General features: G+C 45.2%; 1 protein-coding gene across 1 annotated transcript; it reads right to left on the reverse strand.

Annotated features, from left to right (window-relative positions):
• Positions 1-17,933: 17,933 nt before the first annotated feature.
• Positions 17,934-50,596, reverse strand: LOC127647470 (5-hydroxytryptamine receptor 3A-like). Its single transcript, XM_052131735.1, has 10 exons — positions 50,535-50,596; positions 50,315-50,377; positions 49,931-50,088; positions 49,757-49,801; positions 48,276-48,382; positions 40,477-40,646; positions 40,199-40,329; positions 25,002-25,212; positions 24,314-24,463; positions 17,934-18,563 (listed from the first exon to the last, which is right to left on the reverse strand). Exons 1-10 carry the CDS (start codon positions 50,548-50,550, stop codon positions 18,241-18,243), a joined length of 1,374 nt encoding a protein of 457 aa, XP_051987695.1. The 5' UTR covers positions 50,551-50,596; the 3' UTR covers positions 17,934-18,240.
• Between the last annotated feature and the right edge of the window lie 21,493 nt (positions 50,597-72,089).

The raw sequence follows: 72,089 nt of genomic DNA on the forward strand, positions 1-72,089 counted from the left end.
TGATCTATGAAAAAAGGCCAATGAGAAGTTGGAAGATAGTATTTGCATACCCCGACCCCGGACATACGGGTATAAAGGTGAGGAAATACTATGAGTTCATTCAGAAATTTTCTTCGGAGCCGATGGTAGTGCATGCAGTCTGCTGCGAGTCACACCTGTTTCTCTGTTTTCCTCTGACACTCTGCATGCTGTTGGATTGACGCCGCATTACAGTGGCTATTATCTCCTTCCTTGCACGGCAGTGCAGTTTGACCCTGGGCGCTTCGACAGTGCATAGAAACTCTAAAGACTTATTTAAAAGAGTGATTTCCATACTAAAAGAGTATATTTCACTAAAAGAGCAATACTCAGCGGAGTTGAACTTCCTTTTCAGGATGCGTCTTTTTAAAGATGCCTTTCCGCCCCTGTGTTGTTCCTGGATGCGATAGAGTGCTCTCCGCTTCAGACGGCCACAGGCTTTGTTTCGTGTGTCTGGACAGCGATCACACCGAGGCTGCATTTGTGGATGGATCATACTGTCACTTCGAGGGCATGACCATGTCAACTCTGCGGCCGCTGCTTGCTTTCAACAGAAAAGCCGCATCATCCTCAATCCCGTGGGAAGAAGGAGCAATGCGCCCCCCGCCCCCCCCCCCGCATTGCTCCTTCTTCCCAAGGGATTGAGGATGATGCGGCTGGTGATGGAGGCAATCTGGGGATGTCAGCGGTGCAGCTCAGCCGGGTACGCCCCCTCGGACCACCCACCCCCCCGGCACGCTCGTTGAATCCTGTCCGTGCTCAAGGTAACAGCGGCTCGCCTCACAGCCAGCCTGCCTATCCTCTGGAACTCGAGGTGGATGAGCTCGCTGCTGCATCGGAGAGCGCAGCATCTGACGCTGACGACTCCCCTGGGTTGCCGCCTTCGGGCCAGCACGCCCAGGCTGAGGCTGATGCGCAGATGACCGACATGCTTTCCCGGACTGCCACCAGCGTGGGGCTGGATTGGAACCCTCCATCCTCCCCACAGCCATCGCGGTTGGATGACTGGTTCCTGGGGTCCGGGTGCCGCTCACAGCCTCGCCCTCCTCGGTCCCGTTTTTCCCGGAGGTGCATGATGAGCTGACATCATTGTGGAGAGCACCCCTCTCCACCTGTCACAAAGCCACTCGCTCATCTGCTCTCGCTAACCTTGATGGTGTAGCGGCCCATGGGTACACGGTCGATAGGGCTGTTGCGCTCCATCTGTGTCCCGGAAACCCTACCACCTGGCGGGGTCGCCTGTGCTCCCCTCTAATGCCTGTAGGACAACATCCTCGCTGACCGCGAAAGCCTACAGCGCCGCCGGACAGGCCGCTTCCGCCATGCATGCCATGGCCCTCCTGCAATTCCACCAGGCCAAGGCGCTCAAAGATCTGCACGGGGGTAGCCCTGATCCCGATGTGCTGCCGGAACTGCGCTCAGCGACCGACCTCGCCCTCAGAGCCACGAAGGTCACAGTGCAGTCACTCGGGCAGGCGATGGCCACACTCGTGGTCCAGGAACGTCATCTGTGGCTGAACTTGGTCGAGATGCGTGAGACCGACAAGACTTGCTTTCTCAACGCCCATATCTCCCAGTTCAGCCTCTTCGGCGACACCGTCGAGGACTTCGCCCAGCAGTTCTCCGTGGTGAAGAAGTAGACGGAGGCCATCTCTCACATCCTACCCCACCACAAGCCTGCCGCCATGGGCCATGCCCCGTCTGCTCACCGAGGGCATCCTCCTTTGGTTAAGAAGCACCCTGCTCCGCCTCAACCCGGGCCCATCTCTCAGCCCCAGCGTCGAGCACCCTGCAGGAAGCAGACGCCCCCCATCTCACGGACCCCCTCGAGGACCCGGAAGGCTCCCATGTGCTCCTGAGACGTTCGACTGGTAAGACCACTCCGTCCCCCAGTGGAGGGCCGGGAGGAGAATCTTTTGTTGAATTTATTTAATTGGCCCAAATTCTCAGTAACAGAGCTATTTCCTTTGCCTCTGGGTCACCTGGACCGCAAATGCCATTCTCACGGCACTCTGCCTCCACACCTCAACCGTCCTGGCATGCTGGACGCGGACCCTCCGCCCTCAGCCCCACGACTGTTCCCCGGCCGGGGGAACTCCAGAGGACGCCACTACAGAACCTCCTCCTCAGTCACTAACCCGCCCCCTGCCGGGTGTGCGGAGCAAGGTATGTGCTTTGAGTTTTTACCCTTGCCTCCCGACACCGTACTACCTGCTCCGCCCCGCCGGGTACGTCAAAAAGGCTTTAACATCCCAACCCGTCACGCTGGCTGGCCCGGACCATTCGACTCGGTTAAGCAATTCAGTTTGCCAGGCCCCCGGCCCCCTTCCCGGGCGTCCACTTTACCGCAGAACACGGTGAACAACGGAAATCGCTACTCTTTTACTCAAAGACACGATAGAGCCTGTCCCTCCAACCAAAATGAAGAAGGGTTTCTACAGCCATTACTTTATTGTACCCAAGAAAGTTGGCGGCTTACGACCAATCTTGGAGTTTTCAACCAGGCTTTGCTCAAACTTCCGTTCAAAATACTCATGCACAAACACATCTTAACCTGCGTTCAGCATCTAGATTGGTTCGCAGCGGTAGACCTGAGGGACGCTTCGACTGTCAATTCTGCCTCGACGACCTACGAGGATCTACGGTTCGTGTTCGAAGGCCAGGCATGTCAGTACAAAGTCCTCCCCTTTGGCATGTCTCTGTCCCCTCGCGTCTTCACGAAAGTCACAGATGCAGCTTTTGCAACGCTCCGGGAAGTCAGCATTCGCATACTCAATTACCTCGACGACTGGCTTATTCTGGCCCACTCACAAGAGTTACTATGCGCTCACAGAGACCAGGTGCTCAGGCACCTCAGCCGCCTGGGGCTTCAGGTCAACTAGGAAAAGAGCAAGCTCGTCCCTGTTCAGAGCATCTCTTTTTTCAATGTCAGCACGCCTCACCAACGAGTGTGCGCAGTCGGTGCTGAGATGCCTCGCCAGTTTCAGGCCAGGCACAACGGTCCCTTTAAAAATCTTCCAGAGGCTCCTGGGGCATATGGCATCCTCTGCGGCGGTCGCCCCACTTGGGTTGATGCATATGAGACCGCTTCAGCACTGGTTCAGACTCGTGTCCGGAGACGAGCATAGCACCGCGGCATGGACCGTGTGACAATCACCCCCGCCTGCCAGATATTGAAACCCTGGACAGACCTCTGCTTTCTACATGCAGGAGTACCCTTTCAGCAGGTGTCCTGACGCGTCCTGGTCAAGACCAACGCCTCCAGATTTGGTTGGGGTGCAGTGTGCAACGGGCACGCAGCCGCAGGCCGTTGGAGAGGGGCCCCGCTGCGCTGGTATATCAATTGCCTAGAGTTGCTGACTGTTTTCTTTGCCCTGCAGAAGTTCCTCCCGTTAATTCGGGACAAACATGTCCTAGTCAGGTCAGACAGCACCACCGTGGTAACGTACATAAATTGGCAAGGCGGTGTATGCTCCCGCCACATGTCGTGACTCGCCCGTCGTCTCCTCCTTTGGAGCCAGCAGTGACTCAGGTCCCTGCGTGCCACTCACATCCCTGGCAACCTCAATGTGATAGCGGATGCGCTGTCACAACAATGCTTGCCCAGCAGAGAATGGAGGCTTCACCCCTAGTCGATCCAGCTGATTTGGGAATGGTTCAGCAAGGCCCAGGTAGACCTGTTCGCCTCCCGAGAGACCTCCCACTGCCCACTCTGGTATGCCCAAACAGAGGCTCCCCTAGGGGCAGACGCACTGGCACACAGATGGCATGCGGGGCTGCGCAAGTACGCATTTCCCCCAGTGAGCCTTCGGTCAGGGAGGACGAGGAACAAGTCACACTAGTGGCTCCCTATTGGCCCACCTGGGCCTGGTTCTCGGACCTCGTACTCCTCGCGACAGCCCCTCCCAGGCGAATTCCCCTGAGGAAAGACCTTCTTTCTCAGGGACAGGGCATGCTCTGGCATTTGCACCCAGACCTTTGGAACCTCCACATCTGGCCCCTGGATGGGACACAGAAGATCTAGCTGGTCTTCCACCTAACGTCGAAAACACAATCAACGGGAAAGCCCCTTCTACCAGGCATCCTTATGCCCTAAAGTGGCGCTTGTTCGCAAATTGGTGTTCTTCCCGGGCCAAAGACCCTCAGAGGTGCACAGTTAGGTCAGTGCTCTTATTTCTGCTAGTGAGGCTGGAGGGGAGGCTGTCCCCTTCCACCCTAAAGATGTATGTCACTGCCATCGCGGCCACCATGACACAGTAGACGGCAAGTCTTTGGGTAAGCACAACTTAATCATCAGGTTCCTAAGAGGTGCCCGGAGGTTAAATCCCTCCCGGCCAAGCCTGTTCCCCTCCTGGGATCTCTTGGTGGTCCTCGCGGGCCTCCAGAGACCTCCCTTCGAGCTGCTAGAATCAGTTGGACTCATGGCCCTCTCTCTTAAGACTGCCCTGCTGATCGCGCTTGCCTACATCAAGAGGGTCGGGGACCTGCAAGCGTTCTCTGTTAGCGACACTTGTGTGGAGTTCGGTCCGGCAGACACATATGTGATCCTAAGACCACGACCGGGCTATGTGCCCAAGTTTCCTACCACGCCCTTTAGAGATCAGGTGGTGAACCTGCAAGCGCTGCCCCGGGAGGAGGCAGACCCAGCCCCTTCATTGCTGTGTCCGGTACATGCTTTGCGTACCTATTTGGACCACATGCAGAGCTTTAGATGTTCTGAGCAGCACTTTGTCTGCTTTGGCGGACAGCAGAAAGGGAATGTGGTCTCCAAACAGAGGCTTTCACACTGGGATGCCATTTCATTGGCCTATCACACCCAGGCCATGCCCCCCCCTTTGCGGGTCAGAGCCCACTCAACAAGGAGTGTTGCGTCCTCTTGGGCACTGGCCAGGGGCACCTCCCTAGCAGACATATTTAGAGCAGCGGGTTGGGCAACACCTAATACCTTTGTGAGATTCTACAATCTCCGGGTTGAGTCAGTTTCGTCCCGTGCTTTCTCAGGTTCGAGCCAGTAGAACCCGGTAACACACTGACCGGGTGGATCGCTTGCGCCTAGCGCCCTTTCCCTCCTTGGGGTAAAATCGTGCGCTTTTTCTCCCAGGAGATCCCACTCCTCGGATCCCTGGATGATTTCTCCCTAGCCCTTGTGGGTCCGCAGTTCAGTGGAGGAACTCACCGACCCAATCCACTGTGGGTATTTAATCTACCCTGTACTGGAATAGGTGCTTCACAGGGTAGGACTCCTACGTGGACTCCCCCTGTGTGTATTATCTGCAATATGGTCACCTTACGAGTGGACCCGCATCTCACTTAGGCAGTCCCAGCTGCCTTCTGGTCGCTGTGTTGTAGCTACTCCCCCCTCCTAGTGAGGCTGGATCTAACACTGTGCCATTTCCACATGCCGCCTAAAAAACTCATGTGATGTATTCACCACTCTTACCTCCCCTTCAGGGCAGGTGTGGTCTCCGCAGGGTCTTTTCCCCCTGAAAGAACAGGAAACTGGGTAAGACCCCCTTCCATCGATGCGTGTATGGGCCCTGGCCATTTATTGCTCTATGGGGAGAAACATAGAGCAAAAAGAGGCCCAGCCAGGCTCAGTCCGTTCCCAGGTTGGCAAGCGTCGCCTTGTTCCCCTGTTTAGGGTAACCAGAAGGATTCCGACGACTGTTTTGAGGCATTGGGGAAGGGTACGTGCAGCCTGATACAGCTGGTCGCCTTTGCATGTCAAATTCCTGCCCGCTTCTGTGTCAGCAGTACACGTACACAGCTCAGCACATGGCGTGATTTAAATTGGACCCCTAGTGTCGCTTCTTCGACACAACGCCGAAGTGAGTGAAAGACGGGGAATGTCTAGGTTACGTATGTAACCTCCGTTCCCTGATGCAGGGAACGAGACGTTGAGTCCTCCCGAACACGTCGCTGAGCCGAGCCATTTCCGGCTCCTCAGAAAAATCCTGAATGAACTCGACATATTTATTATTTCCTCGCCTTTATACCGTATGTCTGGGGGCGGGGTATGCAAATACTGTCTGCCAACTTCTCATTGGCCTTTTTTCATAGATCAGAGACATATTCGGTGCTCAAGAGAGACCCCTAGTGCCGCTTCTTCGACACACGTCTCGTTCCCTCCATCAGGGAACGGAGGTTACATACGTAACCTAGACGTTCTTTTAATGCATGCAAATATGTTGTAATGCTGCATTATGACAGTTAATGCATTCTCTTGCAATTAATATCTGCCAATGGTTGACAATTGTGAAATGTCATGTTTCATTGAAAAATAAGTGAATTCTGATGAAAAGTGTGTCCAAACAACTTTCTGAGTTAAAAAAGTTGCTTCTAAGCTTTTGAGAGCTAATTCATTAAGTTTGCACCGTTCTGATTTAACATTCATATTCTGTCATTAAAATCATTGCTTAGCTCTCATAATGAAAAAACATGTTGTGATGCTGCATTTTGAATGTTAATGCTTTCTCTTTCAATAAATTTCCGCCAATGGAGTGCTAATTCATGAAGATTGCACATTTCTGTTTTAACATTCACATACAGTCATTAAAATGAAGGTTGTAATGCTGCATTTTGACTACTAATGCATTCTCTTGCAATTAATATCTGCCAATAGTTGACAATTGTGAAATGTCATGTTTCATTGAAAAATAAGTGAATTCTGAAGAAAAGCGTGAGGAACTTACTGAATTAAAAAAGTTGCTTTTGAGAGCTAATTCATTAAGTTTGCAAGGTTCTGATTTAACATTCATATTCTGTCATTAAAATCATTGCTTATCTCTCATTATGCAAAATAATACATAAAGCATGCAAACATGTTGTAATGCTGCATTTTGACTGTTAATGCTTTCTCTTTCAATAATTATCTGCCAATGGTTGACATTAGTGAAATGTAACTTTCTGAGTTAAAAAAAAAGTTGCTTTTCGACTTTTGAGTGCTAATTCATGAAGTTTGCACATTTCAGTTTTAATGAATGAAACTTTAGATTTAAAAAATGTTGTAGTAGATATTGAAATTAACATTAACTAACATTTATACATTCTTTCAAAGTATTGTTCATTGTTAGTTATGATGTGTTCACATCGTGTTGGAATTATTGTAATTATGAGATGGCAACTCTGAAGTTCTTCTCAGAGCCGAAAGTTATTTGTTTCCATGGCAACACTCGTAACACCAAAACGGCTTTGATAGCAGCAAAATATGTATTACTACAATAATGAAGTAAGTCACCTTGATATGTTGTTGCAAATTGTTTAAGAACAAAGAAACCGCTCCAGGTAACATTGGCAAAATAAGATGGCATACAGAAACACCAAACAGACATGTGTTAACTGTTGTGGATGCTGCCATATAGGTTCTTTTCACATGATGTCAGGACTGTCATGTCAGAGCTTTCATAGAATACAGAGAATTTGTAATTTCAAGCTCCAGGAAGACGAGAACGCTTTTTACAAGTGGGAATCTCGTAATTATGGAAATTCCGACATGACGTGAACACACCATACCATGGTTTGTTCGAATACTCGTTTCTGATTAGATGGAATATCAGTAATAAAGCGTTTAATGCACAGGTAGTTCCAGTCAGCTTTAATCAGCATTTTATATTAATGCACCTTCTCTGCTGTCCTCCGTTCCCTATCTGTCACTCTATGTTGTGTCGATGAAGTGATACTAGAAGTCACAGCCACGCCTCGCCCCAGTTCCTTTCTTCCCGGAAGTGCACGAGGAGCTGACAAAATCGTGGGAGTTACCTTTTACTGCCCGGTCCCGATCTTTCAGCTCCCCCGCCCTCACTACCTCGATGGTGGGGTGGCCAAGGGGTTCTCGGTGACGCCCCCAGTGGATAAAGCGCTCGCAGTGCACATATTCCCGCAGAGCGCAGCCACCTGCCGGGGGCGCACGAAACACCCATCCAGGGCCTGTAGGTTTACATCGTCCCTGACAGCCAGGGCCTACAGTGCCACTGGACAAGCCGCCTCCTCCCTGCATGCCATGGCTCTCCTGCAAGTTCACCGAGCCAAGGAACCTAAAAGAGCTGCACAAGGGTAGTTCCACCCCGGGATTGATGCAGGAACTGCGCTCGGTGACCGACCTCACCCTCTGGGCAACAAAGGTCACGCCGTGGTCTCTCGGGTGGGTGATGTCCACATTGTTAGTCCAGGAGTGCCACCTTTGGCTCAACCTGGTCGAGATGCGAGAGGCCGATAAGGCACAGTTCCTTAATGCCCCCCTTTCCCAGGCGGGCCTATTCAGCGACAACATCGAGTACTTTGCCCAGCAGTTCTCGGCAGTGAAGTTGCAGACGGAGGCCATCCAACACATCCTGCCCCAGCGCGGCTCAAGATCCCGCACTCAAGATCCTGTCTGCTCGTAGCCAAGGGCGTCCTCCTGCGGCGACCGCACTGGTTCGACCCAGGGATGACAAGACATGCTGCTGGTGAACAAACCACTCCATTCCCCAGTGGAGGGCCAGGAGGAGAATCTTTTGTTTCATTTTCATTTAATTTTGCCACATGCTCAAGTAGCTGCGGTACCCAAAAGTTCAACAAAAGAGCGGTTTCCTTATTTCCTGGGTCACATATCCAGTGTGCATGGCCGTCATTATGACCACCGTCCACCATTCCATTTTTCCAGGTCCGGTGCTCCAGCGGCAGCCACCCTGCCCCTGCGCGCCGAGCTATGGCAAAAACATGGCCGTACCCGGACGGTTTTGTGGGACTGTGGGGACGATGTACCTTCTCCCCCCTCCCTGACTGATCCTCTGGTGGGTATCAGGAACCAGGTAAGTGCTTCGATGTCCTTCGACTCAGAACGGGGCTGAACCCTCAGGGGTCAACGAGCATTCTGCTGGATTTTTTCATCATTACAACATAAAATACTTTGTCTACTTTTATTTGTGTACACTCACAATAACAACAAAACCTTGTGCTTTTGTAAAATAAAGAAATAAAAAGGGTGCACTTTCAGCTCTCTCTGTGTTCATGAGCATATTTCTGAAACGGATCACAAAAATTATCTGAAACTCCGCGAATGCTCATCACATAAACATGAAACATATGTCAAAAGAAAGCTTAAAATGTCTACTTTTAAATACAACAATTAAAATGTAAAACAAATATTCTCCTGCAATGTAATCTGTATGAAACAAAGCGATGTACAGTTTCTCCTGGCTCAGCTAATTATCCCAAATGTGATCACACCCATGGGCAGAGGGCGCTATTCATACGGTAATGTGCTGAGACGATCAATGCAAATGGTAAACGCCCCCGACTGTGCCTTGAAAACATCAAGTTCATTCTGTTTTCTGCATGTTTGGAAGATTGCACGATACACAGGCGAGGAAGCTCCTGGATAGTTAACTCATTGATAGGCCCATGGGAGGGGTTTTTGTCTCCTCTTGAGGTGTGAATCACATCAATATTCATATTAATTCACGCCTCCTTGCATATGACCTTTCCAACACTAAAAGTGGCTTAAAATGACTATAATGTTTTATATGAATGAGTGATCAGGATGGGTTTCACATCATTTTGTAGCAAAACTCTAGGCTACAAGATCCAGTTCTCAAAAGTATTGTGGACAAATGTTTAGTATGTGTTATATGGCCTTATTTCAATGACTTAAAACTTGACATAAACTTAAAAAAATGTCAAAAATACAAACATGTACATACATGTTGCTCAAATATTATTGTAGCCCAGTTTGTGCTGAATACAGTGTTGTCATACATTAGCCACTAGTATGTTTTTAAGCTACTAAAAAAAGCACAAATGTCAAGGTATGTCAAAACTTCTCCAGGGCCCAAAACACCCTCAGACCCCAGAGGGTTAAATCCCTTCAACGTGTTGCCTCAGGCTCTGACCAGCCGGGAGGCCTCATCCCCGGTACGTCTGACGCGATTGTCCCCTTGGTCCCCCTCACCCAGAGCTTGGACGTGTGGCTTACATTCTCACACCCGTCGCGATGGTGGACCTGGACTGTCTGACTCGGCTACGCGATTCAGTTCGCCAGGCGTCTACCCAGGTTCAGCGGCATCCACTTCACCTCAATGAAGGTCGAGAACGCCGCTACCTTGCGTGTGGAAATCACTACCTTCCTACAGAATGGTGCAATGCAGCCTGCCCTTCCGGCCGAGATGAAGAAAGTGTTTTACAGCCCCTACTTCATTGTACCAAAGAAAGGCGGTGGGCTACGGCCAATTTTGAACCTGTGACTACTGAACCGGGCTTTACACAGACTCCCGTTCAAGATGCTGACGCAAAAACGTATTCTAGCGAGAGTCCGACATCAAGATTGGTTCGCGGCGGTAGACCTGAAAGACGCATACTTCTACATCTCGATTCCAACTCGATGCAGATCCTTCCTGTCATTTGCGCTCAAGGGTCGGGCGTACCAGTACAAGGTCCTCCATTTCAGCCTGTCCCTGTTCTCTCACGTCTTCACGAAGGTCGCAGAGGCAGCTCTTGCCCAGTTAAAGGAAGTCACGATGACGGCGCGCCCCACGAATGATCGCGCACAGTTGGGGCTGACCTGTTTGAAGGCACATACCGCTTGAGTTGATGCATATGAGACCGCTTCAGCACTGGCTCAAGACTCAAGTCCCGAGATGGGCATGGCACCGCGAGACACATCGCGTGACCATCACTGCACTACTTAATTATGCATTTTATATGCACCCGTGACCAAGACCTCTGGAATATCCATGCCTAGCCCCTGGACAGGATGCAGAAGACCTAAGTGGCCTACCACCCAACATGGCAGACACAATCCCTCAGGCTAGGGCTCCCTCTACAATATGCCTGTATTTCTTGAAGTGGCGTTTGTACGCTAAGTGGTGTTCTTCCCAACGCGAGGACCCACAGAGATGCACAGTTGGCTCGGTGCTTTCCTTCCTGCAGGAGAGGTTGGAGGGATGGCTGTCCCCCTCCAACTTGAAGGTATAGGTCATCAGGTTCCTGATAGGTGCCAGGAGGTTGAATCCCTCCAGACCGTGCCTCGTTCCCTCGTGGGACCTCTCTGTAGTCCTTCAGGTTCTACGGGGAGCCCCCTTTGAGCCTTTGGAGTCAGCTGAGCTTAACCCTCTGGGGTCGAGGGACGCACCGGCGCGTCCTGCTGGATATTTTCTTCGTTACAGCAGAAACAACTTAAAATACTCCGTCATTTTTGGGTATACAGATAAGTGTATAAGTGTAATTAATGTTTCATTAATTTTTCTGCGCGTTTGCAATGATACACAGACGAGAAAGCTCCAGGATATTATGGAAGAGTTAACATTTTCCTCAGATGAAGAGCGGGACTCCGATGAACGTTTAAAGCAGGTATTTAAATTGTATGCGAGTGTGGTGGTGGCGTAGTGGCTAAAGCACAGGGCTATTAATCGGAAGGTCACAGGTTCTAACCCCACGGCTGCCACCATTGTGTCCTTGAGCAAGGCACTTAACTCCAGGTTGTTCCGGGGGGATTGTCCCTGTAATAATTGCACTGTAAGTCGCTTTGGATAAAAGCGTCTGCCAAATGCATAAATGTAAATGTAAATAATATAAATATGATATGTAATATGATATAAAATGATATGAATGTTTAGATTATATTTTAAATAGCATTTATGCTGCCTCATTATCATCAACAAAGCGTGTGCTTGCACTGAATATCTGTTCAGGTGTAAATGAGTAAAATTCACTTTAAATATGCCCATATTAGAAAATCAGCATATTATAATGATTTCTGAAGGATCATGTGACACTGAAGACTGCAGTAATGATACTGAAAATTCAGCTTTGATCACAAATTGCATTTTACAATATATTTAAATAGAAAACTGTTCTTTTAAATTGTAAAAAGAGTTCAGAATATCAATGTAGTTTCTGTATTTTGGATCAAATAAATGCAGTCTTGGTGAGCAAAAGAGACTTCTTTTAACGGCAGTGTAGGTCTAAAATTAAGTAAAGTCTTTATGTATAGAAAATGTATAGTCAGATTACTTCTTTTAACTTAAAACTTTTGTGTTTTTTCAAAAACATGCATAAACGTTATTTTCTCAAAAATACAAACCTGTACATACATGTTGCTCACATATTATTGTAGCCCAGTTTGTGCTGAATACAGTGTTATCAGACTTTAGCCATTTTTTCAAGCAACTGAAAAAAGCACTTCTCCAGGGCCCAAAATACCCTCAGACCCCAGAGGGTTAAGGCACTCTCTTTAAAGACTGCCCTCCTGACTACGCTCATTTCCATCAAAAGGGTAGGTGTCAAGATTCCCTGTTGTCTGCCCTGTGTTTTGCCTGTGTCATCTGTTCCCCATGGACTACACTTCCCATAATTCCCTGCCCTCATCACTGCCAGCTGTCTTCTATTGACCTCACCTGTGTTTCATTTACTCATTAGTCTTTTTGTATATAATGCCCTGTTGGTTGCTTGTTCTTTGTCAGTTGTTGTATGTACCTGAATGTGTTTTGACCTAACGTGTTTTGCCCGTGCCCTTCGTGGATGTTTTCTCCTGTTTATGTTTTTGTTTCCCATCATGGATGTTTTATTTGTTCCTGTGTTTACCCATTATTTTGTACTTGTTTATTTCTGTTTATTAAACTCTTTTGCCACACCTAGATCCAGCTCCTGACCTTCCTTCCTATTCGTTACAGAACAACTGACCAAAAATGGATCTAGCGGCGTACTTCACAGAACTAAGCCAGGCGGGTTTGACAATTCGGGAGTTCTCCCATTTCTTCTCCACCGTAGCCATCCACACCGGTCTTGATGACACTACCCTGAAGGAAGTCTATCGGATCGGACTACCAACACGCCTGTGGAGGGAATTGGCAAAGACCGGAGATTATACATGGAGGGAGTATGTGGGGCTAGTTTTGGAGACATTTGCTGCAGAGGAACCACCTCACTCAATCCCGGTTTCAGCTTCTGAGCATTCCACACCTGCCACGGCCAACGAGCCAACGCTCACGCCTGCCACGGCCAACGAGCCAATGCCCACGCCAGTCTCCTGAGCTTTCCACGGCTTCGCCTTCCACGGCCCAACCTCCAGAGCCTTCCACGGCTCCGCCTCCTGAGCCTTCCATGGCTCCGCCTTCCCCGTCCCTGGAGTCCTCCATGGCTCCACCTTCCACGGCTCCGCCCTCGGAATTCTCCATGGCTGTGGTTCTATGGCCACCTCCCGGGCCTCCTAACCCAGTCCCTGTCCTGTGGCCACCTCCTGGGCCTCTGTCTCCTGAGCCTTCCATGGCTCCGCCTTCCCAGTCCCCATCCTGTGGCCACCTCCCAGGCCTCCAGACCCGGTCCCCACCTTGAGCTCATCCTCTTGCCTCTTGTGCCCCCTTGAACTGCCTGTTTTCCCTTTTTTTTCTCACCCCATGGAAAATTTTTAGTTTTTGTCTTTTTTGGGAGTTTCTACAATATGCTGCTTAGAGGGGGGGCTATGTCACAATTCATTGTTGTCTACCCTGTGTTTTGCCTCTGTCATCTGTTCCATATGGACTCTGCCACAGTCAACGAGCTGGAAGTCTCGTCCGTCCCAGAGCCAGCGTTGCCAGCCTCGTCTGTCCCAGAGCCAGCGTTCACAGCCTCGTCCGCCCGGAGGAAAAGAAAGGCTTCTGTTTCCCAGTCTCCTCCATCCAGGGCTCCGCCTCCAGAGCCTTCCACGGCTCTGCTTCCTGAGCCTTCCACGGATCCGGCTTCCACGGCTCCATCTCCTGAGCCTTCCACGGCTCCGCTTTCCACGGCTCTGTCTCCTGAGCCTTCTAAGGCTCTGCCTTCCCCGGCTCTGCCTTCCTTGGCTCCGCCACCTGAGTCTTCCATGCTCCGCCCCCTAAGTCATCCATGGCTCCGCCTTCCACGGCTCTGCCCCGGAGTCCTCCATGGCTCCGCCTTCCACGGCTCTGTCCTCGGAGTCCTCCATGGCTCCGCCTTCCACGGCTCCGCCCTCGGAGTTCTCCATGGCTGTGGTCCTATGGCCACCTCCCGGGCCTCCTAACCCAGTCCCTGTCCTGTGGCCACCTCCCGGGCCTCCTGACCCAGTCCCTGTCCTGTGGCCACCTCCCGGGCCTCTATCTCCTGAGCCTTCCATGGCTCTGCCTTCCCAGTCCCCGTCCTGTGGCTGCCTCCCAGGCCTCCAGACCCGGTCCCCACCTTGAGCTCATCCCCTTGCCTCTTGTGCCCCCTTGAACTGCCTGTTTTCCCTTTTTTTTTCCCACACCCCATGGACAATTTTTTGTTTTTGTCTGTTTTTGGGAGCATCTAGAATCCGCTCCTTAGAGGGGGGGCTATGTCACAATTCACTGTTGTCTGCCCTGTGTTTTGCCTCTGTTATCTGTTCCCTATGGACTACACTTCCCATAATTCCCTGCCGTCATCACTGCCAGCTGTCTTCTATTGTCCTCACCTGTGTTTCATTTACTCATTAGTCTTTTTGTATATAATGCCCTGTTGGTTGCTTGTTCTTTGTCAGTTGTTGTATGTACCTGAATGTGTTTTCACCTACCGTGTTTTGCCCGTGCCCTTCGTGGATGTTTTCTTCTTTTTATGTTTTTTGTTTCCCATTGTGGATGTTTTATTTGTTCCTGTGTTTACCCATTATTTTGTACTTGTTTATTAAACTCCTTTGCCAAACCTAGATCCTATTCATTGCAGTAGGAGACCTGCAAGCATTCTCTTTCAGGGAAACGTGCCTGGAGTTCGGTCTGGGCTACTCTCACGTGATTCTGAGACCCTGACCAGGCTATGTGCCCAAGGTTCCCCGACCCCATTTAGGGATCAGGTGGTGAAATTGCAAGCGCTGTCCCAGGAGGAGGCAGACCCAGCCTTGACATTGCTGTGTCCGGTGCACGCTTTACGCATCGCTTTACCTGATGGAGGGAACAGCGTTTACAGAAGTAACCAGGATTTTACGAGACATTGTGAGAGTTTTATTCCTCTGTTCAAATGACTGGACGCAAAAACAACATCATCAAGTCATGCCGGGCTGTCTTTAAATCAACTGCGAAGCACTAAAGGAAACACGGAAAAGACCAATATTCATTGGCCCCGTATTACTCACCTAATGCGCTTGTGAAGGAAGTATGGTTTGACATTCAGCTGGTTTGCACGGAGGGGAAGAGAAGGTAACCGGTACTTATCGAATGCATCTTACGCTCTCTAGCAAGGGGATTTATATTGTGATATGACAGCTTCACTGTCTGCTCAACATGTGCATTTATAAAAGTTAAAGGGCACCTCGTGATCACATGCAGCATTCTGCTGTTTTGTAATTGTGCAATCACACATAGTGATTTCATTCTTATTAATTAAATTATGCAGCCTTTATTGATACCACATGGATGTCTCAGAGGTCCAAGTCCACAAGTTTTGAGTGCTTTGGATGGATTTCTTCTCATCTTGAACAGTAGTCACGTCAGCAATGCTGTTTTTTCCTCATTAACCTCTTTAGCCTCTTTTTGTGCATGAGCTTGAAAACATCATAAAGTATATTCCAGTTCTTGTTTGTTTGGTCTACAAACTCAAACTTTGGCTTATTTGAAAGTAGAAACTTAGACTTTTTTTATTCAAGAGTAAACATGTATCATTGTAATATAAAAAAATGTGTTTGAGCTTTTCAAATATTTTGAATAGTGACTGCAAATATTATTTATAAAATACTTAAAGATACAATAAAGATGCTTCTGTTCATTTATCCCCATACAACCATACAAATGCAAATTGACAATAATTTCTCAGAGCTTTTGCTCTGCTGTTCAACCAAGGTCTTTACCCACTGCCTCAAGCCAGAAAGAGTCACTCTCCTCGGCTTCGATCACCGTCAGTGAAGCCTGGAGCACACCTGCTTCCAATGCAAATTGAACGAAAAGCAGTAAAAAAAAATCAATGCTTTGGCAGTGCATGTGCTCTGGGATCTAACTCACGGAGAGAGACATGCAAGAGCAATGACATGCAAGAGCCCCCTGGATGTTGGCTCCCCTCGGGTTGAATGGCATGCCTGAGCCCCCTGGATGTGCAGTTTGAGTGAAAATGCAGTCGGGAGGAGTGGTTCCTCTAGGCCCTTGGAGATGGTGACTGAAGCCGAGGAGGGTGGCGCCTCTCAGCTTGAGGCAGAGGCTAAAGGCCCTGGGTGAATAGCAAAAAAAAGCTGTGGAAAAAAGGTCAATGCATTGGGAGCGAGTGAGCTCCAGGGTCTAACTCCCGGTGAGTGAAGCCGGGGAGGGTGGCTCATCTCGGCTTGAATGACTTGTCTGAGCCCCCTGGATGTACAGTTGAACAGGGGGTTTAAATGAAAATGCAGTCGGGAGGAGCGATTCCTCCAGGCCCTTGGTAATGGTGACTGAAGCCGAGGAGGATGGCGCCTCTCATCTTGAGGCAGAGGCTAATGCCCCTGGTTGAATGGCAAAGAAAAAGCAGTGAAAAAAAAGACAATGCTTTGGGAGCATGTGTGCTCCAGGGTCTAACTCACGGTGAGTGAAGCCGGGGAGGGTGGCTCATCTCGGCTTGAATGACATGTCCAAGCCCCCTGGATGTGTAGTTGAACAGGTGGTTTGATGAAAAAATGCAGTCAGTTGCGTGTGTTCTCCATATCCTCAGTGATGGTTACTGGATCAGATTCAGGTCCAAAAGCCAAGTTCTTGGAAAGCACAGTCCACAATTTTCCACTCTTCATGAATCAGGGATATATACAACCCTCATATCGTTGTTTTCATCTTTTCATTATCTACACTACCTCTCTGTCAAAAATTATCTAGCTTTTCATTGGCCGGCTTTAATCAGAGACAAATATGGATGATGCAAATCTTTACGTCACTCCTGTCAACTGTCCTGTTTGCTTATTTTGAGTGACTACCCAATCACAACTGCACAGAATATTTTGAGGGAGGGCTCATTTTGTTTGCAAGACTCTCCCAAATATCATATTTGAGTGTTTTGCTAATAAAACACTACACTGAGTGCAAGATTTTGCAGAGAATGGACATGAATGATAACGTGTTGAAAATGTCAAACCTGAACAAAGACAGATTGATCAATATTTCTTCATATTTATACATTTTTGGACTAAAATCTCTAATGGATATTATTTATTGGGCTCTTGCAATGAGAAGCATACCGAATCTGTGTTTGGCTGTAAGACAATAAAGGTCAGAAATTCCAGTTTCATTTTCCATGTTTTGATTATCACTCTTGATACATTTAATAAAATCGTATTGTTGTAACTTTGCGATCATCAAAATTGCTTTAAAATATCAAATATTGAGACCCAGATCTTTCAAATGATATATTAGATGTTAATATTAGTTTACCATTTCACAGTGTCAACATGCATTAAACAAATTAAATATAAATAAATACTCGTGTTTATTTTTGACCCACCCATCATTAAGAGGTTAAACGATTAAAATGCACCTCCGCTTCGCGTGGTTCTTCACCTCCACATTGCGCAATAAAATAATTTAATGCACACTGTGCATTAAAAAGGGTTAATCCACAATGCTGTGGATTAACCCTTTCTTCATGTTAACTAATGTTAACAAATGAAACCTTATTGTAAAGTGTTACCAACATATATCACTTTAAACATGAACCAAGATCAATAAGTGCTGAAAAAGTATTGTTCATTTTTAGTTCATGTTTACTAATACAACCTTATTGTGAAGTGTTACCAAATTCTTTCTCATTTTCCAGCTTAATTTGCAGAGAGTAAATGTATCTTAAAAAGTGTGGCATGGAGACCCTTAGAAGACAGAAAGTGATTTATTTATTTTTTATGAAGTTAATTTTTAGATTTTGTTAATTGTAATTAAATGTAAAGAATTTGTACACAAACAAATGAGAAAAGAATAACACAGAGATAAAACAGCTCTATGACTGAGTTCAATATTTCAATTTATACAAAATGAACACTGTATACAGTACATGATTATTATATCTGTAAAAACTGCTGCTTTTGTATTTATTGTTAGCTATTATTTATATAAGTGTTAATTGTATGGCATAACTGTTTGATATCACCATTTTCACACAGTCGTTGCAAGTATTCCAATAAATGCATAAATAGATGTTTACAGTTCTTTATACCTTTGAAAAATCTACCCTACGTAATAAAGTTATTACACTAGACAATACAACAAATCAAAATCTGTTTCACAGAAAACATACAGAAATGGATACATGATGATTGGTGATGAAAAATTTATATAAATCAAACCATAGTATTGTTTGTATTAATTAATAAAAATAGTAATAAGTTTCTGTGTCATTATAAAAATACCAATATCCATGATCGAAAGAATTGTCATTATCCCAGGGAATTGTCTTTTGGGCTTTACAAATCTCTGTTCTGGTGATAATACAAAGACTTATGAAGTAAATTATGTACATTAAGAAAAAAAACCAAAAACAGATTTTGTCCATGCGTTCTGCAAAATCCTCATTGCTATCTGTCACTTCCTCTTTATAATCAATGTTCTCCAAAAAGTTCACTATTTTCTGGAGTGAAGCCGTCTCTGAAGCCAGATCATCAGACTTGGTTGTTGCAATCGCATCAATCTCTGTTAATGAAGACCACATCTTTATTTTTCATGTTAATCTAATGGAGCTTCAATTTTTTGTTTTTGTTTGTTTGCTTCATTACTTGACCATAACATACAAATTACATAACACACCAAGTCAGCACTAAGCCTTAAAGAGATAGTTCCCCCAGTCACAATCAGTGTTGGGTGTAATCTGTTATGTTTTAGTACTCAGATTCAGATGAATCAAATTTAATGACTTTGAATTAAGTTAATAACTTTGAATTACTTGGGTTACACATATTTCTGAAATATATTGTATATGTAGAACACATTTAAAACAAAAATGACGTTAATATGTACATCTGTTTGTGTTCCGTGACAGGTGAAGTGCACGCGACCCCTCCCGAATTAAAGAACAAGGTGGAAATAAAGACATTAGTTTGAATTTGTTGAGGGTAAAAACAAACTATTCTATGGAATGAGTTTTAGAAACATTTTTTTATTAGATAATCCGTAAAGTCAGTAACCTGATTATGATTATATTAATAGAAATTTGTAGTACATAAAATTTTTTGGAGTAACTTCCATTCACCATTCCATTCACAAAACAGGTCACCATTCACTTTCATTGTATGGAAGAAAGATGTAATGGAAGTGAACAGTAACTGAGGTGGTCATTCTGCCAAACGTCTTGGGTTACATGTGTAAAACTTGTTCTCTGAAAAAAGCAGAACGAGATGCTGCGCTGCTAAGCGCTATGGGGAACAATCCTAGTTGTGACCGAGCTGTGAATAATGTGTGTAACACGTCAATGAACATTGACCGGAATTTATAGCCTCGGCTGATGTAATCATTAGATGCACCTGAGGCCAGGCTATAAATGGATGCGTCACCAGGTGTCGTCAGATACTTCTTTTTGAAGAGCAGTCCTGGGACGTCCCAGTGCGGCAAAGAAGCACAGAATCTCGTTCCGCTTTTTTCAGGGAACAAGGTTTACACATGCATCCCGAGATGTTCCCTTTACAAAAAGCTTCACTATGATACACAATACCCACGCCGCCGACCCCTACGGTTGTGCAGTGTACTCACAAAAATGCGAGAGGTCTCAGACACAAGCTTCAGATGTTGATTCAAGGGCATAAGAGCCCAGAGTAGCATAAACATCTAAACCATAAAATTTTGATGAATGTGTGCGGAGAGGACCAGCCTGCCGCATCACAAACTTGTTCAGGCATGAGCGGAGATGTCGACTCAAGGGCATAAGAGCCTGGAATGCAGAACATCTAACCCATAAAGTTCGATGAATGTGTGCGAAGAGAACCCTATCGCAACACAAACTTGTCATAAAAACTGATGAATGTGAGTGGAGAGGACCAGCCTGCCGCATCACGAACTTGTTCAGGCATGAGCTGAGATGTCAACTCAAGGACATAAGAGTCCGGAGTAGCAAAGCATCTAACCCATAAAGTTCGATGAATGTGTGCGAAGAGGAACCCTATCGCAACACAAACTTGTCATAAAAACTGATGAATGTGAGCGGAGAGGACCAGCCTGCCGCATCACAAACTTGTCCAGACATGAGCTTGAGATGTCGTCTCAAGGGCATAAGAGCCCGGAGTGGTAGAACATCCAAACTATAAAAATCTAATGAATGCGTGCGGATAGGACAACCTGCCGCATCACAAACTTGCTGCAGAGGGAGACCTCTAGCCATGGTTTTAGAGGTGGAGAGCCCTCTGGTAGAGTGCTTGACCGCACACCTCATAGGCCCGGGCAATAATGAGGATGCCTCTTAGAGGGCACCCCGCCCACCAAGCCGTGTCAAACCCAAGAGGGGGGCTGGGCAACTCGGGGAGAAGTAGAGGAGACATTGTGTTATCAACAGAGACGAAGAGGTTCTCTTCTGCCCTGAAAAATCTACCCAGATCTGTTCCAAGTGGAGGGAGCCCTAGAACTTGAAATGGTCTCGATAACCTCAAGATAAAACCCTGTGAACCTCATTTGGTACCCTTAGGGGCCAGACATGAAAGGTTTCACAATTCGGGCCAAGGATGAGAAGGTCCTCCCTGTTCGGAATCACCAAAGGCAAGCCATCGAGGAGAGGTATTAACTCCGAGAAACATATCCTGTTCGGCCAGCGCAGCGCCATTAAAAGGAGGCAAGACCCTTGCTGGTGAACATTGCCAAGACTCCCGGGAGCAGAGAAACCAGGGAAAGAAACGCATACAGACGCATTCTGGGTCATGTATGTGTCTTAACGTCCAGACCCAAGGGGGCTGGGTGATTTCAGAGAGAAGTAGAGGAGACATTGCGCTATTCATAGAGGCGAAGAGATCCTCTTCTGCCCCAAGATCTCTCCCAAACTTGTTCCAAGTGGAAAAAGCCTGGCATTTAAAAAGGTCTCGATAACCTCAGGAGAAAGCCCTGTGTCCCTCAGTTGGTACCCTTTGGGGCCAAACATGAAAGATTCCACAATTCGGGGCAGGGATGAAATATTGCCCTGTGCCTGAGATAGAAGATCCTTCCTGTTCGGAATCGCCCAAGGCGAGCCATCGAGGGAAGAGATTAGTTCCGAGAACCAAGCCCTGTTCGGCCAGTGCGGTGCTATCAGTAAGAGGCAAAAACCCTTGCTGGCGAACTCTGGGCAACTACTACCTTAGGGTGGAGTTCTTAACTCCCCTGTTGGTATTTTCTGTCTGGACAGTAAATCTGCTTCCACATACGGGCATCAAGGGATATAACTGACCTGAGTGACCGACGCGTCAGAAATACAGCTGACAAAAACGTGGGTCTCATTGATTATTTATGTAAGAGGCTACCGCTGTATTGTCCACCCGCACCAAGACATGGCAGCCTCAGGAGGAGGTATTTCAGGGCCAGAAATACAGCCATCAACCCGAGACAGTGACTGTGACAACCGAGCTGACGACCCTCCTATCCCCTTAAGCTGGACGACCACTTAAGGCCGCTACCCCGCCCGTCAGGGAGGTGTCTGTCGTTAGCAGCCTGCGACAACAAGACGCACCTAGAGTGGGACCCAAGGCAGAAAACCGGGGTCTGAACCATATAGAAAGGGAACGAAGCCTGAGGTGCATAACCCTTATTAGCCTAGGGGTTTTGAAAAATGGTCTCATGAGCAGAAGGTCCAGAGGGATCACCAAGGACGTGGTCGCCCTGAGACCTGGAAATCATTGATACTGATAACAGTGCAACCTTGACCTAGCCTGACTTTGCTCAGCGGGAGACAGTTGTGCCCGCATTGTGATTGAACTCCATAGGATGCCCCGATAGACAGTGTTCTGAGTTGGAGAGAGGACGCTTTTCTTGGCGTTGAGCCTCAACCCCAGAGAAACAGATGAGCTAAGACGATGTCCCTGTGCTGAACTGCCAGTTCCTGGACTGCGCTAGGATCAGCCAGTCGTCTACATAATTCAGATGCCCCGGAGTCGCAAGGAGCCAGTGCTACATCATGCATTGTGAATGTGCGGGTAAAAAGGGCTAGGCAGAGTGAAAGAACCTGAAACTGTAAGACTTCGCTCCCAGAAGCAAACCTCAGGAACTTTCCATGTTGTTGCAGAACTTCTAAATGAAGTATAGAAGTGTGTCATAAGATCGATGGTGACCAGCCAAACGAGTTGTAGGGCTTGAGACAGGACCGTCTTGATAGGCATCATCTAGGACTTAAACACCCACAGGCAGTTCAAGCTTTAAGATCTAAGCCAGACGCCACCCCTCACCCTCCATGGGAAACGGGACGTATTTAGTGTAATAACCTAACTCTCTCTCTGGAAGGGGAACACATACCATGGCCCATTTAACCAGGAGATTGAGGTGTTTGTTTTTACATAAAAAAGAAATCCGGTTTACAGTAGTGATAACACGCCGTTGAAACATGGAAAAGCGGCGAGTGAATTAAATCCTGATGCCCTTATAAGACCCACAGAAAAGAATATATCTAGCAGAAGTTTCCACAATGCCAGGATCTCTGAGATGGGTATTAGATTTTAACACTTCCTGTTGAGGGGTTGTCTAGTGTTTCACGTCCTGAATAAAATGCAGGAACAGCAAAAACACCCAATTTTGACGGAAGCCTCTGCAACCCAAAACACCAAGAGGTGGCGGGAATGGAGGGGCTTCGAGGGGGTACCGGGAGGGTTGAAGTGAAGCACGCGCCCCGTCCCGAGGGGAGCTACCCCCTAGTCTAAGCGCAAGACCATCAGGGTTTTCTCTTACTAGAAATTATAGTCCTGAGATCTTGCTTTGGGGGCTGGCGAGGGCGGCGAGACTGTCCCCAATCCATGGGAAGAGGAGCACGACTCCCCATGCTTTGCTTTTGAGCCTCCCTTCAGACAGGACCGAGGTGGGTCTGAGGCTTGCTCATTCAAGCGCAGAACCCACACTCAGGTCGTCCAGGAGGTCAGCCTGGTATGTCTGTAAAACAGCATAGTGTGCAGAGCAGCACCAGCCTGACCTGCTGCTTGATAAGCCCTTCCCACTAAAGTGGAGGTTGTCCTACAAGGCTTTGAGGGGAGAGAGAGCTTCTTAAGTGACGATGCCGAGCCCAGAGAGAGATAGCCCGCAAGCGTCTCTCCGACCGGCGGCATCACTGAATACCCCCGTGCCTCAGCACCCACGATAGAAATTATAATGACGTCGAGGGTATGTGAATACGGGAAGAATTTTTTCAAAAATATTTTTTAGGGGTTCCTCCATGAGCGAGAAAGCTCTTCATGGAGGTTATCAAAGAAGGGAAGGGACTCATGACTCAGTCTCTTTCTTAGACTGGAAGATAAAATCTATCCCCTAATTTGGAGGGTTTGGGGGTCTCTTTTCCACCTGGCCAGTCCAACTGGTGTCTGGCAACCGCACGAGTAACAACATCGAACAATTCCTCCATAGATTTTTTATCGCGGACGGAAAGCTTGTGGCGGGAAGAGAATCGCAATCCTCCTCATGATCCGAAGAAGCGTCGGAACACACTTCGAGATCATGTGAAGGACCAGCTGGGTTTGGGGAGAGAGCGAGAGAAAGGGATAAACCCGTCTCTTACTCCTCAGCCAAATCTATGCAAGAGCCCCACGAACAATCTTTTTTTTTTTTTTTGTGAGTGCTGACTCCCGGAAGCAAGCGAGGCGAGCGCGAAGCACTTTGCCTGAAAGCAAATCGCAGTGCTCGCACCCGCCCTGCTGCAACGCGAGAGCAGCGTGCTATTCCCCCAAACAAACAGAGCAAAAACTGATGCTGTTCTCTTCAGCTATAGAGCGAGAACAGGGGAACACGCATCGTTTGCGGCTTTCAGTCATTCTCTCTTTTTTTTCTTTTCTTTTTTTTAAAAATATATATATATATATAATATTTACTAAAAGGAAGAGAAAAGGTTCACTACACACTGCCTAACAAATTCTAACTCCTAACAGAGGAAATAAAGTTTTGACAGGGTTTGTGAAACACACACAGCCACAGAATCGCTCTGAAAAAAGAGTATCTGACGACACCTGGTGACGCATCCATTTATAGCCTGGCCTCAGGTGCATCTAATGATTACATCAGCCGAGGATATAAATTCCGGTCAATGTTCATTGACGTGTTACACACATTATTCACAGCTCAGTCACAACTAGGATTGTTCCCCATAGCGCTTAGCAGCGCAGCATTATAGTGAAGCTTTTTGTAAAGGGAACATCTCCTTTTGTGACCACAGATGAAAGAAAGTGATGACAAATTAGATTTTTAGGTAAACTGTCTCTTTAAGTGAATAAGCCCTTGTGTTTGAAGTCTTCTCTTACCTTCTACCTGATCCATTCTGCAATGCTTTTTTTTGGTGCTCTTCGAGTGTCTACAAAACATGATGTTGTCTTCTAAAGCCAGGCGTGTTAGCACTATGGAAGCCACCATACTCAAGACCAAAGAGACCAGACAGAAGCAGAAGTGATAATCTTTGGAGCAAAAACCAGAGTTACATGTCATTTACTTGTGCTGTGGAGTATTCTAGAGGATTAATCAATTGTATTTATTAGGGCTTTCGATTTAATGTGCTGATTTAGTGCAATCAATAAAATAAAACGTGTTCTTGAAAGCTGGATGACGTACAATAGAATGTGGGGATATCGAGATAGGATTATCAAAGTTACAACTACCTTTAACTTGACACTGTGTCCTAAAATGCAAGGTTTATGAAAAAACAACAACAACAACAAAATGAGAAACACTACAAAAGCGTATAGAAGCATATAGACCAGTATTAAAAAAATGCAAGAATGTGTTCTGTGAGAACAGGACAGATTGATGAACTCAATTGAAAAATGGATTGCTGTCGAATGTAGTCTTATGTTTAATGATATGGGAATAAAAACAAGCAATATATTCACTTCTAGACACTTTTTGTATTGTCTAATCAATGCTTAATCAATGTTAACTGAAGCCCAGCATGACACTGAGAAAAATGCAGGTCCTTTGTTTTGCAATTTCTCTTACGAAGGAGAGGGCTACACCTTCCACCACTGGGAAGACGGTCGTTGAGGATGAGGAGGAACATGGTTAAGCTCAGGACCAATGTGACCTTCAGGTTGTTGCGTTCTCCTCCATAAACAGGCAAAGCAAAGCTCACCAGGTCGGCCAGCATTATCAGTACACTGGGAAGGATCAGGGTCATAGTAGCGCTGAAAGGATTAATGGATAACTTGACCTGTGTACAGATCCCAGGAAAAAGAATAAAAGTTAATTAAGTCCTCACATTAACACCTTTTGCATAATAAGCAACAATCTTTATCAGCAGGTTGACTTATGATCAGTTCTCTTACGAGAGGTTCTCTCGTATTGCGTAAGCTAGCTTACGCTACGGGAAAGATTCATCTTTTCTGAGATATTGAAGCCAAAAAATTATCCTTAATTTTGTATCCATTGTCAACGCAGTGCGGCAGATGCAGGCCTTGAGCGGGCTAGCTAGCGAGCTCATAGGTTGCTCTGCGGCAACTGCTGCAGCCTATAGACGAGCTTGGGCGAACTCGCATCCAATGAGAGGCGTCCGCACGCTCACTGCATCAAAGCCCGCCAAAATGGGCGTGACTAGAGTGCATATAAGCGTAGTTCGTAGGCTGGAACCCTGATTTTCATCTCTTCAGCGAAGCTCTTCGCATCTCTGACCCAGAAGCCGCGTCGCCATTCGAGGGGCATCAAGCAAGCGTGGACAGCGCTCGAAGAAGCCGGCCGTCTTCGCCACCTTCAGCCGTCCTGCGAGCTACGCCATCCGGCGACGTATCCTTTTTAAAGCAAGCTAGTGCTTAAGAACTTCACAAAAGAGTACGAGCGTCTTTTTAAAGATGCCTCGCTCCACTTGCGCCTCATGCCGCGCCCCTTTCAGCACCGGAGACCGCCACATCATCTGCGCTCTCTGCCTGGGACTGGGGCATGCAGAGCTCGCCCTCGCTGAAGGCGGATGCGATCTCTGTGAGGAGCTGCCGATGTCGACCCTGCGGGCTCGACTCGAAGCGCTCAGGACCGAAGCCGCCGCGCCGCCTTCTATTCAGCCGCGCAGAAAAAGCGCCGCTCTCAAAGGCTGCCGGAACCAGTGGTAGAAGCGATTGCCTCGCCGGAGCCCATTCCTCGAGCATCACCTTCACCCTCCCCGCCCACCCGGGACGCGCAGTTGCCACCGAGCGGCTGCTCTGCTGCCATCTCGGACGAAGATGTTCCATCATGGCTTCGGACAACGAGGAGTGGTCAGGCTCACACGCCTCCTCCTCGGCCCAGGAATCCAGCAGGACCCACGCCGGAGTCGAAGGGGAACTAACACGCCTCCTCACACAGGCCGTCGACCGCCTCGGGCTCGAGTGGTCACCGCCCCCTGAGCAGGCACCCAACAGACTCGACAGCTGCTTTCTTCAGAGCCGCCGCCGCACAGCACCCGCTACCCGGGCTGCTCCCTTCCTGCCGGAACTCCACGCCGAGCTTTCCAAATCTTGGAACGCGCCTTTCTCAGCCAGGGTCCGATCCCACATCTCCACCTCTCTTGCTTCGGTGGACGGCACCACCGAGAATGGCTACGCTTCCATCCCTCCGGTCGAGGATGCGGTAGCAGCACACCTTTGCCCACCCTCCGGGAGATGGCGGTCTAAACCAGTGCTCCCGTCTAAGGCCTGCAGAACAACTTCCGCCTGTGTTGGCCACGCCTATTCCGCCGCCGGCCAAGCTGCATCTGCTCTGCACTCTATGGCCGTTTTACAGATCCTCCAAGCGGACCTTCTACGGGAGTGGGATGAGGAAAGCAGGCATCCAGAGGCGGTTGCAGACATAAGAAGTGCGACGGACCTCACCCTCCGCGCTACCAAAGCTGCAGCCCAAGCTATAGGGAAGTGCATGGCCGCGCTGACTGTGACCGAAAGACATCTGTGGCTAACGCTAGCCGACATGGGAGAAGCAGAGCGCTCTACGTTCCTCAACGCACCGCTCTCTCCATCCGGTCTCTTCGGCTCCGCAGTGAGTGGTATCATTGACCGGTTTTCAGAGGTCCAGAAAGCCACACAAGCCATGAATCTCTTTCTGCCTCGTCGCGCTAACTCCTCTGCAGGCCGCCCACGTGAGCCTCCTGCACGAGCCTCTTCACAGCGCCCAGCTCAGCAAAGCCAGACTTCTCAGCGTCGACAGGCGGCCGCCCTCGATCAGCGCTCAGACAGCCGCCGCGAGACCGCCGCCCACGGGCCCGGCCTAGAATCGCGCTGAAACCTGAACAACCGAAGTCCTCCTAGCTTTGTTGACAAAGCGACGGATCAGTCCGCCGCGGCGGACCACCGTCAAAGCTTCGCCCCTGTCAGTCCCCTTCTCTCAGGCTACTACAGTGGTAGATTCAGCAGCCAACAAGCCGGTGTTAACACCCGCTTGCCTGCGCTCAAACGGCGATTTCACGGCGACCCAAAGAAATCTTGTAAAGAGCAAACATGCCCTATGTGTAGAAAATGTGCCCACAACCCAGTGTTCACCCCTACACACAAGCATTACACATCCCGTGTCCCTATCAGAGCACACTCACATAAAGCGGTTACGAACCGCTCGAGTGTTAGAGTTAATAAACGCGCCCACGAGCCCGTGTGCGCGCCCCTCCTCTGCCCGCTCTGTCACACGGCCAGCAAACACCTCTCCGCATCAACATTACGCTTCAAAGCGTGGGAAGATATTCCAGGGATATCCGAATGGGTGTTAAGCACAATAAAACAGGGCTATTTGCTCCAGTTCGATCGCCGTCCTCCTCGCTTCAGAGCGCGGCTCGAAACTACTGTGAACACGGAAGCAGCATGCATGCTTCGTTCAGAAATAGCAAACCTTCTGTGCAAAAGGGCCATAGAGAGAGTGCCGCCGCCTCTGAGCGAGTCGGGTTTTTACAGCCGTTATTTTCTTGTCCCCAAGAAAGACGGCGGCCTCAGACCAATATTAGATCTCAGGGTTTTGAACAAAGCGCTTGCAAAAAGACCGTTCAAAATGCTTACAACCAGCAAACTCCTAGCGCATGTGCGCCAGGGGGACTGGTTTATTTCTCTATACTTTAAATTCAGATAAATCCCCGTCACAGGCCATTCTTGAGATTCGCCTTCGACGGCCAGGTTTATCAATACACCGTCCTTCCGTTTGGCCTGTCCTTAGCACCCCGTACTTTCACAAAGTGCATGGACGCAGCGCTCGCACCCCTGCGGAGTCAGGGTTTGTGAATTCTGAACTATTTGGACGATTGGCTGATTTTGGCACAATCACATACGGTGTTCCTGTCTCAAAGGACAGTTCTCCTCAGTCATCTGAACAGTTTTGGCCTTGCAGTCAATTGGACCAAGAGCTCACTACAGCCCAGTCAGGCAATTTCCTTCCTTGGAATAGAACTAGACTCAGTGGCAATGACGGCTCGCTTAGCTACACAGCGCGCGTGCCATGTTCAGCGACTAGCCGCGTCCTTTCAGATGAACAGCCTCACACCTCTGAAAAAATTTCAGAGAGTGCTAGGTTACATGGCCTCAGCCGCAGCAGTACTTCAGCTGGGTTTACTGCGCATGCGCCCGCTTCAGCATTGGCTAAACACCCGCGCGTCTTGCCGGGCTTGGGCCACAGGCCGCCAGCCGATCAGAGTGACTCAGACCTGTATCTCAGCTCTGCAGCCCTGGACAGTGGCCGAATGGTACCAGCGGGGAGTGACGATGGGAGCTGTATCTCGCCGAAAAGTCATTTCGACAGACGCGTCCAACACGGGTTGGGGCGCAGTCTGCGAGGGCTCTCCGGTTTTTGGCCTATGGTCAGTTCAGGAAAAGCTCCTTCACATAAATTGTCTGGAAATGATAGCGGTCGAGTACGCACTCGTGCGCTTCCTCCCGGTCATTCAGGGTCACCACGTCCTGGTCCGTTCGGACAACAGATCCGTGGTATCCTATCTAAACCGTCAGGGCGGTGTCAGATCCAGGAACCTCTTCCATCTGACGAAACGCATACTGAGTTGGTCCCAGTGCCACCTGCGCTCGCTGAGGGCGACGCACGTGCCAGGCCACCTGAACGACGGCCCAGACAGACTGTCCAGAGACAATATTCCCCCAGGGGAATGGTCCCTGCACGCTCAAACAGTCCAGACGTTATGGCGCATATTCGGCAGAGCAGAGATAGACCTCTTTGCGTCAGAAGAGAACTCTCACTGCCCAGTATTTTTCTCGAAAAGCGAGGACGCACTGGCCCAGGACTGGCCCAACCACCCGCTTTACGCCTTCCCTCCCGTCTCGCTATTGCCACAGGTAATGCAGAGGATCAGGGAAACGCGCCACTCGGTGCTCCTCATAGCCCCGCGCTGGGAGAATCAAACATGGTTCCCGGAGCTTACGCAGCTGTCACTGACAGCCCCGTGGCCCATCCCAGTGAGAGCAGATCTCCTCTCGCAAGCTCGCAGCACGATCTGGCATCCCCACCCAGAGCGCTGGGCGCTACACGCGTGGGTGATCAACGACTACCCGTCGCTTTGCCAGAAGGAGTAATAAACACCATCATACACGCTAGAGCCCCCTCCACGAGAAGACTCTATGCGTCAAAATGGTCTGTGTTTTCAAAATGGTGCACCGACAGAGACCTGGACTCACGGACATGTGGGGTATCGCCGCTGGTTGTGTTTTTACAAGAGCTGCTGGATAAGGGCAGATCCCCATCCACGCTCAAAGTGTACGTGGCGGCCGTCGCGGCATTCGCTGAACCCCTGCACGGCCAGTCACAGGGTAAAAACGAGCTGGTCATCCGCTTCCTCAGGGGAGCTAGAAGGATGAACCCTCCGCGCCCCCTATCGGTTCCTATCTGGGATCTTTCTATAGTTCTCGAAGCTATGAAAGCCCCTCCCTTCGAACCGCTTCAATCCGTGGATGTGAAACACCTCTCACTTAAAACCGTTTTTCTAACTGCCCTATCATCAGTTAAACGGGTGGGAGATCTTCATGCGCTGTCTGTTAGCGCTGCGTGTCTTGAGTTTGGACCAAGTGACTCCAAGGTAATTTTAAAGCCTAGACACGGCTATGTCCCCAAGGTGATCGGTACTCCTTTCAGAGCACAGATCATTTCCTTGTCGGCGCTACCAGCATCTGATAGCGAACGCAACGCCAATCTCCTTTGCCCAGTCAGAGCACTGAGATTGTATACTGCGCGCTCCACATCTTTCAGACGCTCTGAGCAGCTTTTCGTTTCGTTTGGAGGGCGCACCAAAGGTCTCGCCGCCTCGAAACAGACACTGTCCAGATGGATAGTGGACGCTATTGCTGCCGCGTGCGGCGTCAAAAGACCTACCATGCCCGCTAGGCATTAGGGCTCACTCCACTAGAGGCATGGCCTCCTCGTGGGCATGGTCCAGCGGGATTTCCATTCACGACATATGTGTGGCAGCGGGCTGGGCTTCCCCCTCCACCTTTGTCAGATTTTACAATCTGGAAGTACCCGCTCTGCAGGCTAAATTGCTAGCGGTTTAATACGCTACAGCTCCCCTGGTGAGCTGCATTAATGGGACACCTTCCACACAGACCGGCACCGCTGCTTTGTCTATGTGCTTATGTACTACACACACACACTGGCCCGCACTCTTGCTGGCCAAATATTAATTCCCCACTCACAAGGGCTCCCCCGGGTCCCCCTTAATTCCCTGGGGCTCATGCAGTGGATGCTTGGCGCGCACGGCGTTGACAAAGGGTTCCCGTAGCGTAAGCTAGCTTACACAATACGAGAGAACCTCTCGTAAGAGAACGAATCGGTTACTAACGTAACCTCGGTTCTCTCTAGATGAGGGAACGAGTATTGCGTAACCGGCCGTGCTCGCGCCACAAGCGATTTTTCGCTTCATTCAATGAAAACCAGGGTTCCAGCCTACGAACTACGCTTATATGCACTCTAGTCACACCCATTTTGGCGGGCTTTGATGCAGTGAGCGCGCGGACGCCTCTCATTGGATGCGAGTTCGCCCAAGCTCGTCTATAGGCTGCAGCAGTTGCCGCAGAGCAACCTATGAGCTCGCTAGCTAGCCCGCTCAAGGTCTGCAGCTGCCACACTGCGTTGACAATGGATACAAAATTAAGGATAATTTTTTGGCTTCAATATCTCAGAAAAGATGAATCTTTCCCGTAGCGTAAGCTAGCTTACGCAATACTCGTTCCCTCATCTAGAGAGAACCGAGGTTACGTTAGTAACCGATTCGTTATGTTGTCTGTTTTATGCTGGCAGTCTTCTTTGACCTATACTGACACATAGTGGTGTGGACATGATTGATTTATTATTTGTGTGAAAAACATAATGAAATTTAAGGCATTATTCACTGATAATCTTCTCCTCCAGTGAGCGTTTAACTTGAGAATAGATGCAACTGGATCAGTCAGACTGGTTTTGTGAACCAGACAGGCTTGCATAGTCTACTGTTCCTAAAAATGTACCACGGTACAATATCGTAATTTAGCTCATTTCCGTACCTGACCCAAATGTGTAAAAATTAAAATAAATTTAGTACAGTTCGGCTGTTCATCTCACTCTTGCTTTTGACAAGATTCTTAGGGCCTTATGAAATCGGTTTTATTTTTTCCTTTTCCATTTTATTTCCACTGAATTCCAGGTTTTCAAATGTTATAAAATGTTATCATTAAAAGACAACTGCCCAATCAAATTAATTTATAGAATTATTATCAAATGAGTACAGAACAATTACTTTTCAACATGTCATTGCATTGTTTTTATAAAGCATCTATGCTGATCTTCACAGCACAATCAAAAACACTACATTGGAATTTATTTATATTTAGTTATATATATATATATATATATATATATATATATATATATATATATTGTTAGTCAAATACAGTGCTGCACGGTGGAGCATCACAGTTTTAATGAAAGCACTATTGAAACTCTTGCTTGTGAGATATAATGTATAAATATAATGTAATGCCGTTTGCTAGATGGGCTAATGTGCTTATTAAACTGCTAAAGGCTATGATATAATGATATAAATATACAGTCTGCATAAGCTACGTGCAAATAAAGTGGTCTGGCCTATGTTGTTAATACACAGTGATGTGATGTTAATGATGCAGTTGTGGCTTCTCACATTCACTTACTGTTGAAACACGTAGCTCAGCAAGACTGTATATGCTATTTGTTTAATTAAACCTCAGCCTTATCTAGTTTAATCATCACATTAGGACATATCGCGATTTTAATTGGATTGTGCATTTATACATATATTTTACCCTAAATATGTAAAATTCAGTGCAAAGATCAAAATCACAGCGGGTGCTTCTGAAAATAGTGGTCTGTATAATAGTCTGAGCCTGGATAATAGTCTGTATAAAGTGGAGATGTATTGTAATTACACACTTGTCTTTAAATATGAAATCATGTTTAAATGCTACCAATTAATCAAAAGAAAATATTTTAAAACGTTAAACCATTTATTGCGTAGTTTTTTCTATGCATGATAGGGATACCACTTATTTTCTTTTCGATACGATACCAATAATTTCAAGTCCAATGTCGTCGATAGCGATACCAATACCGATCATTTAATTGATTGATATTTTTGATACAACATCAGTATTGGAAGTATCGATATTTTAGGATGCCCTTGAGCATGATCTGTTGCTGAAAATGACAGCAAAATGCTGCGCACGCAAATTAGGACATTCTGACATGATCATGCATGTATATTAGTTTTGATGCAGGATTTATGTGTGTTCGCTGGAATTCAAGGAAGTCTGTTTTGCCAACATACAGGATTACATATTCAACTGAGCAGGGGTGTGCATTTATTTTGGTACAGGGGCCACATCAGCCTCTAAGTAGAACATGGAAGATAGAAGATAAAAATATCTGCATAGTTCTTCTATCTTTTAAGACAAGAAAAAAGTAGTACACTTATTCTAATGCGTGATGCAGAATTTGTGTATGCAGTGTATAAAGTGTAAAGAGTATGTGACTGATGGGACTATTCTGCAGTTGCCTGAAGTTTTGCTCTACAATAATACTTCTTTATCCTTTGTTAGAAAAACGGAATAAAGGTGGGGTATAATAATTAAATGTTTATTTTACATCTATACTTCATTGCAATGGTAATTTATTATTCAATTTACATTTACATGTATGCATTTGGCAGACGCTTTGATCCAAAGTGACTTACAGTGCACTTATTACAGGGACAATCCCCCCGGAGCAACCTGGAGTTAAGTGCCTTACTCAAAGACACAATGGTGGTGACTGTGAGGATCAAACCAGCAACCTCCTGATTACCAGTTATTACTACGCCACCACCACTATTAAAACCGACCCAATTTAACAGGGGTCAGTTTTAATAGTAAAATAAAATATTCACGGAAATTATATATTATAAAAGCTTCTTTTAATATTTGATGCAAATCAAACCTGTTTACTTGTTTTACATTTCAAAACATTACCTAGTCATTTACGCGCTCAATGGGTCCCGTCAATACTTTGTCCGTAAATGGTTTGGCATCTCATTTAGTACACAACTGAATAAAATGGGCTGCATGACTATGATAAATGATTGCTGCCAGAGTAAGATTTGCATACAGGTGTGACGGACTTCAACATTTTACAAATTACACAAATAAAATACATTCCTCTCTCGCTTGCTTTTGCTCGCTTGTCAGTGATTACCCCTCTGCGTGTGAATGATGCAAATATATATTTGTGACCTATTAATAAAGTTCATCACTGAAAAGGTTTGTTCTCAGACTTAGTAGCACTAAACAGCTCGCAGAGCCTCATGAATCGACATGGAGTGGCTGTTTCACACATTTCCTTGAGCAGAATATCATGATACCAATCGCTATGTTTTTTAGAATATGAGGGTGCGTGCACACTCACATACATGGTTGCCAGATTGCACAAATCAAGTATAACATTAGGCAGAATATTTCCAATTTGTTCAAGTATAAATCTCTGATTGAGGGGGTCACATCAGCAACACTGAGCAAGTGTTCCCCTAAAATAACATGCACTGAGAAATAGTGCTAAGACCAGACATTTATTAGCAATGTAAATAGGGTCCATTTAAAAATTTTTTCACTTTTTAAAGTTCACAGCAGTGGTTCTCAAACTTTTCAGCCCAAGGACCACCTTTGATCACTCCAAGTGTCAACAAAGTTCCCTCTAACTTTTTTAGCACTGAGGAAATTGAGAATTCTTTTAGTGTAATCTTAAGGACTGTTTTGTTCATCAATATTCCTGTAATTAAGATAACTGATGGTGCTTTTGATACAACGCTCAAATGATTAAGCATTCTTCCACTTTTGAAATATTGCTAAGTTATCTGTTCCTGGTGCAGTAAAGTGAGAACATGCATTTGTGACCTCAAAACAAGATTATTGTAATGCACTGCTGACTGGATGTCCTGCACCTGCGGTCTCTAGAAAGAAATGGGAGTTCTTAATGTAGGGTTCCGCAGGAGGTTGATTATCTAATCCACCAATTGATCTAAAATATACTGTATATTTAGCTGCTGCTTACTTAACTCCAGCAGCAGTCCTTCCAGAATTTGTCCCTACCCCAAGCCGAAAACCATGATCGATTCCTTGGAGATCAAACTTTCACTTCTGACAATGAATAGTCCAATTCCACAAACCTCAGTTGCCTCCTTTGGAGACCGGGCCATCTTTTAAGTTTCAGCGTCCATCTTTTCAGTTTCAGCATCCTCAAGTGACAAACTTTTCTCACATCAAACAATCACACTTGGCTCTTATCTCTAAAATCTATGGGTGTATCTAGAGTATGAACCCGTTGCAAACATCAGCTCGGTAGGACTCTTTCCTTGGTACCACCTACCGTTGGAATGCAATATGAGCTTTCTCATTTAGGTGCAGCATGAGCATCCATGCATTGGTCACAGGCTCTTTCATGCTAAATTAAGTGTGGATTCCACCATTTCAAATGCAGTGTGAGGTCTCCCTTTCTGATCGCATTCTGGGCTTTCCCGTTCAAATGCAGGATGAGACTCCTTTTGGATGCAGTGTGGGCTCTCCTGTTTGAATGCAGTGGGAGCTTTCATGTTATTTACTCTGTGTGCTCATGCGTTCGAATCACAATGCAGGTTCTCCTGTTTGAATGCAGTATGAGCCTTCAAGGTATCAAGATTAAATCCTCCGATTGCAATAGGTCTGTGCGTCTATTCATAGCTCGTGCCCTCACTTTTGGAGTAGGCTTGAGCTCCTAACTTCGGGTGTCAAGTTGGCTCAGCCTTTTGGACAGCGTCATGACCCCCTTTTGGGGGGTCAGAGATCTCCCATCTCATTTGCGTTATTTGCAAGCTACCACATTATCATGCTTTATGGGCTCCATGTTGCAGGCACAGTGGTGAGGGTGCTCCAGCTAAGGTGACGCTGAAACCTTTCAGTCCAAATGCAACTGATGCTGGAGCTACTTCCTCAAGTCATTATTGTCAGTCATGCCTTAGGTTTAAAAGCTCATACTCTTCGGATTTGGAGCTATACAGATATTTTCATCCATTAAGAAGTCCCACACATTGGAGCTTGATTTTAGCCTCAATTGGCCAATTGTAAATATAAGCTGCTGACTGCCTCACTTTAGCGACAGTCCTTCCGGCATCCTTCTGTCTCCTTATCTCTATCCTCACTCTTTTAAGGGATCCTGCCCTATAAGGATTTTATCTTAATCCATTGAGTAGTCCCATTGGGGGTAAATTGGAGCATAACTTGAGCATCATCCTTGAGTCTCATCCTTGAACCCCTCCTTTGCAGACAGAAAGTCAAATACATTTACCCCTTTACCACTCAATGATTATATGGGCAAATTGAGAAGCTCAAGTTGATTCAAAATGCAGCCATTTCTATTTTTGAGAAAAGGCCAATGTGAATTGGCTAACAGAATTTTCATGCCCCTCCCCCGGACATACAGGTATAAAAGGAGGGAAGCGTGCATCTGTTCAGACAGGTTTTGAGCTGAGGAGCCGAGAGTAATGTCCAGGCCACTTCAGCGGCTTACTACAGTGTTGTGGCATGAGGGACACAATGCCACATTCCCTCCACCAGGGAACGGATTTTATGATAGTAACCGAGACGTTCCCTTTCTGTCAATCACTCGACATTGTGTCGATGTAGTGACACTAGGGTTCCCTATCTAAAAATGCCACAATACTGAACCATGTTACGTGGAGCACAATCAAGAGGGCTGTCTTCAAGGAGAGGACCTTTAGTTTGATGCCCTTGATTCTAGTGGCTCAAACGGGGCTCTCCGAAGGCCCGAGAGGACAATGGAGAGATCCCATGAGGGGAATAGGCATGGCCTAAGAGGATTCAGCCTCCGGAATCCTCTAAGGAACCTGATGATCAGGTCATGCTTCCCTAACGACTTACTGTACACTGCATCTTAGTGAGTCATAGGTCATGAGATATGAGTGGTGTGCAACGGCCTCCAAAGGAGGAGAAGGCGGGTGAGGTGCGACGAGAGCGAACGCCACCCTGGCGATTTATATATGCTACTGTCGCTGTGTTGTCTGAGCGAATCAACACATGCTTGCCGTGGATCAGCGGCAGAAATCTGGCAGTCTCATATGCATCAACCCGAGCGCCGCGACCGTCGCTGAGGATGTCATAGGCCCCAGGAGCCTCTGAAATTGTTTCAGTGGAACCTCTGTGCCCAGTCTGAACGTACTCAGGCAGTTCAGCACTGACTGAGCATGCTCGCTTTTGAGGCGAGATGTCATTGAGACTGAGTCTAACTCCATGCAGAGAAAAGAGATGCTCTGAACCAGGGAGAGCTTGCTCTTTTCCCAGTTGACCCGAATCCCTAAACGGCTGAGGTGTGTGAGCACCAGGTCCATGTGTGCACAGAGCAACTGTCGAGAGTGTGCTAAGATTAGCCAGTCATCGAGGTAGTTGAGTATGCGAGTATGTGAAGCGTAAGCCACGTGTCCAACCTCTGGGTGAGGGGCACTAAGGGGACAATCACGACAATCAGAAAAAAATCTCTCTGAACAGACGCACGCTTCCCTCCTTTTATACCCATATGTCTGGGGGAGGGGCATGCAAATTCTGTTCTCATTGGCCTTTTCTCAAAGATAGAGGTAAGAGAGGCCCCTAGTGTCACTACATCGACACAACATCGAGTGAGTGACAGAAGGGGAAGGACAGTTTTACAGGTCTTGTAAATGGTCATCTTTTCTTTAAAAAAATGTCACCATTGTTAAGCATATTTTAACTTCACTAGTTCATTTTAAATGGTCCTACAGTATAACAAATTATTTTCTAAACAGTATTTCAAATACCAAATAGTATTTCATGTAGTATTTCAATCACTAAAAGGGCATAAAAGATGCATAAATAATAACACTCAAAATAAAATAAAAAATCTGTTTAGAAATGTTTTAGATAGAAGACGTGCCACAGGACATGCCAACTTCTCAAAATGTTTTTGTCAACTGCCCTCGATAAACAAAAAGCAGAGATAATTTTATTGTACAGTATTGTGCAAAACATACAGCACTTAATGATTGTGAATGTTTTTCAAAAATCACCTAATTATTGTAGCATTATTCTATATCTTTATGTTGTTTTCTGAAATGAAAACCTTTCATTTACGGTGAGTGTGTCCATAATAATCTTTTTCTTTGCCTTCCCTGACCAATGAAATATAAGCTTTAGATCACGTGTCAGGGGCCACTGCAGTTATGAGAACCAGAGCAACTGGTGAGAACACAGAAAGCTGTTTTGTCCACACCATTGAATGCTGAAGTAACTGGAGGAAGAAATCCTGAAATAGTAGTGAGGATGTGTTTTATTTGCATTAAATGCCTTAAAACCTGAAGAAAAAATGTTTTCCCTCTTTTTCAAACCTTAAAAAAGTGTCCGGCCGGGATTTCTAAATTTGCGAAAATGCCCGGGTTTCGGCTTTAATTGCATTATGATGTGAATCTGGTCTAATGGCACTTTTCCACTGCACATTACGGTTTGACTCGACTCACTTTACTTTTCTGAGCTTGCATTTCCACTGCAGTTTAGTGCATAGGCTGATCGTCATAGTTACGCCACCTCTACTGCCGTTACATCATCTTAAACATGACACACACTGACCAAAACAATAACACGACCGCTAGCTGCTAGCTTCTAGCTCATTGTGCTGCATAAAGCAGTTGTTGCATTCGCTCTCGCTAAAGAGTGGACTGTCTGCACCTCGTTTATTGATCACGGCTTGGATTTGCACACAGCCATTTCTTTTTTCACAATTCGAAATCGCTGTTGCTAACTTTAAAACTAGCTGGTTGATGTCGCGTGTCGGAAGTCCAGTAAGCCTGGTAGTGACGATTCTCCATGACCAATCAGTGATCTGCAGGATTTTGACATCACATTTAGTATCGGTTCAGCTCGCTTGGAACCTCGACCAAGGTAGTACTAAAAAAAGTCAGTTACCAGGTACTATCCACAGTGGAGTCGAGTTGAGTCGAGTTGTACTGTGCAGTGGAAAAGCCCCATAACGCTTCATTGTGTGTGCGCATGCATATTTGCATTGCCGTAACTCCTCTTGGTAAGTACCGCCTTCTCGCACTCCAATTGGTCGATTATAAGAGGCTTGCAGCAACTACTGGCCAAATTGCCGCATGTCAATCTCTTCGCAAACGCGTGAAGCGCTGTTGTGTTCAGCATCAAACAGTTGCTTGACAGAAGTAGCAAATGACAGCTGAGTGGAAACAATGCCCAAATGTAAGTGCAAATTTACAGAAGATTTGCACAAAGAATTCCCATTCATGCTTTCGTCCAGGTCGAGATACGTGGGAAGCAGAATGTATGACATGTAAAGCTGGCACTTATGTGTCAGTTGCTAATAAAGGTACAAGTGATTTAGAAACACACTGTCACATGTTCCCTGTTGTCTTTTGTTTTAGTGCTTTTATGTTCAAGTTCTTGTTTAGTTCCTGTTAGGTTTTTGTAGTTTCATTTTTGATTGGTTTCCCCTGATTGTCTCTCATTCCCTGATTGTTTCACCAGGTGTTCCTTGTTTTCCCTTGTGTATTTAAGCCCTTGTTTTCCCCAGTTAAATTGTTAGTTCTTGCCTGTTTTGTTATGCTCTGTGCTAGGTTCCCGGTGTTTTGTTTTATAAAGCTGCGTATAGATCATCGTTCCTCACCTGCCTCGAGGCACACGCGCACACACACACACGCACGGCGATGCAAAAGAATGTTGGAATTTTTTATTTATATATATATATATATATAACTAAACTAACTAAACTAATGCATAACTAAACTAATGCATCCCCTAAAAAATTCTCTGATCTTACATGGATTGTCTTCATAATGAATTGCATATTGCTGCATTTTTGGCCTTTGTATTTAATCTGATGCGAGTTCTCTTATATCTGTAACATTGCCTTTGTATCACAAACAACTTCAAGGTTCTAAAGTGTCTATTTTGCTCAGTTAAAAATAAGATTAATATAATTAATGTAAATAACTCGTTTGCTTGTCTTGTTTGTTTTGCAAACTTTTCAAGTGGTTAGTTCTCACCTGGCAAAGGGCAGACCAGCTCAAATGTTTGTTGAGCCACCAACTGTAGCGGGGTAAAATTGTGCGTCGATTAGCGGCACCTATTGTAAAGGCTTGAATGTGTTAACGTCCAACATTTGTTTCGCTTTCTATGGTCAAGTGCCCATTCAACAGCACTTCACCTCTCATAATCATGCCACATTTAGTGTGCAAAGGCCTGTAGGATATTTAATTTTTTAACAAGTCTTTGTTCATATAGAACATACAAGTTATTTGAATGAACACCTGGACGCCTTAATACTAACTTTACCCTCTTTATCTCCTCACCAAATTTAGGGGCAGCACCTAGAGTTCTTACCAGATCCAGGTTATCTTATCAGCCCAATTTTACCACTAAATTGCCTGTTATCTTCTTTCCCAACATCTACCATACCTCAGTTATACCCAAGACACATTGCAGAAGAATGTAAGCAACTAGACATTTAGATTCACTTAAATATATTTATATTAAATATATAAACAAATTTGGAAACATTATCATTTATATTTCTATTCTTTGCCAATGTGGATCAACGTACCACTGGTATTACACCTACCACAGTTTGAGAACCACTGACCTAAGGTAATCCTGACATATAAAATAGAAGAAAGTATTTGAAATTGAATTTGATTTAATTACTGAGAGATAGGTGCGGTTTTCAAACAGTATATCGTTTGTTACTTGCACGCTCACTACCATCCACTCTCCTTCAGAACCTCCAATCAAAGATAAGTTATCTTTACCAGGAAGCTTGAGTGTAAGCCCACAACCTACATCAACACAAAAAAAAGAACATTGATCAGTTCAGCACATATTCAGATATAATTTCCATAACGTCTCTATAAATAATATATTTAGGATAAACATCTCTTGATAAGAACACATTATTAATTATTCATTCAAGAATATCTTCTTACCACTCTGGTTCCATCCATTAATGCCCACACTACACTCCCCAACCACAAAGGGGTAGTAAAAAAGGCTGATGTCACAGCTTACTCCCAAGGAAACGATAATTGCATGGTCCACATTTCCATTCTGAGTTACTTTTACATCACTAGTGTATGGCTTTTCAGTTTCATATATTCTGAATGCAGAAGAAGAGAGAATAAAACATATCACCCAAGCAAAGAAGCAATGACACAAGATCTGTAATACTTGGAGAGAGCTATCTGTTAGCATTCAAATGTTCTTGACTGGCACATTGGTTTTACTATAACCCTCATGAGCAAAGATGGCAGCAAATGAAAGAAAGAAAGCAAGCAAGCCAGACTTTCTTTGTTTACTTCCAGGGCTGCATGCATCAGGAGAGCAACTGCCATTAAGATGAATGGGAATACTATTAGGTTGATCTCTCCATGAATTACAGTTCCCCTTCTGTCGCTCTCTTACGTTGTGTCAGAGAACGACACTAGGGGTCTCTCTTGAGCGCCGATATTCACCTCTGTACTATGAAAAAAGGCCAATGAGAGTTGGCAGCCAGTATTTGCATGTCCCGCCCCCGGACATACGGGTATTTAAGCGGCGCAAATACGGGAGTTCATTCAGAAAATTTCTTCGGAGCCGATGGTCGTGTTTGCAGTTTGCTGCGTGACTACACACCGAGTTCCTGCTATCCTCTGCTGCATGCTGTTGGATTCTGCGGCGCACAACAGTGGCTTTCTCCTGGTTGCACGGCTGTGCACATCCTGCCCCTGAGCGCATCGACAGTTGCAGATAGAAAGATCTCTCACGCAGTCTTTCATTCATAAAAGAGTGATTTTATTTAAAAGAGTAATTTCCTCTAAAAGAGCAAAAACACAGCGGCGTTGAACGTCCTTTTCAGGACGTGTCTTTTTAAAGATGCCCTTCCGCCCCTGTGTTGTTTCTGGATCGCGGTAGAGTACTCTCCGCTTCCGACGGCCACAGGCGTTGTCTCGTGTGTCTGGGCAGCGATCACACCGAGGCTGCGTTTGTGGATGGTTCATGTTCTCATTGCGAGAACATGACCATGACAACGTTAGCGGTCACGGCTTGCTTACAACCGTAAGCAAGCCACTCCAGCCGCCCCAGCGTCGCTCCTTCTTCCCACGGGATTGAGGACGATGCGGCTGGCGATGGAGGTGATTTGGGGATGGCAGCGGGTGCAGCTCGCCGAGTACGCCCCTCGGACCACCCGCGCCCCAGCACGCTCGTTGACTCCGTCCCGCTCGAGGTGGCGGCGACTCGCCTCACAGCCAGTCTGCCTACCCTCTTGCGATGGAAGCAGATGAGTTCGCCGCGACATCGGAGGGCGTGGGCTCTGACGCTGAGGGCTCCTCTGGGCTGCCGCTCGGGCTTGCACGCCCAGCAGGAGGCCGACGCGCAGATGTCCGATATGCTTTCCGGGCAGCCAATAGCGTGGGCCTGGATTGGAACCCTCCATCCTCCCCGCAGCCATCACGGCTAGACGATTGGTTTTGGGCGTGAGCGCGCTCACAGCCTCGCCCCCAGTACCTTTCTTCCCGGAGGTGCATGATGAGCTGACGTCTTCGTGGAGAGCACCCTCTCCACTCGTCGTGCCACCTGCTCATCCGCCCTCGCCACCCTCGACGGCGAGCGCGCCACGGGTACACGGAGATCCCCAGGTGGATAGAGCTGTTGCGATCCATCTATGCCCGGAAGCACTACCACCTGGTGGGGCCGCCCTGTACTCCCTTCCCGGTCCTGTAGAGCAACATCCTCGCTCACCGCGAAGGCCTACAGCGCTACCGGACGCGCCGCTTCCGCCCTGCATGCCATGGCTCTCCTGCAGGTCCACCAAGCCAAGGCACTCCGCAACATGCACGGGGTGGCCCTGATCCCGACACGCTGCAGGAACTGCGCTCAGCGACCGACCTCGCCCTGAGAGCGACGAAGGTCACAGCGCAGGCACTCGGGCAGGCGATGGCCACTCTGGTGGTCCAGGAACGTCAGCAATGGCTGGACTTGGTTGAGATGCGTGAAGCCGACAAGACTCGCTTCCTCAACGCCCCTGTCTCCCAGTTCGGCCTCTTCGGCGACACCGTGGAGGACTTTGCCCAGCAGTTCTCCCTGGTGAAGAAGCAGATGGAGGCCATTTCTCACATCATGCCACGCCGCAAGCCTGCCGCCATGGCCCAGGCCCCATCTGCTCGCGGAGGGCGTCCTCCTGCGGCCAGAAGACCTTCTGCTCCGCCCCAACCTGGGCCCAGCTCTCAGCCCCAGCGTCGAGCAAACCGCAGGAAGCGCACGCCCCCTGCCTCACGGACCCCGTCGAGGACCCGGAAGGCTCCCAAACGTCCCTGAGACAGCGGACCCAGAGGACGAGAAGTTAGCTCCGGAGATGGTGAGACCGCTCCGTCCCCCGGTGGAGGGCCGGGAGGAGAATCTTGTGTTTTTTCATTTGCGCACCCTGACGGGCTACGGTACCAAATTCTCAATAAAAGAGCTATTTCCTTTACCTCTGGGTCACATGGCCCGCAAATGCCGTTCTCACGGCACTTGTGTTTCAGGCCTCAACAGTCCCGGCGCCCAGGATGCGGTGCTCCGCCCTCAGCCCCACGACTGTTCCCCGGCCGGCCGTTTCAGACGAGTCCAGAGGACACCGACATCAGACCTCCTCCTCTGTCACGAACCCGCCCCTGCCGGGTGCGCGGAACAAGGTAAGTGCTTTGAGCTTTTCTCAGCACCAGAGCCTCGGGACGCCACAGAGCCTCCCGACGCTGCGTTACCTGTTCCGCACCGCTGCGAAGCCCCGCCGGGTACGTCCAAAATACTTGTCCCCTTGGTGCCCCTAGCACAGAGCGCAGAGGCATGGCTTTCTCTGCCCAGCTCGTCACGCTGGCTGCACCGGACCATTCGACTCGGTTACGCAATTCAGTTTGCCAGGTCTCCGCCCCCTTCCTGGGCGTTCGTTCCTCCGCAGTGCACGGCGAACATGCCCTCTCCCTGCGCGAGGAAATCGCCTCCCTTCTAATCAAGGACGCGATAGAGCCTGTCCCTCCAACCGAAACGAAGAAGGGTTTCTACAGCCCTTACTTCGTTGTACCCAAGAAAGGCGGTGGCATACGACCGATCTTGGACCTGCGAGTTTTCAATCGGACCCTGTCCAAACTCCCGTTCAAAATGCTCACCCAGAAACAAATTCTATCTGGCGTTCGGCATCTAGATTGGTTCGCAGCGGTAGACCTGAAGGACGCGTACTTTCACGTCTCAATTCGCCCTCGACACCGACCCTTTCTACGGTTCGCATTCGACGGCCAGGCGTATCAGTACAAGGTCCTCCCCTTCGGCCTGTCTCTGTCCCCTCGCGTCTTCACGAAGGTCGCAGAGGCGGCTCTTGCCCCGCTACGAGGAGCGGGCATACGCATACTCAATTACCTCGACGATTGGCTTATTCTGGCCCCTCGCAGGAATTACTATGCGCACACAGAGACCAGGTGCTCGAGCACCTCCGCCGCTTGGGGCTTCAGGTCAACTGGGAGAAGAGCAAGCTCACCCCAGTCCAGAGCATCTCTTTTCTCGGTTTGGAGTTAGACTCAGTGTCAATGACAGCACGTCTCTCCAACGAACGTGCTCAGTCAGTGCTGGAATGCCTCGCTTCCTTCAAGCCAGGCACCGTGGTCCCGTTGAAGCGTTTCCAACAGCTCCTGGGGCATATGGCATCCTCCGCGGCGGTCGCGCCACTAGGGTTGATGCATATGAGACCACTTCAGCATTGGCTCCAGACTCGAGTCCCGAGACGAGCATGGCGCCACGGCACGCACGGCGTGGAAATTACCACTGCCTGCCTCCAAACCTTCAAACCCTGGACAGACCTCTGCTTTCTTCGGGCAGGGGTACCCTTGCAGCAGGTGTCCCGTCGCGTTCTGGTTACAACCGACGCCTCCAAATTGGGTTGGGCGCCGTGTGCAACGGCGCGCAGCCGCAGGCCGGTGGAACCAAGGCCGCTGCGCTGGCACATCAACTGCCTAGAGCTGCTGGCCGTTCGTCTTGCCCTGAAGAAATTTCTTCCGATGATTCGTGGCAAACATGTCCTGGTCAGGACAGACAGCACCACGGTGGTGGATTACATAAACCGCCAAGGCGGAGTACGCTCCCCCCACATGTCACAGCTCGCCCGTCGTCTCCTCCTTTGGAGTCAGCAGCGACTGGAGTCGCTGCGCGCCACTCACATCCCCGGCAACCTCAATGTGATAGCGGACGCGCTGTCAAGACAAACCTTGCCTGGCGGAGAGTGGAGGCTCCACCCCCAATCGGTCCAGCTGATTTGGGACAGGTTCGGCAAGGCCCAGGTAGACCTGTTTGCCTCCCAGGAAACCTCCCACTGTCCGCTCTGGTATGCCCTCACAGAGGCTCCCCTGGGGACAGATGCTCTGGCACACAGCTGGCCCGTGTGGCTGCACAAGTACGCTTTTCCCCAGTGAGCCTTCTTGCACAGGTGCTATGCAAGGTCAGGGAGGACAAGGAGCAAGTCACTCTGGTGGCCCCCTACTGGCCCAACCGGACGTGGTTTTCGGATCTCACGCTCCTTATGACAGCCCCTCCCTGGCGAATTCCCCTGAGGAAGGACCTTCTTTCTCAGGGACGGGGCACGCTCTGGCACCCGCGCCCAGACCTCTGGAAACTCCACGTCTGGTCCCTGGACGGGACGCGGAGGGTCTAGCCGGCCTACCTTTAGCCGTCATAGACACTATTAACCAAGCCAGAGCCCCTTCGACCAGGCATCTTTACGCCCTGAAGTGGCGTCTGTTCGCGAACTGGTGTTCTTCCCGAGCCGAAGACCCGCAGAAGTGCGCAGTTAGGTCAGTGCTCGTGTTTCTTCAGGAGAGGCTGGAGAGGAGGCTGTCCCCCTCCACCCTCAAGGTGTATGTTGCTGCTATCGCGGCCCACCATGACACGGTAGACGGCAAGTCTCTTGGCAAGCACGACTTAATCGTCAGGTTCCTAAAAGGTGCCCGGAGGATGATTCCCTCCCGGCCTAACCTATTTCCCTCCTGGGATCTCTCGGTCGTCCTGATGGGACTCCGGAGACCCCCTTCGAGCCGCTTGACTCAGTTGGACTCAGGGCCCTCTCTCTCAAGACGGCCCTGCTGATCGCGCTCGCCTCCATCAAGAGGGTCGGGGACCTGCATGCGTTCTCTGTTAGCGACGCCTGCCTGGAGTTCGGTCCGGCAGACACTTTCGTGATCCTAAGACCGCTGACCGGGCTACGTGCCCAAGGTTCCTACCACACCCTTCAGGGATCAAGTGGTGAACCTGCAAGCGCTGCCCGGGAGGAGGCAGACCCAGCCCTCTCACTGCTGTGTCCGGTGCGTGCCTTACGTATTTACCTGGACCGCACACAGAGCACCAGACGCTCTGAGCAGCTCTTCGTCTGCTTTGGGGGACAGCAGAAAGGGAACGCTGTCTCCAAGCAGAGACTCGCCCACTGGGTTGTCGATGCCATTTCCTGGCTTATCACACCCAGGCCGTGCCCCCCCTTTGCGGGTCCGAGCCCACTCCACCAGGAGTGTGGCGTCCTCATGGGCACTGGCTAGGGGCACTGCCCTAGCAGACATTTGTAGAGCTGCGGGCTGGGCAACACCTAACACTTTTGCGAGATTCTACAATCTCTGAGTTGAGTCAGTTTCGGTCCCGTGTTCTCTCAGGTACCGAGCCCGTGAGAACTCGGTGACACGCCGACGATCTGACCGGGTGGATCGCTTGCACCCAGCGCCCTTCCCCTAACCAGGGGAAACAGTGCGCCTTCTTCCCAGGAGATCCCAGGCTTGGGACACTGGTTGGCTCCTCCCCTAGCCCTTGCGGGTCGCAGTTCTCGTGGAGGGACTCGCCGACCCAAACCACTGCTGGTACCGCTAGCTACCCTGTACTGGTATAGGGGCCCCACAGGTAAGGCCTCCTGCTCGGACTCCCCCTGTGTGTAAAACCACGGTTCTGTCCCCTCACGTGAGTTGACGCCGTGTTTCCCTTAGGCAGTCACAGCTACCTCAGGTGCCGTGCTGTATGCTCCCCCCTCTTTGAGGCTGGTGCTACCACCGCACTACTGTTCCGCATAAGGCCTAGGTATAGGCCATGCGATGTATGTGCCACTCAAATTTGCCTCCCCTCCGGGTAGGTGTGGCCTTCGCAGGGTCTTCCTCGCCCTACCAAGGGCTAAGACCCCCTTCCCTCAATGCGTGTAAGGGCCCCGGCCGTAGTTGCTCTATGCGAGAAACATAGAGAGAAAAGAGGCCCAGCCAGGCTGGCCCGTTCCCGTGTTGGCGGCCGTCACCTTGTTCCCCCCTCCGGGGTAACGATAAGGAATCCTGATGGCTTAAATGGGGCATTGGGGAAGGGTACGTGCGGCCTGATACAGTTGGTCGTTCTGCACGTAGGAATACCTGCTCGCTGCTGTATCAGCGGATCACGTACACGGCTCAGCGCATGGCGCTTTTTATGTGGACCCCTAGTGTCGTTCTCTGACACAACGTAAGAGAGCGACAGAAGGGGAACGTCTAGGTTACGTATGTAACCTCAGTTCCCCGATGGAGGGAACGAGACGTTGTGTCCCCCTTGCCACGTCGCTGAGCCGAGCCCCTGTTGTGGCCGGACCATTTCCGGCTCCTCAGAAAAATCAGAAATGAACTCCCGTATTTGCGCCGCTTAAATACCCGTATGTCCGGGGGCGGGACATGCAAATACTGGCTGCCAACTCTCATTGGCCTTTTTTCATAGTACAGAGGTGAATATCGGCGCTCAAGAGAGACCCCTAGTGTCGTTCTCTGACACAACGTCTCGTTCCCTCCATCGGGGAACTGAGGTTACATACGTAACCTAGACGTTCTCCTTGGTTTCAGTTGTCTCTTATCTCTGGTCTTGTCTATTTTATTGCAATTTTAAGTGTTGTATTCACATCACTGTCTAGTATTTTTTTTAAATATAGTTAAGTTTGCCTTTCTTTCTTTTTTTTCTTTCTTTTTTTTTTACAGCCAGTCAGGTTTGTTATGGACATAAACTCAAGAGTTTTTATAGCTAGAACTAGTAAATTCAGCCAATTCAGGAAATATTGTCAACAACAATATAAGGGAATCAATCATTCAAATGTATTCAGTGCTGGGCAACTGAAAAAAATAAAATAAAAACAGGATAGAGAAAAACTGTTCTAGAATGTTCTGTGCTGCTTTCTCCAATAGGACACATTAGTTTCAAATATTTAGATTTTACTAATAAAATGTTTTTCATATTTTAGTGCATTCAAAACACAAATATATTTACATTTGGCTTTTAATTGGGTCAGTTACTCAAATGCATATACCTTAAAAAAAAACAGGTTGAAAATGTGTATTACATTTCAACATGTTTTACCATTTTCCACATTAAAGTGTAATCGTTTCACTTTATAACTGAGATGTCAAAGGTTAAGCACTTCAGAGTAGATGCTATATTTAAATTACTTAAAATCTAGACTGTTAAGGACTGAACTTCACTGAGTATGTTGTACTGTTGTGAACCTCAATAGGTTGACAAAACATTTATCTGTCATTCCACAAATGTTTAGTAAAACAAATAAATAAATAAATAGAAAACATAGGTTATTAAAAACCTAGATATGCCTGAGGACCTTAAGACAATACAACATATAAAACAGGCTGTGTTTTATCTAGAATTAAGTTAAATGTGGTGTCAACTCTTATATAAGTGCTATGAACTGAAAAATCCAAGTCACAAAAATCTGAGAAAATGTAGTTCAACTCACGCATTCTCAAAAACTATCCCAGGAGTCCAGATTTTATCAACCGGCAACAAAATTGCAGAAATGTTATTTATTGTTTTATTCCACCCAAGCTCAGGATCCCTCCAACGCTACAAAGAAGAAAATACACTTTCATTGATACTACAAAATCCTTTTATTTCTTTCAGTATTTTTACAGAGGTAGGCCTAATATTAAGGAATTATTCCATTTGAAACCAGAGCAGACATTTGTCAGAGGATGAATGTCTTTCGCTAACAAAGTTTGAGTATCCTTATGTGATATCCTAGTACAAGGGTCGACAACATTTCTGACATGGAGTGCCATTTTTTTATTTCCTGGTCAATGGCTGTGCCGACAACCCTATTCTCTTTTACATTTTTCTAATTTCATCATTTACTTTTTCATTACAAATTCTATTAAACAGTTTGAGTGAAAAAAGTGTGCAAAGCCAATGATTATCATATAATCATGATCCTGCATGTGAATTTTCACAGAGCATCTGAAGTGCTTTCATGAAAGAAAAACTGTAATTTTGTACAAAATGAGTTAACTCAGTTAATGTCACACATTTGCTTATTTGATGACTGATCACGAAATTGTGTGGAATCTTAAATATTTCTTATATTATGTCACTGAAATCATGTAATCACTAGCACACAAGCAACAGCGAGAGGGGAGCAGGCTATTTTATTTATATTACGTTTTTCATCTTGATGTAATCCTTCCTCACGATCACGCAGCATGTTTTCATCAGATGAATGGGAGGCTAAACACTATTAAAGTGTGATGAGACTCTTGCTGCACATGCAAGATATTCACGCATCACAAGCCGTTCAACTATTTAGCCCTGTTCAGTTAATCGCACCTGCAAAATCCTAAAACTTTATTTCCAGGTATAATTAATATTTTGAATAGATTCCCTCAATGTGTATATGTTTCCTCTGTTAACCGTTTAATGTAATTTTGAGTTTGACTGTTTTAAGGAGGGTGTACCTGTATGCTGGGTTGGAAAACACAAAGATTATTATTTGTGTTTTCCTTAGTATATCATGTGTTGTTCTGAAAGCAAAAGAAACAAATGAAACACGGAATGTAGTCTGTCATCTGCGCAGTCTGACCGAAGCAAAGTGGGCGATTACCAGAAAATGAAGCGCTGCCGGCTCGTGATGCGTGATTGGCTTGCACGCGCTGCACGAGTCCATTGGATATACTGCAGTCTCGTCACATTTGAACTTTTTGTTCAGCCTCCCATGCATCTTATGAAAACACGCTACGTGATCATGAGGAAGGATTACATCAAGATGTAGATTGGAATGCAGGTGAGGAATTTATATAAATAAAATAATCTATACCTCTCTAGCTGTTGCTAGCGTAACAGTGATAACCCCTCCGTGTGCCAATGCTGGCACTCATGTCCTAGCATTTAAATAACTTTTGAAAATGTACATCCCTTTAAGGGGAAGTTAAACTGTTATCTACTCACCAAGTTTAACTTGATAAGGTTGTTCATTTGCATGTCCTTTGTATCCTAAAAGATTTTATTTTTTTATGCAACAGAAATTTAGAAGGGTATATGGTCAATGATGTATATATATATAATATATTATATTAGTGGTTTTTTAAACAATAATGGGGGAAAAAAGGCTCTGATACTTACAAAAGACAGCATCTCATACTGTATTGAAGTGATGGTAACAGAGACGTCACAGTTATCACCCTGCGGTGCATTCTTCAGTTTCTTAGCAATTATAGAATTTGCTAGACACCGACTATTACATGAAATTGTTTGATTTCCACTTGTCATCACTACAAGACCTAATAAAAATGGAACAACATTACTTTTTATTAAAATATCAATTAGTAGTGGTATTTTGTTATATTGTGTATTTATTTAACCATGTTTAGATGAACCTAACACCACAATCACAGCTAAACAAATCATTTGATGATTAGTTTTGCTTATAATTCATTTGAATTAATCTTTATTTTAAGAAATATTAGTTAAAAAAAAGTTCTCAAACTAAAAATGTGAAATAGTTACCAATCATAGATGAAAAGATGAGGAGAAACAATGAGATTTTGCTTTTAAGAACCATTTTAGACTCTAAAATGGAATAAAAAAAATTATAATATATATATATATATATATACATATACACGCACACACAAATAAGCAAGTCAACTGTCTTACAGTAAATGCACATGTATACTTATATTCAAACACACAGCAGTAAAGCATTTTAGAAGTGGTCTAACTTTACCATTGCTAGCAGACATGAAGAAAAGTGTCAAACTCCCCAAAAACTTCACGAACTTCAGCTGTGGCTTTTCGTAGTTTAGAAGAGAACAAGCTTAAGTTGGCTTTTTAAAGGGTAACAGCTCTTTAAATACTACGTCAATGTAATTATGTAATACAAATAAAATAGCCCCAGTTCATGTTAAATTTGATCTTATTTTTTTTTTTTTTTGTGTACACTAAGTCTTAAAATTTGTTTTAAGGCTTTGCGCATTGTCAACAGCCCCTAGGGTCTTTAATTAGCCTCACAGCCTAAGAAAACACCATTCTAAACAGATTTCTAAAGAACACTGAGAACCATCTATTTATATTTGTATTCATTTGTGTCACGGAGTGTTTAGTCCTGTGTGATACTAATAAAAAGCAAACAACAGTGCACTTAGTCTTATGATAATTGGATAAAGGACAAATAGTTAGTCACCTCCAGGGTGATTAACTAGACTCATGGATGGCTGTTTGTTAAATTTGCACACAAAAGGCTGGTAAATTGATAATATCTTTTAAACTTTTTATCTATGCACAATTATGCACAACACTTTCTGGAGACAAAAAAAGTCAAAATTCATACATTATACTCCTTTAGTAACAGGGATGAAACTAAAGGAACCACATATTTTTTACATATTGTCATTGAATGCAAATAAAAACTTGAAGAGAGAGAAAAAAGTAAGCTGCGTCATGAAGGTTTCCGCCTTCTTGGTCACATGACTCCACCCTTTTTTTTTTTATAATTTGGGACACGTGCAAAGGATTATGGGTGACTGAAGGCCACATAGGATACACCTGATGCATCCTCCAAAATATGGGAGGGGGTTTCAAGATGGTGGAGTGAGTGGCAGCACTTTTGCAGGCTCTGGTTAAAAGTTCTTTATTTAGTCCTTGAAATGTGATTAACTAGTGTAATAACCCTCGGTTACACAGCTATTCAACTTAGTGTCAAAACTATAGCGACAAAACTACAGCGACAAAAGTAGGCTACTACAACATTCTGGTATCTTTTTTGCTTGTTTTTTTGTAACCATGTCTGACCACAACTACAACTTGATGGTTCTCCGCGAGGCATGTGATAATATCGACATAGATGAAGAAATAGAGGCGGATGAACATTCTCCCAAGGAACACAAAATTAACAAAGAACATACGCCAATTAAAGAGCCAAATCCCATGAAACAGAGGTACCGAAGTGAAATTGAGGACGTGAACACTGGTGCTGCAATTCTACAAGCAGTGCAAGCTCTGAACTGAAAAATGGATGAGCAGACTGAACTTTTGAAAAGTTTTGACAGACGTATTGAAGCTAACACAACCACAACGGGAAAAAACCGAGGAAATCTGCGTGCTTCAGGAAAAAATCGGCGACCTTCAGAGAGAAAATTAAGTTAAAAGAAGCATGTGCTGAACAAACCCGGTACAAAAGAAGGTTGAATCTGAGGATGATTGGTCTCCCTGAGAAGGTTGGAAAGGACACGAGAGAAGTTGTCCTCTGGATACTTTCAAGAGTTGTCCCAATGTTTGTGGAGCAGCTGCGAGACACAGTAGACACTGTTCACCGGCTGGGAAGAAAAGGTAACGTTGCTACATCAAATAACACACCGAGAGCGATCATCAGTCAGTTCGGAATGAGAACGGTATGGGAGGATATTTGAAAGAAGTCGAAGGATACGAGGAAATGTAAAGATATGCACATATGTTTCAAAGAAGACTTCTCGAAAGAAGACCGGGAGGCACGTCATTTTGCATTGTTTAAAGGTTAATTACTTACTCCATAAATGTTGTCCTTTATATCTTTAAATACTAGGGGGTTGAAAGATAACTTAAAATGTAAGGCAATCTTTCTTTTCTGTAAGTAGCAAAGGGCTATTTGTATTTTTTTGCAAGAAACTCATTCAGATGAGGTAGACACTCAATTTTGGAAATTGCAATGGGGAGACTATCTTTTTCAGTTATGGAACGTCACATTCAGCTGGAGTTATGATTTTATTAAATATATTCCCAGGCAGGATTATTGACCACAAAAATTATTTCAATGGTTACTGGCTAATGGTCACTGCAGAAATTAATGGGATAAACTAAATTTTATTATGCGTGTATGGTTACAACAGAAAAGCACAGGATAAAAATCTCTTCACATTCTTGAGCAAGTGCTTAGAGGAATGGAAAATTCTTTATTCAACGGATAAAGTATTAAGGGGGGGGTAATTTGGTCCCTGATCTTTGGTTAGACCGTCTACCATCAAGGAGAATGTGCCACACATTTGATGAAACAATAGTTGAATTGATCATCTGATTGATTATTGGAGGATGAAAAACCCAACAAGAAAACTATTTCTATCGGAAGACACGCAGGCTTGAGTGAGGTTTAAGATGACATTTATTTGCTGAATGTAAAACAGAAAAGTAATGTCTCTCTTTGACGTAGGCCCCGTCTGACAGTCCAAGGGAGTTGTACTTGGAACCGTCATATCCTGCCGGAGATAGGAGGCAGGAGTGAGGAGTCTACCCCCAGGCGAGAAGGGGCTCTACTGGTGGTGGTGGGGTGGTGGAGGTTGCCGTGTTAGCACACTGAAACAGCAATGTGATAGATTGTGAGAAGGCTTATAAAGCAATGGCTTACATGTGATTGGCTAGGGGTTACCCAGCAAATGATGTGATTATGTACAGCTGCTAGTGTTCCCGCTAGAACTACGCTGCGCTTACATTTCTATCGGGAAGACACGCAGGCTTGAGTGAGGTTTAAGATGACATTTATTTGGTGAATGTAAAACAGAAAAGTACTGTCTCTCTTTGGCGTAGGCCCCGTCTGGCGGTCCAAGAGAGTTGTACTCGGAACTGTCATATCCTGCCGGAGATAGGAGGCAGGGGCGAGGAGCCTACTCCCAAAAGAGAGAGAAAGTAGTATACTACCCCCAAAAGAGATGATCCAGTTTGGTACGAACCGGGTCTTGTGTCTTCATTCTGAAGGAGAAAATAAAAGATGTGAGCATCAGAATTTGACATGAAATTTGCGATATCTCTGGCATGGTTATGTGAAGTCTTTGCATTAGGAAAGCATTTTTTTCCCTCTTTCCTTCTTTCCTCCTCTCTCTCCTTCCTCGAGATGGAGCAAATACAGTGAGAAGAATAATGTCTCAGCTTCATACGGGTTTTGTTGTTGGCTGTAAACGTGAACATGAGTCTTCATGTACTCCTGGAATAGAGCCGCTGAAGATGCAGTGGACAGTTTTGTTTTAGAAGGGATTGTGCCCCAAAACATACAATAATGTGTGTATGTTTGTGCAAATCATTTTACACTGGACTGCTTTGTGAATGCGTGTCAATATAAATCGGGATCTTCAAAAATGTGATTCTCGAGCATGGATCAGTACCAACTGTTCGTGTCCCAGCTTTACGTCCTGAAGATGAAAGTATAGCATTTTTTACATTTTGTGAATATTTGCAAATCTCCTTTCCAAATGTGCTTGATAGCTGATACGACGGCTAATGCCAAGTCTCTGACTGTATTCACGGAGACCAGATATACACACGTGTATACATATATGGCTGAACTCCGGTATTTACGCTGTCAATCATATTGGTTCTGATTTGTTGGTGCTGTAGTGTCTGAAGCGGGAGCTGAAAAGGCACAGCCCTCTGTGCCTTTTCTGAAAGGGGGCGGGGAGCGGCAGCTCATTTGCATTTAAAGAGGCATGCACAAAATTGGTGTGTTTTTGATTCCACCCTAAAGAGACATTAATAACATGGTATAGTAAATGGTCCGTGGGATATTTTGAGCTGAAACTTCACAGACAAATTCTGGAGATACCTGGGACTTATTACATCTTGTAAAATGGGCATAACAGTTTCCTTTAACAGTAACAAGATTATATTAATGAGCTTGACTTGGCACTGGTTTTATCCAGTGCTTGACAGACCTACTTGACTGCTACTAAAATGTAACGGCCATGACCATGCACATTAAAAGGGAACTGCTCATATTGAAATGCTTTTATATATAAATTTCTGTCTATATATGTAATTAATGTTAACAAAATATACATCTTTTCGAAAGGTCTAATGGTTCCACACTGATATCCGATCTCTGTTGCATGATAGCAATCCTCCAGAAACGGCAATTTGTTTATTTGTACCAGGAGTACGAATGAAAACATGCAATATCAAAACAGGACTTCATACCTTTATTATGAAATCGCGATCACCAGATGGATCCAGTTCAACACGCTTGGGTCAATTGTCCATGACAAGTGTTCATTCTATAACTCCAATAGCACAATGATAAAAAAAATTTAAAATAAAAATAAATCTTGACATGGTCTCCATTGTTTACATGAGATCTCGCCTGGAAGAATTACCCCTCGTCGTCGTTCTTCAACAAACTATGCAATCGGAGCAGCAAAACTGTATATTATCTTATATATCAGACTCCCACAAACAAAACGAGCCCATCTCAAAAGTCTTTTTTTTTTTTTAAATGGGGCGTAGTTTTCTAAATTTAAAAATAACAACATAATTCTGAAACTGGGAAGTAAAGCCCAGAGTGTCTTCTTTCAAAAGGTACTAACACTGTGTCCATGCTCCAAAGGATCTCGTAAATACAACCATTTAGTTGTAATTTAGTCGCTGGCTAACCAGAGACCTCATCATTTTTGGCAGTTACACTACTTAAAACAGAACGTATTTCCAAAGTAATATATCCATGTCACAACCTCTGTGTCTCTACTAATATTGTTAAAAAACTCAATTATATTCCATTACCTTTGGAAAAATAAAACATCTAGGATGTAACCTCCCTTCCCTGATGAAGGGAACGAGACGTTGTGTCGAAGAAGCGACACTAGGGGTCCAATTTAAATCACGCCATGCTCTGAGCCGTGTACATGTACTGCTGACACAGGAGCGGGCAGGTATTTTATGTGCCAAATCGACCGGCTGTGCCAGGCTGCATGTACCCTTCCTCAGTCCCCCATAAAATCGTCAAAGCCTTCTGGTTCTTTACCCCCGACAGGGGGGAACAAGGCGATGTGCCAAGCATGAGAGCAAGCCGCGCCAGCCACGCCTTTTCTCTCTCTATGTTTCTCGCATAGAGTTAAAAATGGCTGGGGCCATCTTAAGGCTATCATATGCATCAGGGAAGGTGATCTTTCCCAGTTATCCTATTTTTTCAGGGGGGAAAGACCCTGTGGAGACCACACCTGCCCAGACTGGGGGAGGTAAAGAGTGGTGAAATACATCACGTGGATTTTAGGTCACATGTGGAGAATGGCGCGGTGGTAGATTCTACCTCATTGGGAGGGAGGAGTTGCTACAAACACGGCAACCAGGGGTCCGTGAGGACTGCCCAAGGGAGACGTGGGAGACGCACATTGCACACGGCGCCCCAACCCAAATTGGAGGCGTCTGTGGTGACCAGGACGTGTCAGGACACCTGCTGCAAGGGGGTTTGAAAGTTTGGCGGCAGGTGGGGGTGATGAACACACAGTGTGTGCCATGGAGCCATGCTCGTCTTGGGACTCGAGTCTGGAGCCAGTGCTGAAGCGGTCTCATATGCATCAACCCCAGCGCGACCACCATGGAGGATGCCATATGCCCCAGGAGCCTCTGGAAATATTTTAATGGGGCCGCCGTGCCCGGCCTGAATGCGGTGAGGCATTTCAGCACTAACTGCATGCGCTCGTTGGTGAGGCACGCTGACATTGAGACTGAGTCTAACTCCATGCCGAGAAAAGAGATGCTTTGAACCGGGGTGAGCTTGCTCTTTTCCCAGTTGAACTGAAGCCCTAAACGGCTGAGGTGCCTGAGCACCTGGTCCCTGTGGGCGCATAGTACCTCTAAGGAGTGGGCCAGAATGAGCCAGTCGTCGAGGTAGTTGAGAATGCGGATGCCTGCTTCCCGAAGCGGGGCAAGGGCTGCCTCTGTGACCTTCGTGTAGACGCGAGGGGACAGGGACATGCCGAAGGGGAGGACCTTGTACTGATATGCCTGGCAGTGGAACGCAAACCATAGAAAGGGTCAACGTCGAGGCAATATTGTGACGTGAATGTATTGTGCAAAGCCCGTTTGAAAACTCACAAGTCCAAGATCGGTCAAAAGCAGTCGCCTTTCTTGGGTACCATGAAGTAAGGGCTGTAGAAACCCTTCTTCATCTCAGTTGGAGGGACAGGCTCTATCGTGTCTTTGAGTAAGAGAGTCGCTATTTCCATGTGCAGGGATTTGACATATTCGCTATGTACTGCGGAAGCGGACGCCCCCGCGGGGGGGCTTCTAGACTCATCAGAACTGGCCGGCCGGGGGACAACATTCTCCTCCTGGCCCTCCACCGGGGGACAGAGTGGTCTGCTTACCAGCTCCGGAGCAAACGTCTTGGTCCCTGGGTCGTCCGTCTCAGGAACGCTTGGGAGCCTTCCGGGTCCTTGAAGGGGTTCCTGAGATGGGGGGATGTGCACCTCCTGTGGGGTGCTCGACGCTGGGGCTGAGAGCTGGGCCCGGGTTGAAGGGCCAACACAGATGACGTTCCTGAACCATGAGAGTGGCCATCGCCTGCCCGATTGAGGAGCCTTCAGGCCAGCACGCCCAGTCAAGTCATCCGCGTCAGACGCCGGACCACTCTCCAATGCAGCGGCGAGCTTATCCGTCTCGGGGGGCTCAAGAGGATAGGCAGGCTGGCCGTGAGGTGTGTTGGGGGGCGGGTGGTTTGCGGGGACGTACCCAGCGAAACCGAGCCTGCTGCCATCCCCAAATCACCTCCATCGCCAGCCGGGTCATCCTCAATCCTGTGGGAAGAAGGAGCGACGCGGGGGGGCGGAAGGAAAGCCGCGACCGCAACGTGTCCATGGTCATGTTCTTACAGTGAGAACATGAGCCATCCACAAACGCTGCCTCGGTGTGATCGCTGCCCAGACACACAAGACAGTGCCTGTGGCCGTCAGGAGCGGAGAGCACTCTACCGCATCCAGGAACTACACAGGGGCGGAAGGGCATCTTTATAAAGACGTGTCCTGAAAAGGTTTTTCAGCCAAATAACTCTTTTAGAGAAATAACTCTTTTACTGCGCTGTCGAAGAGCCCAGGGGCAAAACTGCACTGCCGTGCAGAGAAGGGAGAAAGCCAGTGATATGCGATAGATCCAATAGCAATCGCTCAGAGATGGGAGTAACAGTGTGTGACTCGAAGCTCGCTGCATACACAACCAGTCGGCTCCAAAGAAAATTTCTAAATGAAACAGATGCATTTCCCTCACTTTATACCCGTATGTCCGGGGACGGGACATGCAAATTCTGTCTGCCGATTTCTCATTGGCCTTTTTTCATAGATCAGAGATGCGAAAGGCTCTCAAGAGAGACCCCTAGTGTCACTTCTTCTACACAACGTCGAAGTGAGCGACAGACGGGAACCCATTATATTAGGAAATCACTTCGCGTCTTCACGAAGGTCACAGAGGCAGCCCTTGCCCCGCTTCGGGAAGCAGGCATCCGCATTCTCAACTACCTCGACGACTGGCTCATTCTAGCCCACTCCTGAGAGGTACTATGCGCCCACAGGTGGTATGGAGGCCTTGGACTTTGAATCAATGTTTGGGGCCTTTAAGATTAAATGGTTGAAATCATTCTTATCCCAACCTTACTCTGTGGTTTCACATACCTAGATCTCTATTTAATCAAATAGGTGGGCTTGAAATTCTTTTAAAATGTGATTTTGAGGTAACTAAGATTCCTATTAAATGATCAAACTTCCACAAACAACTTCTCCAATACTGGAAAATTATATTTACCCACAACTTTTCTCCACATGGATCCACCCTATGGAATAACAGGGTCATTACAATTAATATGAAATCATTGTTTAAAAGTGATTGTTATGAGTAGGGTATTGTGTTTGTGAATGATATACTAGATGATAATGGTAACTTATTGGAACATATTGCCTTATTGCTCAAGTATAATCTTAACTGCACTCATAGAGAATATAATAAGATGTTTAAAGCAATACAGTTACCATTATTACAGTTAATCCAAAACACATTGATGTATGCGAGAATAAGACTTTCACCAACCTAACCAAATCTAGTAATTAATGAATGTAATTTACATTACAGAAAATGTTATAACAAATGTTTTTTGTTTTTTTTATCTAGAATGTTTCTGGATTATAATAGAGGTTTGTGTGTACAAGTTCCAAATATGAATGCCTTGTCCATAGATAAACCACATTTCAAATTCATCAAATGGCCCATTTCCCCAAAAGTCAAAGAGGCTCACTTTAAAATAATTAATAAAATATACCCGGTTGCTGACTTTCTTAGAAAAAGATTCAAATTTGAAGTAGATCCCTGTGTTTTCTGTGAGGCAGCTGATGATACTCTGGAACACTTGTTCTTTCTATGTCCTATTGCCAAAAGCTTCTGGTCTGATTTACAAAATTGGCTGTCATTTAAGATTGATGACATACCCACATTTGACTTATCAAACATCCTCTTTTATATGGATAATGTAGATTCATCCCTATCTGATTTGGCTAATATGATTGTTCCCATGGGTAAATATCATATTCATTGTAGTAAGTGGAGATATTCTATGCCTTCCTTTTCATGGTTTATGTCGTTTAAATCGTTTTTTTCCTCACTGAAAAAAGTAAAGTATAGTAAAATTGCAAGATGTGTAGTGATGTAATTGTTGTTTAATTGTTGCTAAATATCCCCTTGTATTCTAAGCCTAAAGGATGTTTTTATTTATTTATTTTCTCTACCCTTTTGCTCTTGACTTGTTTTTTTTTTATTTTTTTTTTTACTAAAACCCCCTTGTCGTTTTTCTTTTTGTTGTTTGGTATTGTTTAGAGGACACTTTTCTTTCATTTACACTTACAATAATTGCATTGCTCCTATTGATGTATGTTTCTTATTTCTCCTGTACGAGAGTTTTGTATGTTTACTTGTCAATAAAAACAAGGAAAAGTATACTTCAAAATATGGCAAACAAAGGCTGTGAAATGAGGCTGCCTTCCAAGGGTCCTCACAACTGAGATGGCCTTTGATGATGCTTGATGACGTGGCAGCCGAAATATCCAGCCTAACGATGCTGCAGCCTCTCAGGTGTATTTAGCCTATCACTTGAAACATCTTGACTGTTCATAGGTGATCTCCATTTAATTAATTGAGCAAATTTTAAAACCAGTTGGTTGCACAGTGTCAAAAAAGCCAATTTAAGTATTTTATATTAAGTACTATGATTCAATATTTAAAATAAAATATAATATAAAAACATCCAGTGGGGACAACATTTTTGTAATTGTAATGAATTGTGGAAGTAGGAGAAGGCAGACGGGAGTGTGGATCCAAATGCGGGATTTATTGGAACAAAGAACAGAATAAACAAAACACAGGAACAAAAGAAAGTCCACGATGGGAAAAAGGCAAACTAATACAAGAGGAAACGGAGGGCGGAAAATGACAGGGTAACCTTGGACGGACAGATAACGGGGTAACCATGAACGGGCTGAATGGGCTGACAGACAGACAGGCAGGCAGGCAGGCAGGGAACACGAAGCGCGAGTCAAACAATAAACAAGCGGAGACATTGAACATCAACGAACGACATCGGGAAGGGGAGAAAGCGGGGTTTAAATAAACAGACAAGGTAATGACAAAATAACAGACAGGTGCGGACAATAACACAGTGATCAGGGCTGGGAGCGTGATCCGGGAATTGTGGGAAGTGCAGTTTCACGCAAGGACAGTGAGACTACGGGCGGACAACAGGGAAAACGTGACATGGAACGGGAGCGGTGACTGGTGAAACATAAAACATGGAGCGGACAAGGAAACGTGACATAAACGTGATTAGTGAAACAGAGAACATAGGGCAGACAAACACAGGAACGTGACAGTAATGCACTAATTAGAGGATGTCTGTTTATTATTTTAAAAGCTTTGAATGGTCTAGCTCCTCAGTATTCTAGCAAGTCAAGTAATTTTTATTGGTATAGACCATTTCAAGATGGTATAAGCAAGTGACATCTTTTTATTCCTTGTTTTCCTGCTAGTTGTTGAGCTCAAACTGCGTTCCTAACAGGATAAATCACCCTCCAAAGCTAGGGCACTTTGAAGGGAGAATAATCATGATAGTCATGCTGTAAAATCACAAAAATTATTGGAAGTGCTTCAGGGCAGGGTTGCACCAGCTGTGTTTTATGTCTTACGTAAGTTGGGATGTAAAGTTCCCACTATAGGCTTAGTAACTACTAGTTAGTTTGTAACTAAGTCAGTGCTTAATTTGGTTGCACCACCTGTTCTTAAGGCAAGACATAACTAGTAGGTTGTAAGCTCTCCGTATTTTTATGCATAGTCGCAAATTATTTATTAATCAAATAAAAAGCCTTCAAATTTGTACACAGAAGTGTTAAACAGCCATGAATTTCAGTTTAATATTGTTCAAACCTTGTTTGCTCATAACTGTCAGAACTGTCAGATGTAATAAATGATATCCCCATTGAAATACGATATGTAATAAAACAAGATTTTTTTAATGATAAATTTAGCTTATGTTAATAACAATATTCAATATCTATATCTAAAATGGATAAGGGCCAATAAATAAATAAATACTAATACAATTTGATGGAAAAATAGATATTCATTTTAATATCTATTTAGTATATGTTGAAACTTGACACCGTACACAGGAAAGTGCACCGTTAGATTGGTTTCATGCTGAAGAAGTACGTTTTTGCATAATATTTTCTCCTGTAAATGTAATCGAGTGTAAATGCCAACATCATCATATATGTCGAAAGGACTGAAGCCTGTCCACCAAAACATGAGCTCATTGATGTTTGAGTTATCTATGTGCAGTACAAGTCTTGTTTTATGTAAGTAGACTGCGTAGGTGTTGGTGGGCAATATTTAAAGGGGTTCGTGAGATGGGGGGATTGTGTATGAACTTTAATATTAATGATTTAGTGTCATTGAAGTCCATTCAAAATTGACACTGCTAAAGTGCACGTATATGAGGTATCCTTTCTATTTGGTTAATGAAGGCATTCATTTATTGTTTATGTATTCCATTTAAGGAGATTGTAGTCCATCCTATGATCCTATGGTGTTTCCCCTAGGATTTTCTTTTTCAGCAGCTATGTTCTAGTTCTCACATCTATGAGCCCATAGCCTAATGCTGGATACGTATTTACACATATTGGTGGAGGAATAGCTTAAAATTACTTTAGGATTATTATAGAAGGGTTATTCATGTTCTTGTAATGTGTGTGTTTGGCAAACTTGCCAAAATCTCTCATGGGTTACTTTACTCAATTCTCACCCCTATTTTTTGTAGCCAGTGAGTTGAAAATAATGAACACAGGATACAATTTTTTTTTAGGGGGTTAATCTGACTTCTGTTTAAATGAATAAATAAAAAACAGCAGTCGATATATTGTATTTCAGTATTTCACAGTTAATGTAATTCTGTATTAAGGTTAGTGTAAACGTGTGGCTCACTGTCCGGGTCGAAGGGCTCGAGGCTCGAGACTTGAAAACCCCCACAGACTGGATTAGTATTGATGAAAAAGATAGGAGAAGATGGGGAGGTGGTGGGATGCCAGAAACTTTCAGTGCTATGTAGAGGCAAGCAGCTGTTTATATACTCTTGCTCTGGCTGTGTGATTGTTTGGATTAAATTAACTTGCTCCTCCCAAACCTTGTTAATAAAACCACATTTCAGTAGCTCGCAATTAATGTAAGGATAGTGTAAATATGTGTGGCTCGCTGTCCGGGGCGAAGGGCTCGAGACTTGACCCAAGCTTGAACACCCCCCAAAAGGAGCAGGACAGTGAGTCTTTGGCTACGGAGCCTTGGATTTAGAAGGAAATTTGATTTATACGGAATCTCTTATCCCCACAATATGTGTGTGTTGGGGGGGGGGGATCGCTTGCCCATCTGGGAGATGTAGTATAGGAGAAGGCATGCAAGTTGAGCTGTTGTGCTCAGGATGGATCGTTACGCCCTAATGTGGTAGGAACCCCCGTGAAAGGGCTAGGTCACCCTGGATGGAGGCGAGAATCCTGACTGCATAGGCTGACCTTAAGTCTCCCTCCTGGCTTGGTTCGATGGATGGACTTGTGCGGCAAATGTGCGAACCCTGTTGGAGAGTGGGTGACCGCTTAAGCAAGCAAACACAACCAGTGTTCGAACTGGAAGGGTATTCCCTTCAGTGGAGGGGCCCTCCGGACTGGCCGGAGAGACTCCCGTGGTGTCCAAATGGTGGGGCCAGCCTGGTTGACAGGGATAGGCAAGCATTCCCCCCTCCCGGCCCTGGTCGTGACCACCTCATGGTTAGCTGATGAGGGCTTTTTGAGTGTTTCTGACATGGAGATGGTTAGTGCGGATGTAGTTGAGGTAAGGATCAGATGACCAATTGCCTAGTAGATTTATTTGTTGCTCAGACAGTCCTTTTTGAGCTGCTGTGCTTGTGGCACCAATGTAAAATGAATGGCTTGAGTATAGTTTTTTTAGGGATGCCGGATTTGATCAGGACAGATTTTAGGTGTTTTTGGAACCAGAATCAGTAAACGACTTGTTTTTTTCATCTACAAAAAGTGGATTACAAGGGGTTCTGATATTATGGTCCGAAATGGTGGGGTGGATTCTTGGTTCGAATTTAGTTGTGATAATGATTTCTGAACAGTGAAAGTAAAAGATTAAGGTGAGGTTGAACATTGCATCTAGTGTTTTTGCTGTGTTTGGGGAAATGAAGCCCTGTTGTAGAGTATTCCCAGATAGCAAAAAATGTCCGCACGGCTTCTTTTTGCCGCCGACCCTAAGCTGTCGGCTATAGGTGCGTCCCACTGGCGGGGATGAAACGTTTGCCGCCGAATTCGTCACTCCCATTTCTTGCGAGATGTCGCCCGCGAAAAGCTGGCGGGCCGCCTGCTTCATTTTCTCTGGCGGTTGCCTCGGGCTAATCGACCGCGGCCGGCTGGCGGCAAGCCGCTTTGAAATACAAGGACAGCTTAGACTCTCAAAATCGACCAGCCATGTTGGCTATTATTATTTTTTGCTCCAAAGCCATTTGTTTTTATAACATAGTCTTGACTCTTGATTCCATGATAAGGTAAGGTTTAGGAAATGACATTTAAATTACTTTGAAACTCTGAAGCGATTATACAGTAATATATGTAAAATATATTGAATTATTTTATGCACTTGGTGAAAATTGTTTACATTTCTTTGATTGATGCACATTTGAGACATGCACCAATAAACCAAAAATAATTCCTTTTGTAAAATTTACTTGGCAATAAATATCTTTCTGATTCTGATTAGGTTTTAAAATAGATATTTAATTAATGGTATGAACAATTTAGCAGAATAAATTGATGAAGTTCTGATCAGTGAACAGTGAAAGACATCTGCAACATGGCCAAAATCTTAGGTATACTTTATATTTTTTTTATTAATTTGCAACCATGGTGATATCTATCATAAACATGAAAATCCCCATTTTGACGTGAAGGATAAACTCGATAAAAAAGCTAAATTATCCTCTGGTTTCACAGTTGCGCAGAAATTTCGTTTATGTCTTTACATTTTTTTGTTATTTTACCTTTTACAGGTAAGGGATTCATTTGCAATTATGACCTGTACAAATGTTTAAGAAATTGTTAAAGTCCCTGTAAAGGCAATAAAAAAAGGGGATAAAAATTGCTAAAACACATTACAAAGACTGTGAACTGTGGAGTACTGAATAGCCTACGTGCACAAGCGTAGTGACGAACTTCCGCTGTCGTCAGAAGTCGGCATATCTTTTTACGGTTTACTTGCGCGTCGCCCAAAATGTCTGTTTTCACTCGATGTCTCCATGATCTTCCATAAATTAGCATCAGCGATGTTCATCGCATTGTTGATGTCTGGTCCCCTGCTCCGACAAGCAAGAGGGACAAGGGCTTTAAACTCTACATATCGAGTTATCTGCACAACTACAAGGGTAAGTATTTTAATCTAATGTGGTGTGCCGGCAGATAGCGGCTAAGCTACTTCGCCACGTGTTAATTTTTTATGTAAGGTTAGTATAGAAGCTTGTTTTTTCTTAGTTTTAAAGCAGACTGTTTGTTAATTTTTGTGAAAATTGTAATATCAATTATATTAACTTGCTCTCCTCTCAGTTTCTAATAAAGATCAGGGCACAGGTGAAGTCACTGTCAGGGCATTGTGTTACAGGTCCATGAGGAAAACGGAGAAACCTCACAGTTTGAGTGTATGGTGAAGCTAGAATTGATAAGACTGCAGTTATAGGCTTGTTACTTTAATAGCCCTGGGGACTGGCTAAGGTTATTCATGTTTAATGTAACTCAAATGAAAACAGTTATTGTAGGCAGGTAAGTTTCCCTAGCTGGTCCCCTCCGGGTAAAATTAGTTCTTATTCAAGTTTTCAACTCAGTCATTCGTTTAAGATGCAATCTTGTGTTGTAAGTATTAGGCTATCATGATTATACAGTGAGCAAGCTATAAATACGTTTTTAATATAATAAATGTGTAGAGAAACAACCTAGGGTGTAAGGTAAAGGCTGAATATTGTAGATTTATTACAATATGTTGCATGTTTGAATTAAAATACCTGTGGATATGCAACTTCCCACTCATGAAGGTTTTATGTTATTCAAAGGAGCAAACTCTACAAAGGCCTGACTGGAGATTTGCCTGATCTATCCGTCCTTCAGGTGAGTAGGGATATAACAATAGCAAATTTCACTGTACAGTATGATATATAAACCAAAATCTGTATACCAATATTTCATTATTTTCTTTTTCCTCCACTTTTACAAACAAATATTCTGCTTCAAAGAAAAAAAATGAAATTGATGTTATCATAAGGGTTCTTCATTATGAACTTGTATGCCATGCATAACATACTGTGGATAGAAATTACAGGGAAAGTTACTGGTATGATAATTGTGGTTATATTATATTACTATTATATTTAGTGTATTGCTAATCAATATATTGTTATTCCAGGTGACAGCGGCTCACTTATAGAGCAGGTGAAGCAAGTTGGGACAATGTTGAAGACGTTTGCTCGCACTGGGCAATCAGGTACAACTTGCAAACAACATCTGTGGTTGTTGGTTTAATTCCCACTGGGGCCACCTGTACATGTAGTAGACCTAGATATAAATGTCATAGTTTAGTAGTTGAAGGACCAGGACTGACTACTTTATTTTTTTATTCTGGGAACCCCTGTAGGTGCAGATCAGACCCTAATGCTGCGACGTCTTGGAGAGTTTGGCGATGTTGTGCGTAGCATGGACAACAAAATGGACGCTATGCTGCAACATTTCAGTGCAAATGTGTCTGTTGGAGAGTTATCCCTGCCAGGGGATCTGTTACTCCCCCTAGACACCCAGGAAGATTTGGCGTTGCTTGACAACAGTTTGAGGCAGGATAAAGAGCTCCAGTAACGATTTGTAAGTGTGCCGATTTCGTTTATAACGCCATAGTGTAATCTAAAAAGTAAAATTAAGATTGTACACTGCATATTCTACAGTCTGAATCCACAGCCTGTCACATTTTAAATTTATGAGAAGCTTCAGAGAAATGTAATTTGTAACACGTTTTTTTTTTGTATTTTCAGCTTCGGTTTTTGGCAATCAAATGTGGGAGGGACCTAAAGACAACTGTGTGGCGAATGCTTCAGAGTATCTTCTCTAATCACCTTTCCATCAATACAACCTGGACTGGTGTAGAGGATAAAGCATGTTTTAGAGACATGTTCCTGAAGACCATTGTTCAAAGTAAGTTGGATATTTTTTTTATATTTAAGTAGATGTGTATGACCTTATGCCATTCAAATGGAATGACAGATCTTTATTTTCTACAGGAGCCATCCGGAAGAACCCGGCAACCCAGGATGCCACTGATGAGTCGATCCAGGTTAACGTTACGCGTTACCTGAAAGGAGCATCTAAACGTGAAGGTGGAAAAAGGCGCCGCACAGCTTAGAGTGACCCACAGCCGACCCCTTAAACCTAGGTTGACTACTGACACCCCAGCATCACTGACAACTGGAACCCTTTCTTTATCCTGCAGTCAGTAACATCAAGACCCCTAAAAAAGCCTGCTAAAAGTGTCAGACTACACTCACCCAATCCACACTGTTCACTGTGGAAATTGCTCTTTTTTTTTTTTTTTTTTTTTTTTCTCGTGACCGTGCTTTGAGGGCAGCTCCTTGGATGAATATGGGATGGTTTGGCCTTTTATACCTGTTATCCTGCACATTCTTTGATACCAAAGATCCCAATTATTTAATATACAATTTGCTGCTTATTTCATTGTTACAGTGCTTAACTATTCTATTTTTAAATATAGCTTGTACATCCTAGATTATACATCTAATACTTGATTATGTGGTATAAAATATTCGACTTACCGTGACTTTAGTATTGGCTTATTTCATTCCGTCAGTGCTTAACGATTCTATTATAGTTTGTAAATCCTATTTCATACCTCTGATACTTGATATTGCACATTAACTAGTACCAAAAATTCTACTTTCATTCCGTCACAGTGCTTAACTGTTATTCTATTGTTAAATATAGCTTGTAAATCCTTGTGCCACAGGTCAGCATTGCAGATATAATGGTATATTCTACTCCAGAGCTTTACTCTAAATTATTACCACTTAACCTATTGTTAGAAATGACTTGTAAATATGATGTTATACCTCAATTTATTTGGTATCCTGCACTTTATTTGGTACCAAATATCCTCATTGCTTGTGTTTACTGGTAATTCTTTTCATCCCAGAGCTGACCTCTTTATATTATTAACAATTATTGTAAGTGTTACAATAGTGTTTTTTTATTTTATTTTATTTTTTTTATTACCAAAATTGAATTGGAAACCTGCATGTTCTTTAGTGTGTGTGTGTGTGTGTGTGTGTGTGTGTGTATATATAATGTTTGTATTTTTCTGTTATTTATAGTTCAGTGATCTGACATCTTGTTTCAATGACAGTTACTGTACTTTGAAATGTGGAATTAAAATGCCAAATGGAAATTTGTCTGGTTTGATCAATCATTATTCTTGATAAACTGCATGCTATAAATATAAAAAAAAATAATAATAATAATATATATATATATATATATATATATATATATATATATATATATATATATATATATATATATATATATATATATATATACATACAATAAGCGGCGACAGATCGCTCGAAAATAGCATTTGCCTCCGACGCCCCGCGGAAGGTCCGCCTTCGATATAACGACGGAACGAAGGCGGTAGGAAGGCGGCTGCCGCTTTTAAAAAACATGCCGGCGTCAAACATGTTTGCGATATCGCCATTCTGCCGCTTCTACTGCCTCCGGAGCACCGCCAGCGGCCCGCCGACTCATTGCTATCTGGGTTTAAGCATATGATTAGCAGGTTGATGGTGAATGGGAGCCTGGTGTGGGTTCTGGTGGGTTGGGATTTTGTGGATACTTGGGGATGAGATGAGATCTGGGGATGGTTTATTTTGAAGGACTTTTGGCCAAAAATTAATTTGTTGAATAAATGGATGCCTCTTAGGTATACTTTGATAGTTCCTTGACTGGATTGATTGAGGTGTGAGGCGAAAGAGGAATTGGAGACAAGGGATAAATCTGGGAATGGTAGGTTGTATATATGGTGAAAACGTTTAAAGCATTTCCACACCATCCAGTAGCTTTGAAGATTTCGAGGGGAAATGGCATGAAGGATGGAGTCCAAGGAAGCTTGATGGAGGAGTCTGAGAGGGTGGTTTATAGAAATTTCAGTTCTGAACAGGAATGGACTGAAATTGGTGTTGGGTTCAATTCTGGGGCCGAGGTGAGCAGAGGTGGTTGGAGACTGGCGGAGGTTGCTATTATCCCTAAGGTGCAGATATTCTTATTCATAAAGCTTTTCCAATTACGGTATACAAATTTTATCGTGGACCCCTTCGGTAAATATTATTTCAGGTAGATTATACAACACCCCAGTAGATTTAGCAAATATATATGCTCTCAGTCAGGATGATGACACCTTTTTTTATTTGTATTTTTTTCAGTTATACCTGACCTAATAAACTGTTGTTTAAATCCAATTTTGGGCCAATCCTCCTCCACAGTCCTATCACTCTCAAGGTCAGCCCAGGCCCTTGGTTCACTTATTGAGGAATACGGGTTATGTGAGCCTTGGCATTTAAAAAAATTTCAATAAAAAATACTCCCCAGTGCACCACTCGATTTCACGTATAGATTTTTTTAAAGCTTCGCATAACTCTGTTGTGATTCCTGATCACACACCTGTAATTCTAAAATATTTCTATCTAGATATTTGTCACACATTTACTATCGGATAGTACTTTTATAGATTTCTTTTAAAATCGAATGTACCAATGTCACTCCGGATGTGTCTGCTTTGTTGATCTGGGAGATCTTTAAGACTTATATTATGGGTCAAATTATAACCTACTCTGGATTTGGCTCAACAATCAAGCCTACTTTCAGACATTACCAGGCTGGATGAAGAATAAGTTTCTAATCCCTCTTTGGATTTATATAAAAGACTGCGCTCTCTTAGAGCTAAGTTTGATTTGCTGGCTACTGAACAGGCAAAACTACTGTTCCTAAAATCTAGGCATGCTGTTTACAAATCTGGAAATAAGCCCATGAAGTTGCTAGACCATCAATTTAGACAATTAGGCATGTCACACCTCATCTCTCAAATTGCAATATCATCTGGTTTAACAACAGGCCCACTTGAAATCAACAACAGTTTCAGAAACTTTTACTGTTCATTATACAAATCTGCTCAGCATATTCTGACACCTCCTTTTTTTCAATCTATACAAATGCCCACTACCTCGGCAGACTAGAAAATGAACTTGGTGAGGTAATACATTCTATGCAAAATATGTCCAGGACAAATTTTATAAAAATTTTTGCCCCAAACTTTCTCCCCTTCTTTTAAACATGTTCAATGAATCACTTGATTCCGGCATCCTTCCCCCAACACTCCTCCAGGCATCAATATCATTGGTAATGAAAAAGAACAAGGACCCTACACAATGCTCTTCATACAGTCCTATCTCGCTGTTAAATGTGGATGCGAGGGGGGCCCTAGTGACCCGGCAATGGAGTAGGACGTGTTGAGCCGAGCTCCTGTCTGGCTTTTCTAAAATTATTATTACATTGCACACTTTCTGCAAATTTAATGTGAATATAATTTTCTAACATATGCAAGATACACTGGAGCAACTTTGATCTGTGCATGTTACTTCAATGGCCAAGATCCGTAAATATAAATACAGCGGCACCTCAAGCACTAGGCATGACACCTTCTCAGCACAAATTCCTATAGATCGCTGTGACCAACCAACCATCTCATGGCCAGAGTCTGTAACATACGCCACAGATTTGAAAGCAGACATTCTCACCTCACTAAGAGCAGAGTGGATATTTCTGTTGTTATCAGGTTGGAGCTAAAGAATGCACTCTCCGAAGACTTTAACTTTCTTAAAAGCGAGCTGAAAGAGGTTAAGTCTGAAATTGCAAATGACACAGTGGCTATTCGTTCTGAGATGGATAATATGAAGGCTGCTATGAATGACATGGGGGAGGCTAGTCAACATGGTCGGGTGAGGTCACCGCGCTACAGGCTACAGTTTCTGAACTTAAAATGGAAATGGCTAATCTGAGGGAGCAGAATGAAGCCATGGAAGGAAGGATGCCGAGATGTAATGTTCGTATTGTGGGTGTTACAGAGGAACCTGGCTCAAGCATCACTGACTCAATTTCTAAACTACTGAAGGAAGTTTTTCATCTGGAGAAAGAAATCCTGGTTGAACGCTTGAGGTCTTACACCGAGGAAGTCTAATGAAAAACCTTGGTTATTGTCACTCCAATATTATCAGGACTGTGTCAATGTACTGCGCCGAGCCTGAGAGCAAGGCCCACTTCAATACAAAGGTGAACCAATAGCCATCTTTCCAGTCTACACTACGAGTGTTGCTAAAGTCCAAGCTGCGTTCAATGATGTCAGGAATCTACTCTTAGGCTGACAAGACATTCGCTATGGGATAGTGTTCCCAGCCCGACTCCGCATCTCCTAAAATGGGGATAACAAGGAATTACTGGACCCAGAGTAGGCAATGGCCTACATTAAAAACATTATTTCAACAGCAGAGGCTGCAACATGATTGTAACATTCTGATTCATTCTTATCTTGAACCCAACTCTCATTTCCCTCAGGCAAATGCCACTATTTTAAAGGTTTGATAGACAATTCTATTTAAAGGACTGACTTTCACATATTTACTTTATTCATTTATTGTGTAGAGGGATATGATGACACCATCCTCCCTTTAATCATAAGGCAAGTGCACATATTCATTAACAATGCCAGTTCTCAGGTATGTATTTACATTTATGTGTAGGTGCCTTCATACTGAAGCAATAAGTACTGACGGATTTAGTTAATTTCAGAAGGCTGTAAACCTAGAGTTGTCATGACGTCCACTCAGTCAATAGACCTTGTGTCAAGACACTTGCACCTGATTTTATTTTTATTGTTTAACCACATTTACTTTTTATCTGTACACATGAATGCACATATAAATGCAATTGTGGATATGCTATGTTCTGCTATACATGTAGAGATGTGCCTATATGTGCTGTTTATATATATATATATATATATATATATACTACCGGTCAAAAGTTTTTAAACACTTATTCTTTATCCTATATATATTTTTTGTTCACATTTTAGAATAATAGTAACATCATCAAAACTATGGAATAACATAAATGGAACTAGGGAATTATGTTGTGACTAAACAAAATCCAAAATAAATCAAAACTGTGATATGTTTTAACATCTTCAAAGAAGTCACACTTTGACTAGAATTTGCAGACATGTACTCTTGACATGTTCTGAACCAACTTCTTGAGTTATCACCCTGGGATGCTTTTTAAACAGTATTGAAGGAGCTCCCATCTATGTTGGGCACTTATTGGCTGATTTTCTTTATTATTTGATCCAAGTCATCAATTTCAAAAACTTTTTGTCTACAAAACTCATTTCAAACATTTAAGCATATGCCTTCAGATCAAAAGATTTTCAAGATCATGAGAAACATTTCAGTCAAGTGTCACTGGTGTAGTGGTCTAAAGCACATAACTGGTAATCTGTTAATCAGAGGGTTGCTGGTTCGATCCCCACAGCCACCACCATTGTGTCCTTGAGCAAGGCACTTAACTCCAAGTTGCTCCGGGGGGATTGTCCCTGTAATAAGGGCTATGTAAGTCGCTTTGGATAACAGCGTCTGACAAATGCATAAATGTAAATGTAAACTTTTAACTGGTAGTGTATATATTATATATAGCTTGAGGCATTTTTTGGTTCTGTTTCTGAATGGGAGGTTGGGCAGGCGCCGACTTACTGGTCACAAAGTTGTTCCTCTTTGTTAGCTGTCTTGCATGTCTTAAATTCCACTGTCTTGCAGTCTTGGGGTGTA

The sequence above is a fragment of the Xyrauchen texanus genome, chromosome 8, assembly GCF_025860055.1.
Source record: "Xyrauchen texanus isolate HMW12.3.18 chromosome 8, RBS_HiC_50CHRs, whole genome shotgun sequence".
NCBI lineage: Eukaryota > Metazoa > Chordata > Actinopteri > Cypriniformes > Catostomidae > Xyrauchen > Xyrauchen texanus.

Excerpts from the sequence above, each read along its gene's own strand:
- LOC127647470 (XM_052131735.1), bottom strand. Across the intron at positions 49,802-49,930 it reads AGTATGAGATGCTGTCTTTT|GATACAAAGGACATGCAAAT; the intron begins GTAAGTATCAGA and ends AAAATCTTTTAG. Across the intron at positions 40,330-40,476 it reads TAATGGATGGAACCAGAGTG|GTTGTGGGCTTACACTCAAG; the intron begins GTAAGAAGATAT and ends GTGTTGATGTAG.